The sequence below is a fragment of the Metopolophium dirhodum genome, chromosome 6 (genome assembly GCF_019925205.1).
Source record: "Metopolophium dirhodum isolate CAU chromosome 6, ASM1992520v1, whole genome shotgun sequence".
Taxonomy (NCBI): Eukaryota; Metazoa; Arthropoda; class Insecta; order Hemiptera; family Aphididae; genus Metopolophium; species Metopolophium dirhodum.
In genome coordinates, this window is record NC_083565.1 from 26,976,211 (window position 1) to 27,048,299 (window position 72,089).

Here is a 72,089-nt window from a genome sequence, read left to right on the forward strand (position 1 = left end):
AAGAAAATTGTGAACAAACTAAAATTTGTACCTATAGCCGAAAACTTTTTTTGTATCTATATAAAGTTATTTCAATACAATAAAGCTAGGTATAATATTTACTTCATTGCATTCATTGTTAAAATAGATTGATTTTTTATATCTGTATAGTAAGGTTTTACTAAATTGTAGTTACTATATAATACAAATCAAAAATCAGAGTACTTTTTGCTTTGTATTACATAAGTAAAATGAGTTTTTGTGTAAAAAATAATCACTTAATTTTATATAGAAACAAAACAATTATTTTACTAAAAATTATATATGTACTTTATGTAAATATATCATTTATTTTAAGATTTAAATATGTTTCAAGTGTAATATTTAAATATTATCTACATATTTGTAAGTTATAAATCATAATAATTATAAAAGGTAATCAACAAATAATAAAATACCTTACCTTTATCAAAAAAAAAATGTCTCCACGAAACTTAAATTAAATTTTTATGAGCGTCTGAAATTAATATTTTTACAACATTTGATATTCACTCGATTTCTCATGTAAAAATTTCCCAGTAGTTTTCAAAACGACGTGAGAAACAAAAGAAAAATTAAGGAAAAACGGGAATTTTTATGCAAAATCTGTTTTCGAGAAAATCGATTTTGGTTTTTGGTGTAACTCTAAAACAAATGACCGTAGGGACATGGAATTTTGACTGAATGTTTATAATTGCAATGTAAAATATTTTGACTCTTTTTGAGCTGTTTACGGACATAGTCAGTTTTCAATTTTTTTAATTTTTTTTTTAAATATCAATAAAATTTTATTTGTTGGGTAAAAAAACATGAAAATTTAATGAAAGGCTCCTGATATATTGTTGCAATAGCAGTTGAAAAATATTAAAAATACATAGGCACAATTTTTTTTTATAAGCATTTAAAGTTCAAATTTCGACAACATTTATCAAATTTATAATTTATTAATTATTTTGTAGTTGAAAATGTATAAAATGTTCAACTTTTATGGCTAAGGATTGAAAATTTAAAACAAGACTCCACGTAAATAGGTTATTTATAAATTACTTTATTCACAATACTATCATCAAATATACTTGGTAATATCATAGGCTAACTGACCGTTTTCGCTCAGAATCGTTTTTCTTATACAATGATATTATATCATTGAATTCAAATTTAACACCATCCATTACAATAACCCACTTGTAACTTAATGTACAGCAGAGCAACATCCACTTATCCACCTTTTTTATTTTTATTTTTATTTTTGTGTCTGTCATTACCTTTTAGGACAGTAAAAGTGTATTGGATTTTCTTCAACAGTAACTTTTCTGAGAGAAAAGTGAATCTTGGAAGGGGTCAAGAGTAAAAATTCCCCAGTAGTTTTCAAAAGCGACGTGAAAAACAAAAGAAATATTAAGGAAAAACGGGAATTTTTACGCAAAATTTGTTTTTGAGAAAATCGATTTTGGTTTTTGGTGTAACTCTACAACAAATGATCGTAGGGACATGAAATTTTGACTGAATGTTTATAATTGCATTTCCTATACACCATATCTTTTTCCAAATATTGTGACTTATTTTGAGCTGTTTACGGACATTGTCAATTTCCATTTTTTTAGTTATTTTTTCTATAAACATCAATAAAATTTTATCTGTTGAGTAAAAAAGCTTGAAAATTTAATAGAAGTCTCCTAGGTTATTTTTTCAAAGGCAGATGAAAAAAATTAAAAAACTTTAGTCACAATTTTATTTATTATTTGAAGTTCAATTCTTGACAAAATACGTAAAAATGACGAAAATTTGCAAATTATTTTTAGTTAGAAATTCATAAAAATTTTCCTTTTTAAATCTAAGAAACGAATATGTAATACGAAATTCTTCATAAGTTTGTCTACCTTTATCAAAAAAAAATGTTTAGAAGAAAGTCGAATTAAATTTTTATGAGCGTTTGAAATTCATATTTTTACAACGTTTGATATTCACTCGATTTCTCATGTAACGATTTTTCTATTTTGTTGTTATTCAAAAACGAATAACTGTAGATACATGAAAACTTTAGTGAATGTTTATATTTTCATTAATTATACACAATACAATTTTGTAAATATTTTGACTCTTTTTGAGCTGTTTACGGACATTGTCAGTTTTCAATTTTTTTAGTTTTTTTTTCTATATATATCAATACAATTTTATTTGTTTGGTAAAAAAGCGTGAAAATTTAATGAAAGGCTCTTGATATATTGTTGCAATAGCATTTGAAAATTATAAAAATTACATAGGTACAGTTTTCTCTTATAAGCATTTAAAGTTCAAATTTTGACAAAATTTATCAAATTTAAAATTGAATAATTATTTTGTAGTTAAAAATTTATAAAATGTTCACATTTTATAGTTAGGGATTGAAAATTTAAAACAAGGTTCCACTAAATAGGTTATATATAAATTACTTTATTCACAATAATATCATCAAATATACTTGGTGATATCATAGGCTTACTGACAGTTTTCACTCAGAATCGTTTTTCTTATACAATGATGTTATATCATTGAATTCAAATTTAACACCATCCATTACAGTGACCCATTACAGTTTTTTTTCATATTATATTCATTGGAGGTTTTATTTTTTTTATTCATTTGATTTTTTTACAGTTTAATATAACCTAGGTTAGGTTTTTGTATTAATTGTTTGTATTAATCCGCCGAAGGTTAAATTAAGTAAAAACGACAAATTTGATATATCTTTGATATTTAAGATGTAAATTATACACTTGTGAGACTGTTTTTGACCAAAATCGTACCTTTCCCTTTTCGGCCAAAGGAAAAAGTTCGATAGTAATTAATATTATATACTTAATAGATATTTTTGTTATACTTATAGATAATTATAAAATATTCATTATACCTAATGTACAAAAAATATATAATTATATAAAATATAAACTAACTGACCTCGTGCACTTCGTTGCCCTTACAAAATGACGACCCTTTAAAAAATTGTGATTGTTTAAATCCTTTTGGATGTAACTCACAGCATTAAATGCAATCGACCAAAGTGTAGGCAATGATGTGACATAATGCAATCCAATCGTGGACAATGTGCGACAGCATATCAAGTAGATATATATTATATATATATACTTTATATACAAATTAGGGATGAGCCGATACTTGAACCGATACTAGATATTGGCTGATATCAGTGGTATCGGTTTTATCGGTATTGGTTTTTTTTTTCAACCGGATTTTTCAACCGATACCAAAAAAAAAAGCTTATAGATCAGCATATTAATATTAAAGTATTGAAGACTAAAAAATAAACAACAAACATGTGTTAACTATTAAATAATAATTATGAATTTATTACCATTAATAAATATTAAATAATAATCAATGTTTTCACTTTTCTAGGTAATATTTGTGTTATCGGGTATCGGTTTTATTATTTATCGGTTGATGGTATCGGTTTTATGGTGGTATTGGCTCATGTTTTTTTGTCAAAAATGTTGTTTTTATATTTTCATATATTATCGGGTATCGGTTTTATATCGGCAACATTTATATCGGAGTATCGGATATCGGTAAAAAGCGGTATCGGCCCATCCCTAATAAAAATGTCGTGTCACAGTGTTTGTTATTGAACTCCTCCGAAACGGCTTGACCAAAACTAAATAATGTTCCAATTATTATTTATGTTTATTATAAACTACAATTTAAGAAAAAACCATTATAAATGTATTTTATTATAATGTTGTCATTAATTAATACAATAATAATCTATACTAATATATAAGATATGATAGCGTTTGTTTGTATAGTCGGGATAAACTCCGAAACTACAAATTCAATCGTCGTGCAGTTTTTTTTTTAAATTTAAGAGGACATCACAGAGAAGGTTTTATAAATAAATTTAGTCCGATAAAGTTAATAAATAATTAGTTATTATTAATTAAAATAAACGTGTAAATTGTATACCTACATATATTATTATACAAATTGTGCGGCACGGCGTCCCGCGGGTTTCCAGCTACCTGTAACCTGACCTTTTTTCTTTTGTGTGTGTTGTATCGGCGAGTAGATAGGAATAATTGTTCCGAGAAGTAGAATTCAACAATCTATCTATATTATATGATAATATGTATATATCTATATATATAAATTAAATATATATTCCTATGGACACGGTATCACGAGTGAACGGCTGGACCGATTTCGTTAATTCTTTTTTTGTTGTATGCATAGACTTTATACAAGGTCTATGGTTGTATTCGTCATTGTCAGGAGAAGGTTCTTATATACAAACAATTATGTAAAGGGACGGTCCGGGGCATGTCTCGGCCGTCATATTTTGCTACGCCAATGTCAATTATGTAAGGAATCATCAACTTATGAAAGAACATTTTAGGAAAATCCACCAGGAAAGTAGGAAATATGGATGACAAAAATACAATAGTGGTGCCATCTATCCAGAAAAAAATAATTGAGCTTAATGTTAAAGATTAAAATAATAATAGTGTATTATATATTGGTTGCTATTGGTTAATCGGGGATGTTTGTTGATTTGTATTATTATTTTTCGTCAATATATATATATATATATAGGTATATATAAATTAAAGTTTGTGTTTAGATTAGACCTCTGGGAAAAAGATAGATTACTTAAAAAAGGGTTAAATTTGGTTTTTTTTATTCATCCGACTTCAGTACGGTTAGGTTACGTTAGGATTTTATATTAATTAATTATTTTAATCCACTGTAGGTGGAATTAAGTAAAAACGACCAACTTGGTATAACATTGGTACTCTAGAGCTAAATCATACACTACAGGTATACTGCTGCGAATCATAATTTTTATTTTTGGCACAACGGAAAAGTTAAGATAAGTTTTGAACACCATACACCGAATATTAAATAACGAATTGAACAAAGTTTGAGTCATGTAGAGTTTGTACATTTAACGGGTAACGAAATGCACGGGATCGGTTTTTTTGTAATAAAAATATATTTATCATTAATACCGCTAGAAACATTTCAATACGTTTTCATTAACCGTCTTTTATATTTATTTGCCGATCACATTAAATGATAATTTAATCGTTCCCAGTCCATTACATCTTAGTCCGTGGTGTCTACCATGACAAATTAAATAGTTATGTCAGCAATATACTAGTTTTGAAACGAATCGCGCAACCCTCCCCCACTCAGCCATATTCTGGGACGTAAGCATTTCTCCGTTTCTCATTGGTCCACCACCGCCGCTGACGTTGTATTGATTTTTGGGGCCTGAAAAAAGTGTACCTAAACGTGTGTTCTCAATCGTTTTCCCGAATCTCAGGTAAAAATATCGTTTTGTGCCCAAACGTGTTACGGCCACATGCATATCACGACTTTCTGACATACCTACCTATTTACTTTGTCATGGTGTCTACCAGCTCGATGGTGGTGGAGTGGTTTGGTGGACGGGCAGCGGGTCGGGGAGCTCAACAATATGAGGACATATTGTTCGACATGGGCGCTTATTTACTTTCACTTTTCAGTGCTTCCGCTTATTGTAAACGTTTTTAACCGTCCGTTTAATGAGAGCCAATAGGTAGGCCTCTAGGTGAACACGATTATTGATGGCTTGAACGTATAAGTTATCAGTACGCCGGTTATCAGAGTTTTTATTATTTTACACAGTTTTTGTATTTGTTACGTCTTTTTTTCACCACTTTTTATCCAATCATTGCCAATTGTCTACGTGTTAACTTATAACTCATTTCAGCATTTTGAAATGGATAAATGCGAGTTGCGAGTTAATAATCGTGTCATTTCTTGTCATTTTATATTTGAGCGTTTTCTTTGGGAAATAGCGCTCACGATTTCACTGCGCTACCTCGATCTTATAAGCGACCGTGAGTGTCAACTCGTGACGTAAAGACGCGGTCACTGCACGATAGTTGAAAAACGCGATAGTTGTAATCGTGATAGAACTATCATGCATGCATCATAGTTAATAGTAGATAGGGTAAATAGCGGAGTGGTTCACATCCAATGTCTAACTTTAAACGCTCATAATAATTAATTTTACTTTCATTTTGATTTTTTTTTTGTTAAATTTAGGAAAACTTAATGGAAATCTTGTATTAAATGTGAACAGCTTATATATAAATAGAACATTTTTTATATTATTTCTAACTTTAAATAATTTGCCCATTTTCGTGGTTTTAATGAATTTGGTCAACATTTTAATTTCAGACGCTCATAAAAAATTATTGTAAATAAACGTTCATTTTTTTTTTAATTTCCATTAACAATAACTTACGAGAAACGTTATATTACATTTTAAAATTTTTTGACATATCATAAAATAATTTATCGACAATAATTTTTAAAAAAACTATAAAACTCGGATTTTTTTATGCCTTTAAATAGCTCAAAAAGAGTTACAACCTTTTATGATGCATAGAAATTGCTTATATAAACATTCAGTGAAAATTTCATGTATCTGTGGTAATTTTTTTAAGAGTTACACCAAAAAACAAAATCAATTTTGTCTAAAACTGATTTTCGTAATTCCTGTTTTTGATTATTAATTGTAATAAATGGTTATTTTAAATAATAAAAAAAAACAACTTATCGTTTACACGCACAAATAAAAATTAAAAATTAAAAATACACATCATTGTAAAATCAATACATTCATCGCTCCGTTAAGAATCTAAAATGTATGCAATCGGAAGCATGTTACCACTTACTAGTACTTGTAACATGGATTTAGGAAAACCACAAACATGAAATAAACAATAAAGTAGTGTAGCACTTTTGCCACTTTAACTGATTATACAGATCGATTCAATATTGTAAATTCGTATTATAATACAGGTTTTTAAAAATCATCTATTCACAATCTAATATAATATTATAAAAATAAGTATTGTTAAGTATTTGTATAAATTGAAAACTTATTATAAACTTCTAACTCAGTATAATTATCCAATTTTAGTAATTTTGATGAATTTTATTAACATTTTAACTTCAGACGCTCAAAAAAATATTATGAATTTACGCACAACTTGGTTTTTAATTTCGACCATTAAAAATAAAACGCACATCATTGTAACATCAATATATTCATCGCTCCACTCAAAATCTAAAATCTGATATGGGTAACTTATATTTTAAAGTTAAAAATTCATAAAATGTTCAATTTTTATCGCTAAAAATTGAAAATATAAAACAAGGTTTCTTATAGATCAATCTGTAACCAAAATAATTATAAAATATATATTCACAGTTTTTATAAAAGAAAAATTATAAGATGTTTGTTATATTATTTTAAAAATATTATTCGTTTGTAAATTAGAATTCAATGATAAATCATTTATAATACAGAAATATAAATAATATCATACAATAGTAATCTTAGGTTACTTGAATTTAAATACAAAATACTTTTTCAGTACCTACTAAATACTAAGTAGGTACCTACTAACAACCACTCTTTATAAATGAGACAATTTTGTTAAAATAACCGGAGATGTAAAATGTCATGTTTAATTAACTCAATATTATATTATATTATTGATTATTGTACGTTATTATCTTATCATAAGACATAAAATATAATGTTATTTAATTAAGACCAAATTTCAATGTTAATAAGGAGCAGGATAATAGTATTATTTAATTATCTCGTGAGTCACAAGTCAACATAAAATAACAAATACCATTAAAGAGTATTTGAGTTACTGTGTTATCTGTGATAAATTAATATAATACACAAGGACAAAATATATCAGAGAACGTAGGTATCCAATCATCAAATAGTTTAAATTCTGAGCGGAACAATGTATATAATTATTCCTTTTCCAATGATATTTAAAAAAAAAACGTTTTTGCCTGGGTGTCATCGACTTTTGGTTCAGTAAAAGAATTGATCAAGTCGGTACTTTAAGAGACCAAAAGTGAAAATGTCTAAAGTAGGCTAAAAAAGAGATTTCTGTAAACTCAAACTGCTGGCCAACCCTATACCTGATGGCTCAACCCGTCTACACCTTTGCTCAGCCCACGGGTTGAGTCAATCTATCACATACGTATACGACATTCCCCCCGTCACCCCACTCTTCCTATACCCCCCACCATCTATCACACAATTATACCATATACCCCCGCACCACCCGGCTTTTCACTATCAATTAGCCGCCGCCGCGCGAGGAAAATAATTTAAAAATGTATTTAGCGGACCGGGATTTGAACCCGAGTCGTCGGTCGCTTCTCTAAACGACAACCGCACCGCTGCGCAACTTACTCGCATATGCTTTAACGATATATTCAATCTCATTGAATTGTTTACGACAATCGCTCGCATACGTACGAGACGTATAATTTCCCCCCAACACCACTACACCTTGAGAGGACCGCCACGAACGCGCGGGAGCCCGCCACCGCGTAATTATATCTATGTTATCAGTTATCACATTGGCGTCAGCATAATCTTTGAATGTATATATATATTATTTATATGTATTCCTTCGTCTAGACTCTAAACCCATCAAACGTTTAAGAATTCGCACATATATCTATAAATACATACATACATACATACATACATACATACATACATACATGCATACATACGAACATACGTCATGCTCATAATATAATATAAGGTACATACAACATCACACATACCTCATGCTATTATGCAAGTATGCAACGTATTTTGGCCAACGGTCCCATAGTAAATAACATACATATATATTGATTGATTAGTGATTACTATATTATAATATTGCGACAACATTACTAGAAAATACTTAGCATGGCGCGAACACCCTAAATAGCTCACAATATTTTCAAAATTAAATTAAATATATAGGAAAGAACTATATAGTTAGTAATAATATTAATATTAATGATAATAATTCATAGAAATGATGCGATCATATCGCACGTATGTATAAATATAATAATTATATATATACAAATCGTGTAACAGCTCAAAAAGAGTCAAAATATTTTCAAAATTTTATGGTGTATAGAAAATGCTAATATAAACATTCAGTGAATTTCCAAGTATCTACAGTCATTCGTTTTTTAATTACAATAAAATAAGAAAATTGTTACACGAGAAATCTAGTGAATATCAAATGTTGTAAAAATATAAATTTCAGACGCTCATAAAAATTTAAATTAAGTTTCTTGTAGACATTTTTTTTTTGATAAAGGTAGACAAACTTATGAGCATGGCTAGGATTTATATGCAAAAGCATGTTTTTTTTTGCGACTACTGATTATTGATTTTGACAGTTATGTCCACGAATCACCTCATGATGAGATAAATGGTGGTATTTTTATTTTGCATGTTTTTGCATATTTTGGATGAAATGCATATTATTGCATATATTGAATAAAATGAATATTATTGTACATTTTGATTATAAGAATGCGAAAAATAAATGTTTTATAGTAAATTTCATAATACTTGGTTTTTTGTCAAACATAAATTTTATTTTTATAAATACAATCCTATGGTACAATAGGTATGCGATAAAAGATTAAATAATTTGACATTCATTTTCGAAAATTTGAAAAAATATGTGATCGTAGCATGTAACACTTGTAGTGAATGTGAATTATAAAATTTATTTCTAAATTATTTTTTTTTCTCAATTATATTATATTAAGACGCCCGATGCCGATGCCATTTTGTCCTCAAAAATATATTCTGCGGGAATAATGATACCACCTTATAGAATCAACCAAATTTCATAACTTTTTATTTAATTGCTAGAGAGAAATATTCTACAGCCCACATCGATCTCTGTTTTTCAATATTTCATTCTCAAACTTTAAAATATGTCTAAAAAAATACAAGATAAAAAGCATTTTTTTTACAAATTTTTTAATACAATTATTTGAAATAAAATACAAAATCAGAGATTGGTGTGGGCTGTAGGAAGTCTTCTTCTTTCAGATAAAAAAAAGTCATCAGAATCCGACAATTCTACAAAGCTTGAGCGTTATTGCCGTAAAGTCGTTTTTTTTCGATATAATACACCCTATCAACTCCCCCCCCCCCTAAATAGGTATTAGGTAGTAGATTAGTGTAAAAGTCTTATAATTGAAGTGGCAACTAAAATATAAAATTTAATTTTCAAATTTTATAGAATTGTGAAAAATTTGAAAAACTGGTAACGTGGGTAAAGACGAACAGTTAATCACTGATGTATTTCAACAAAAAAATATTTTTTTTGTAACTATATTTTTGTGTTTATCTTATAAAAATTTAAATGCATATTTTTGCATATTTTGATAAATAAAATGCATATTTTATCGTTTTTTATTGCATACAAATCCTAGCCCTGCTTATGAGTAATATATTACATTTTCAAATCTTAGATTAATTAAAAAGAAAAAATGTTATGAATTCTCAACTCAAAATAATTTGCTAATTTTCGTGATTTTTCGTGAACTTTAAATGCTTATAAATAAAAACTGTGACTAAGGATTTTTAATTTTTTTCATCTGCCTTTGAAACAATAACCTAGGAGCCTTTATTACCGATTACCGTGGAATATACACTGGTCATCAAGAATGGTCCGATTGAGCAAGTTTGTAACTATCGTGTACCTTATTTCCACCGGTGTGTGTTATGACCAGTCGGACCAGCATAGGCGCAATTTTGGTTAAATTTATGGCTAGATTTATGTCAACCCATAACCCCTCCATTCAAACAACTTAATTGTTTACACCTTCACATTAATCTTAATATAAACAATTGCCTATAACATAATACTCTTTTATCTATAATATTATTATTCTGATAGGAAACTATGTATTATTATTATTATTATCAAAATTATTAGGTCTTAAAAATAAATGTATCCAAATACCTAAGGCATCATATAATAGTCAATAATTCGATGATGATATCAACAATTTGGGGTTGCTAATATGAATTTTGGGGGTGCTAAGCACCCTCAAGAACCCTCGAAATCGCGCCTATGCTGACCCGTGTTCTACATAGTACATAGATCCGGCCGGTACAGTCGACAGGAGGTTATACTAGCTCGTATGTACACTTCCCGACGTCAATAGTGTCCGCTTGCGGCGTTTATTCGTGACTATTGACCAGATAGACTGCATGTACTCCGAATCTCATGCTATTATGCAGGTATGCAACGTATTTTGGCCAACGGACCCATAGTAAATAACATGCATAAATATTTAATTGATTACTATATTACATTAAAATATTACGACAACATTACTAGAAAATACTTAGCATGGCGCGAGCACCCTAAATAGCTCACAATATTTTCAAAATTAAATTAAATATATAGGAAAGTACTATATAGTTAGTAATAATATTAATATTAATAATAATAATAATAATTCGTAGAAATGATGCCATCATATCGCACGTATGTATAAATATAATAATTATATATATATATATAAATCGTGTATTATAGGTACATTTATACCTGCTACCTGGAAATATACCTGGAAACAATAGCCGACAACCGTCGAGCGTTGACCGCAGATAAGACGGTACGACGCGACGGGTGGTCTGCGTTTGGACGAACTACCTTTTTTCGCTCATAATAAAAGTAATGTGTTTGAGCGAGCAATATAAAAGATAAAAATCTAAAGATTAAGATAAAAATTATTATATATAATGTATAGGGAATTTTAGATCAATCTAAATATACCACAGTCTTATATAGAGATCGGGCAACTAGTAGAACTCTATCATATTATCAAATATCAGTTTGCTTGAACATTGAAAACGCGAAGTTGTATTTTTATAGAATTAGTGAGTTTATGTTAAATATGGATCTTAAAATTGATTATATTTTTAATACAAAACGAAATAAACGATGCATTTCAATTGAAAATTATATTTTTAGTGATCTAACCACTTGAAAAACGGATCTTTTCGTTTTCGGTGTACTAACAGAACATGTACCGAGAGTGTTTTAGTAAATTCTACTATCGATAAAATACTATCTTTTTCAAATAATAATATACATAATCGTGAACCAACTACTGATCATAATTTAGCTGTTCGGTGTGTTAGAACTGCCGTGAAAAGAAAAGCCGAAGAAGACTTACATGCAAGACCAAATAAAATAATATGAAAAGAAATTCAAGACACTAATCACGTTTTTATGGAGGTAATAGTTCATAATGACATTAAACTATTGAGAGAATCGGCTTACAGGATTCGTAAAAAACATTTTCCCAAAATACCCACAACTATTAATGAAGCGTTTGACCAACTGTTTGAAACTCAAGTTGATATTAAAACTAACAATGAACAATTTTCTTTCGTCAATCGAGAAAAACAAATTATTTTATTTACATGTACTGGAAATTTAAAACATCTTTGTGAATCTGAAAACGTTTTTGTCGATGGAACATTTAATTACGCATTTTTCTCAATTATATACAATACACATCTTCAGACATAATTATTACATACCCGTAGTATATGCATTTTTGACATCAAAATCTGAAGATCAATATATTTCTATGTGGTTAGAAATAAAAAAAAGGGAAAAAAAGGTGGATAAGTGGATGTCGCTCTGCTGTACAGTAGGTTACAAGTGGGTCACTGTAATGGATGGTGTTAAATTTGAATTCAATGATATAATATCATTGTATAAGAAAAACGATTCTGAACGAAAACGGTCAGTCAGCCTATGATATTACCAAGTATATTTGATGATATTATTGTGAATAAAGTAATTTATATATAACCTATTTACGTGGAGCCTAGTTTTAAATTTTAAATCCTTAGCCATAAAAGTTAAACATTTTATACATTTTTAACCACAAAATAATTAATAAATTATAAATTTGATAAATGTTGTCAAAATTTGAACTTTAAATGCTTATAAAAAATAATTGTGCATATGTATTTTTAATATTTTTCAACTGCTATTAGAACGATATATCAGGAGCCTTATATTAAATTTTCACGCTTTTTTACCCAACAAATAAAAATTTATTGATATTTATAGAAAAAAAAACTAAAAAAATTGAAAACTGACAATGTCCGTAAACAGCTAAAAAGAGTCAAAATATTTTCAACATTTTATGGTGTATAGAAAATGCTAATATAAACATTCAGTGATATTTTCAAGTATCTACAGTCATTCGTTTTTTAATTACAATAAAATAAGAAAATTGTTACATGAGAAATCGAGTAAATATCAAATGTTGTAAAAATATAAATTTAAGACGCTCATAAAAATTTAATTTAAGTTTCTTCTAGACATTTTTTTTTTTGATAAAGGTATACAAGCTTATGAGTAATCTTATATTACATTTTCAAATCTTAGATTTAAAAAGAAAAATTTTTATGAATTCTCAACTCAAAATAATTTGCTATTTTTCGTGATTTTTCCGTATTTTGTCAAAATTTGAACTTTGAATGCTTAGAAAAGATATGGTGTATAGGAAATGCAATTATAAACATTCAGTCAAAATTTCATGTCTCTACGGTCATTTGTTTTAGAGTTACACCAAAAACCAAAATCGATTTTCTCGAAAACAGATTTTGCGTAAAAATTCCCGTTTTTCCTTAATTTTTCTTTTGTTTTTCACGTCGCTTGTGAAAACCACTGGGAAATTTTTACTTTTGACCCCCCAAAGTACCAACTAGATTCACTTTCCTATCAGAAAAGTTACTATTGAAGAAAATCCAAGCACTTTTACTGTCCTAAAACGTGATGACAGACACAAAAAAAAATATAAAATTAATAAAAAAATAAAAAAATAAAAAAAAACACACATCATTGTAAAATCAATACATTCATCGCTTCGCTCAGAATCTAAAATGTTGAACTATAAGACAATATTATTCCATTTATATACCTAGGAATTATTTATATGGATAAAAAAACACATTATAGTAAAACTAACCACTCATTGCATCGCTCAGGATCTAAATTTCTTATCAGTACCTATATTTTTTTTTCTGAGATTGTACGTTGACACCCAATAATTGAGTAATGATTTTTACTTAATTATTTCGATATATATTATATATAGTTTTATACTAGAGGTTTTAAAATAAATAAAAAAAATGTCAATATATAATAAATAATTCAATATACATTATTTCCATAAATTAGATGTAAGTACTTACTTTCGTTGCCATTGTGTATTTAGTAATTATTATAAACAATATTAACACTTTAATAACACATAACAGTAGATACAACAACAAAAAATTACCACACGATTCACAATCCAACGTACACTGCTTGGTATCGACTTACTCGAGCAAATGCGGATAACACAATGATATTATAATATCATAGACATAAAAATAAAATAATTGCAAAAAATTTCTATAAACAAAATGTTGCCTATTTCCATTTTTATTAATAATTTCAATACTACAATATATTAGTATAGTAATCGTTATATTTAGATCGCAGACTGGGATATAGGACTGTCGAAAGACATTGATGGTGGGTGTGGGGGGGCTGTAGAACAAATGCGATTGTTGGGTAATGTACACACTACACTGCGTTATGTCTTGGTGATCATAACTAATCGTAAATAAAATACTTCCGTACTCTTCTCAACCAATATTATTTATGTACTATAATAATAATATTGTTGTACAGTCTTGTAACAGTCCTGTATGATGTTTTTGTCTGTGATCTAGATTTATATTTGTCTTGTTTATCATATTAGCAGTAAGCATGAATGCATGATATTATGTGATGATACCACAGAATAATATATAATATGTAATGTTTGGCAAAAAAGATTGATTAACATAACCTCCTATGTGATGAAATATTGACAATTTGTACAATAAATACATATTATAATATATTATATTAAGTTTTTTACTTCAATTTTTTTCAGAATAAAAATGTATATTTTATTACGTTTTTTAAATGTATTTTCATTAATCATTGATGATTTGTGATTTTTTAAAACGTTTTTCGTCTCTCCTGAAAAATTAGGTTTAAGCACATGGGAGATTTTTTCGTGTCAACGACGATATATTGCGTGATCCATACAGCATGATACCCAATATACCTACTCATAAACATTAAAATGGTTTTGAATGGCCCAACATATTTGAATCGTAAAATTCCTGGTATGATTGAGCTACAAATTGTAATATGTTGTTTCCAAATAGTGAGTACTTATTATATGAGGGAACCCACAAAAAATATAATAATTTCATACACGTAAGTAGTACCTATCTATTTAATAAAACACTAAAAAACTTAATAACTAATAACACCTACGAGACATAATACAAGACTTCAAATTTGTTGAGTAGAGTTAAACGTATTTATTTTTATCTATTATCTCATAAGTATTGTTTTTATTGAGAAAAAAATTATTAAAATATTTTTAAATCTATTTGACTTAGAGCTGGGCCGATAGCACTTTTTTCCGATATCCGATATTCCGATGTATTTTGCCGATATAAAACCGATAGCCGGTCCGATATTTTATTTCCATGAACCGATATAAAAATACTTAAAAACCCGATATATTTTTCAAAAACAGATAGCCGATATATAAACCGAAGTAACATTTAAATCATGTGACATATCAAAACATATTAGATTTCCACTACGATAAATAATAACAAATTTATAAATAATAAATATTAATAATTTTACAATTCTTTTATTTTTTAATAAATAAGTGGATAAAAAAAAACAAATAACTGAAATACACATAAAATAGTATAAATGTATAATACTATAATAGTAAATAGTTAGTTTATTAAATAAATTATAAAATATAACGTCTATACATTTAAAAATTAAAAGTTTAAACTAATAAGTAATAGGTAACAAAAGTAACAATAAGTAACAATAAGTAATAGGTAACTCGGACAATGTGCCGGTGCTGAGCCATTTTCCATTTTCCGGGTTACTGGAAAAACCAAAGTCTAGCAAATTCCAAAAACTACCTAGCAAAATCTAGCAAATGACTAGCAATATTTCGGTACCACTTTCGAGCCGATCGGACAATGTGCCGGTGCTGCGTCAAGTTGGCACCGGCATATTTGAATTTTGATTTACACTTAAACGAAATACTAGCAAATTCTGAAAATGACCTAGCAAAATCTAGCAAATTCCTAGCAATTTTTTTATATCAGATGTATAGTCCTAGCGTATTGTGCCGGTGCCAACTTGACGGACGTTATTTTTCCTCCTTAGTTATGGGCAAGGAAACCTGAAAATGATCCAAACATAACAAATGGAGCCGAATCATTTCATGCACATTATAATTCTCAATTTTATTCATCGCATCCAAATGTATATCAAGTAATTAATGTGTTACAACAAATTCAAGTAGAAACTAACACAAAATGTAATGCTATAAATAAAAATATTTACAATATTCGACGAAAAGTCATATTAGAAAAACAAGAATATTTAAAAACGTGCTGGGATATATATCTTTAGTATATGTCAGGTAAAATTAAGATTTTAGATTATATACAACGTATGGGCGTAAAATTCCCAGGAAAACAAATTTATATTTTTTTTTAATTTTATAACTATTTTTATAATTTTTAAACTTAATATTATTATTATATATTTACATAATATTTTTACTTCAGACAGTCCCAAGTCTGTCAAAATGAGAGGGTAAATTGATTGATAAAATACATCCTTTATTTTTATTCAAAACGTTTTTACATTTTGTCTTAATTATTGTACTATTTGCACCAGTAGGAAGTTCATCGACAGAGTTTTCCACTTGCTCTAAAATTTTTAACGAGTCTACAAGAGACCAATTAGAGGTTTTAAGCTTTTTGATACTTTCAACAATACATACAAAATTTGCTTTAATGTAAGCAAGATCATATTTTACATTTAATTTATTAAAAATTGATTTACAATTTTGAATGCATTTTGCATTATCTTCTAAGTTTTCAATCACATTTTTGAACTCTTCAAAATTATCTGCGTAAAAAAAGGCTGACTCTAGCCAAGTACCCAAACGGGTAATTATTGGCTGCGGTGGTAAATGTGTATTTGGCAACATTTCCTTATATAATTAAATTCTATACGGAGCCTTTGAGAAAACCTTTTTTCCATTATTAATTAAATCACTAATGTCACTAAAAGTATCTATAATTTTTTCAGCAATTCGGTGAATACCATGTGCGACACAAGTTACATGTACAAGATTCGAATAAAATGGTTTTAAATTTTGTGCAGCTTTTGTCATATAAGGAGCAGCATCAGATAACATCAACAAAACTTTATCATCATTGGGCCACAATAGTTTAAGAGAATTGTTTACAAATTGTGGTACCTATAGTTAAATTATTGGTTTTTCGAGAACTTTCGATGTTAAAAGATATGATTTAGAAGGCGAATCAGCATTTAATTTACCAACAATAAAATTTGCTACATATTTTCCACGAGGATCAGTAGAAAAAAATATGTATGAGCTATGTATGAATTTTTTAATTTGATTTTTTTTTTTGCAAGTACCTACCTAATTAAAAAATTAACAATTGTAAAGACTTGTATTTTACTCCCAAAATTTGATTTAGAATAGTTTTCAAAATATTTTTGGTTCTAATACGTGCATTTATTGACATTTAAACAGATTAGACATTTTTTCGTTTTTTTTCTATTAAATTAAATTAAATTAAATTCGATTGTCAAGAATACTGTTTTTATGTAGAATACACGTATCACTAAACATAATTAACTTATACTATATTAATTTATTCCAACCATTGCAGATTCCAATCTACAAAAAATCGGTTTATCTAAGTGACGATGCTATACTCTATGGTTATAATATTAATATATTATGGAGTATTGTTGTCTGTCGATGGTTTATCTGATGGGACACACGGTTGATCTTTTTTTATCTATTAAAAAAAGAAAGTTATCAATCTACATTAATGTCAAGGTTTTTCGTTGAATATTCGATTTGCTATATATTATTATGTATTGCATACCAGTGATTCCCAAAACTGTTATCTTGAGGTGCCTGTTTTTGAACCAAACTCAGCCACGATGCTCTGCTGTTAATACCATCACTAGATACATTTAGTCGTTAATATAAACCTATAGGTACAGTATTATAATATATACCATGATATGTACTATGCTTTATGATTTCAGTAAAATATTATAATTCGTAAACGGTCCAATAAAAAATGTAATTTACGATCATGACTACGGGGTTATGTGGCAATGTGATAGTGCCTATGTCTACAATATAGAAAATTCCCAATTTTTTCCTTGCCTTTTGTTCGCGACGATTGTTTGAAATCCCATTAATAAGTCTGTGGCTGACAGTTACATGTTGAGATCCACACATGTTTCCGAGCTTATATAAATATATACCTAATGAGTAATGATTGTCAGCACGCCGGCGACGACGTACCTCAATCTATTTCCAATGTGTTTCATTTCTAAAACCACCTGCTGTTAACCAATTCGTAGAACGCAATACACTGTCTGAAATATCAATAGCACAATATATTATATATAAAAGCTGGGTACCTACCTACCATCCGCCAAGCAGACACCCACCTTTTGTTTAGAAATAGCGATAGGTACACAAAATTTCAGGACAAATGTCTGGATTAATATTGATAATATTATTTAATATCTTATGTTCATAACTTATAATCGAACAGTCTCGCTAGGAACTCCTTTCTGTGCGTAAGAAACACCGATAAAAACAGTACACAATTGACGATAGCAAGACTGCAGTTATACATTAAGTTTCGTGTTTGCGCTCGGACCTATCACTCGCACGCGTTGGTTGTATGCGGAGTGCGAGAGAGACAGAGATAAGAACTGCAGTTTTATGATTCTCATTTTTCGTTCCGTGGTTCTGTCGCGTCGTACCGTCTTATCTGCGGTCAACGGTCGACGGTTGTCGGCTATTGTTTACAGGTATATTTCCAGGTAGCAGGTATAAATGTACCTATAATACACGATTTATATATATATATATAATTATTATATTTATACATACGTGCGATATGATGGCATCATTTCTACGAATTATTATTATTATTATTAATATTAATATTATTACTAACTATATAGTACTTTCCTATATATTTAATTTAATTTTGAAAATATTGTGAGCTATTTAGGGTGCTCGCGCCATGCTAAGTATTTTCTAGTAATGTTGTCGTAATATTTTAATGTAATATAGTAATCAATTAAATATTTATGCATGTTATTTACTATGGGTCCGTTGGCCAAAATACGTTGCATACCTGCATAATAGCATGAGATTCGGAGTACATGCAGTCTATCTGGTCAATAGTCACGAATAAACGCCGCAAGCGGACACTATTGACGTCGGGAAGTGTACATACGAGCTAGTATAACCTCCTGTCGACTGTACCGGCCGGATCTATGTACTATGTAGAACACGGGTCAGCATAGGCGCGATTTCGAGGGTTCTTGAGGGTGCTTAGCACCCCCAAAATTCATATTAGCAACCCCAAATTGTTGATATCATCATCGAATTATTGACTATTATATGATGCCTTAGGTATTTGGATACATTTATTTTAGAATTTAAAATATTTGATGATTGGATACCTACGTTCTCTGATATATTTTGTCCTTGTGTATTATATTAATTTAACACAGATAACACAGTAACTCAAATACTCTTCAATGTTATTTGTTATTTTATGTTGACTTGTGACTCACGAGATAATTAAATAGTACTATTATCCTGGTCCTTATTAACATTGAAATATGGTCTAAATTAAATAACATTATATTTTATGATAAGATAATAACGTATAATAATCAATAATATAATATAATACTGTGTTAATTAAACATGACATTTTACATCTAATTCATGATCATCTAATCAAATACTTTTTTTTAACCTTATAATTGTAATACATTTATTGTATATTGCTATGTTTAGTGGTATGAATAGTGCTATGTATATTATGTAAACCAGGGATTGAATTTGAAAAAAAAATCCGTTATATGCTATTTACTATTAAAACGTTATACAATTGTTGCGTTTATCTTTTTTTAGAATTAAAACGTTATATAAGTTCTGCGTCTATCGTTATTTAAAATAGTGTTAATACCTATTGTATTTAAAAATAATACCTAACTAATGTGGGTAGGCAATGGCCTGGAAACGGAATATAATATAATCAATTCTTAGATTCTTAGATTGTTTGCATGAAATAAATGTTTCTACGAAACCAATTGACCTTTTAAATAAATAAATTTTAAAATATTTCTTTTGCGATATTTTTCGTTTAATGATATTCTATAAATTGCATTTTGTGTTATGCTTAATGATATATAATATATTTTGTTAATCGTTATTCGTTATGTTTTGTTTTGCGGTATTTAATTATTTTTATTATGGCTGTCCGTTATAATAACGTTTACAAATTTCAATCGTATTTTTGTCAAATATAACGTTATTAAAACGTTTGCAAGGCAAGCCCTGATGTAAAAAACTACCGAACTAACTTACAGAGGACGGCTATAATTATCATGTAAGTAGTTGAGCTGTTTAGCTGTTTATTTGGTAATAATTTTATAGTTTTCGAAAACGTCTAAGCTCATGCATAATATATTTTACGATCTCTCGTCAAACGCAAAAAGTGTTTGTGTAATTATTAACACGAATTAAACTCATAAATAACACATAATATTATAATATTATACCAGCTACGTATTATAATTGACAGTCCATCCATATAATATGATGTACATAGGTATATAATAATATATTAATATTACTATAATAAATTCACATTAATATCTAAAAAATTGTTGTTTAATAACTATGAAAAATGCAACGATACAAACGGCATACGAACATAGTTAGTAGTAGATACTTATTACTCATGATAAATCGGTGTTGAGTAGTAACGTAAATTACAAATTACTGTAACGCAATTACTTGTTCAGTAACGCAGCAGACGTTGTATTAAATTTTACTTAAAGTAACTCAATTGCAACAAAATTACTTTTTAAAAATAATTTCTATGAAGTACCTCACTAACTCATTATTTTCCACGTTATAAAAATAATAGATTTGTATGTATTACAAAAACAAGACGATAGGATATTTCAGAAAAATTAAAAATCAATTAGGTATATTTATTTAATAATAGTTAACAATATTATTAAACATTCCAGGAATAAATGTCATCACTTTTTTTAACAGAAAGAAAAGAGTTCGGTTTAAAAATAAAATTTAACTAAAATAAATTATTATTTATGACTTATGACTAAATAGCCATATACTATACAAATAGATGAGATGATTGTGCATTTGTACATAATAGGTCTATTACCACTAAGTCTATGATTGTAAAATATATACATAATAAATTATTACAAATCCGTATCCTAATAATAATTGAATCTAATTAGTTTAATATAGTTAATAAATTAGAACTGTTATCAATGATAAAAGAAGTAGGTAACGTTATTTGTAACGCACTACTTTATTAATGAAAAAGTAATGTAACGTGATAAAAATAATTTTATGTAACGCAAATGGAAAATGTAATTTAAATAAAAATATTCGAAGTAACGAGTAACGTGACTTCATCACTTTTTAAAAGTAATTTACCTAACACTGTAATAAACAGTATAGTGATATTATTTATAATAGTTGCGATGGTAATATTAATAATGAACGAGTATTAAAGTCAATAATAACAATCTGATACAAAAATGTTTTAAATTATTGCACCATTACCTCATAAGTCATAACCGAATAATGAAAGTCATAATAGAATAACATCAAACGAGAACGTATAATGACCTTTGTGTAATCGTGTCGTTCGCGTACGATATCCCTGCCTAATCTATACCGCTCCATTAAACTCAGGGGCGAGCTGGGAGATAAATGGCCCATTCTACAATAGTATATATTCTCCCTGGTAGGTATACTAATTACTAAATATGTTAGGTATAAAATGTATGTATTTTATAAGCATATTTATTATTTTATATATTTTTGACACAACATAACTAACAAGCCTTCCTGGTTATGGTTCCCCTATTTGTCAGCTAACAATCCAATATCATCTTAAGCTAATGAACAAATATTAATTAATTATGTAGGATAACAATTTAGATAAAAAAGTATTGTCTACACAATTGTCTAGATAAAAATTAAATACTGTATTTTCGTATTAATCTAAATATTTATTTAGCTAGTAATCTAATAATTATATACACGTTATTTTTGCTGTCTGGACTTGACACTGCATAGGTACATCATACATTTTTTTTACTATCACGCCGACTCAAAAACGTTTCCATAATATTGTTTAAAAAAAATATATATGAATAAAATGTTTAACATTCAATAGTAATAATTAATACCATGTACCTACGTTAGGTAAACATACATTATTGTAGCCAGTGCCAAGGGGGGGGGGGGGGTCCAAAAATGTATAATATATGCTTTGAATCCATATACTTGTTTCACATACCTACTTGGTTTAATTTTGTCCCCCCACTGAAAATTACTCTACGGGCGCCCATGGGCCTAGGGTGGTCCTTATAGTCTCAGGATAAATAAAACTTGGTCCTAAAATTATAGAGAAATTTAGTTGGGGTTTTCAATATTGTAACTGTTACATATAATATGTCTTATTGAAATACGTTAAAAGTTAAAATCAAGTTAATTAACTCGTTATTTAACGAAAAAATATGAGTAACTTTTAACTTAACTTAACTTTATTATTTTAAAATAATTTAACTTTTTGAGTTAAAAAAAATCGTTAGCTTGACCAGCCTTGGTAATAGGCATATATATATTATATATGTAAAGTACATAGGTAATGATAATCACTCGGGCCGCAACTAACCTATACCTAAAATATTATCGGGCCGGAATTCACCGGTCTCCAACACCGGAAACGACAAGTCGGGCCGCAACTCACCCACAGCCAAATTCTATACGGTCTCATTGAAAACCACTATTGTGTCCTTATTGGTGCCTGACGATCCGGTCTTGTATTATGTTACCTAGACGGATACATACGAAGAGGACACTATTGGAATATAGATATGTAATAGATATTATTCATATGGCATTAAAACGTGTACAGACAGTTTCATTTTACCGTCTAATTTCAGAGAAAAGAAATCGGCTCTAAATTTTACCTTTCGGTTCATATGGTTTCTTAGTAATATAATTTGTTGTATTATTATTTATTTTGTTCATTGTAGATGGCGACTTGTGAATGACATACCCTTGAATGTTTGCAGCCTAGCAACGTTATACGAGCATTGTACGCCTTGAGTTTCGGGTCACGCTCATACTATACTATACGGTAATACGGCCTATATGTATTTGAAATATTTATTATTTTCAAAGAACCGGAGATATGGGTTGAAAATACTTAATGTGTTGATTTATATAAGCCGTATTCATACGACGTATCTCTTCTGCAGGGTATACGAGCTATATTGTTCACTTTCGGTTTTCGGACATGTTCATACCGTTACATTTGCCATATGGCGTTTCTAAAAACGTTTGCGTTCTCCGTTTGCGAGAATTCTTCCATTATAAAACCGCTCTTACGGTATTAATTTTTTTAATTAAATAATAATAATTTAGATAGTTGATCGTAATTATCAGTAATGAACAATGACAACAAATATTATAATGGCGTATAACAATATTTAACATATTATAATATTATAGCTAGGTACCTCCTAAAAATAATGTTCAAATATTTATTTATTTTAGAAGCATATACGTAGAGAATTTTTAAGTAAAGAATAATATTTAAAAAATAAGTATTAGAAGTTTTACAAACAATTAAACATTTTTTTTATACTTTTCGAATTACATCAAAGACATGTCCATAGCCATCGCAGATGACCCCAAATGTAGAGAAAAAAATAATTTTATGAAATTAGTTTATAATGAATATAAAATCAACTGTAACCTGTAATCATGTAATGTGTAGACCGAATATTATTTTTCTTTTAATAATACGCTGTACAATTACGAGGTACATATAATGATTTTTACTATGTGTCAAGTAGATAACAACTGTAATGCATGTATTCAATTTGAATTCAATGATACATAATCATTGTCTACAAAAACATGGTTTCGAGCGAAGACCATCTATCCCTATATTATAAATATTACTAAGTATATATTTTTAATAATATGTTATGTTGCGTTATTATTTAGTAGTTTATTTTACTATGAAACATTAGTAATACAGTAGGTAGGATAATATAATTTTGTAGTTTTCTATAGGTACTGCACATACTGTCAATATATTATTTCAGTTGGTTCTTAACCAGTGTTTCACGCAACATGGATGTTCCAAATTTGAAAACCAGACATATGTTGATATATATATATACTATATACTAGCTGATCCCGTACACTTCGTTTCCAGTTAAATGAACCAACTCAATATGACTCAAACTTTGTTCAGTTGGTTATTTAATATTCAGTGTATAGTGTTCAAAATGTATCTTAACTTTTCCGTTGCCCGGAATAAAAATTCCGGTTTGCAACAGTATATTATCAGATAGGCAATCTACCTGCGGTAGATCGCGAACACTATGCTGTTTGTACGTAAGTGTATGATTTATCTCTAAAGTATCAAAGTTATACCAAGTTTGTCGTTTTTACTTAATTCCATTTACGGTGGATTAATATAATAAATTAATACAAAATCCTAACCTAACCGTACTAAAATCCGTTGAATAAAAAAAACCAAATTTAACACTTTTTAAATTAGCCTATCTTCTTCTCAGAGGTCCAAACACTAATTAGACAAATATTAGTTTATATATATATATATATTGACAAAAATAATGATACAAATCAACAAACATGCCCGATTAACCAATAGCAACCAATAAATAATACAGCATAATTATTTTAAACTGCAACAATAAACTAAATTTTTATTTTATTATTTAGTTTATTTTTTGCTGGACAGATGGCGTCACTTTTGTATTTTTTTACTTCCAGATCTACTTTTTCGGTGGATTTTCCTAAAATTTTCTTTCGTAAAAAACTTCTCCATGAAATACTCTTTCGTTTAAAAAATAAATCAAGAAGATCTGATAAGTAGTTCCAGAGTTTAGCCTGTAGAGATATTTTCATTTCACTGCATTTATATAGTTTTAAACATTTGTGGGCCCATATGAGCCTAGACAGTTCAAAATTTAGACCCCTCATGAAGAACCTAACCTAACCCATAACAGGCAACGGAAATCGACTGATTGAACCGACCGCGTATGGCGACCAGTTATAGCTTTTTTGGATGGTCATTATCTTCACTTACTCTATCACACAGGTTACGTAAAACATTGAACATCAATGACCAGCTGCATCCAAGTTTGGTCCCAAATTAAAAATTGCTATACTAGTTGGGTCCAGGATTATTTAATGAACTACACTAGTTGGGTCCCGATTTATTTTAGATATTTCACTACAGTTGGGTGCCTAAAAGTTTTTAGTGAGTACTATACTATACTAACATTATTCTTCCTATTTTAACAGACTTAGGATTGTCTATGACATAGTATAGATCAAAGGTATGGTTAAAAATAATTTTAAACAATTTGGTTTTATTTTTTGGTTTCTCTGCCATTAAAAATATAAACCATAAGAATTTTACAACTTATAATATAGTAAAAATATAGGTAAAATACCAAGAAAAAATATTAAACATTTTAAAAATCAAAATATATAAAAAAATTTACATATTAGGTATGTTACCTATTATATTATACAAATAAAAACAAAATATGTTGTTTAAAAAAAATGTCTATGTGGTTTTTTTTCTTTTGTGTTGGTAAAAATATATATGACATTCATTTTTGGCATTAAACCCATAATTATATTATATATATCATAATTTGTAAAATTCAAATAATTTAGATTTTTATAGCAAAGAAATTAAAAAAAGAAACTATTAAAAAAGATTTTTAAACATATTCTTTTGATTTGAATAGACTTCTGAGTCTGTTATAATGTTATTACTTATTAGAGTATAGTACTCACCAAAAAATATTAGGGACTCAACTAGTATTCTTTCTGAAAAACTCCAGGACCTAACTAGTGTAGTACCTGAGATTAGAACCTAGTACTCGGTACCCAACTCGGATGCGCCGTAATCATCGCCACAATTTAAAATATAATTACATAACTTATTATATTATCTTAAATTGTGATGACCTCATCTGACACATAGATCAAACTGATAACAAACCCTTTCATTAATTATAATTAGCATCTGTTGCCGTTTGATTTTTTGTTGTTAAGTTTTTAAATTTCATTATTTTTTATTAAGTACATCAAATTTTAAATTTATTCTAGAAAATATATATTTTATAATGTCAATGAACTTCTAGACCATGATTATTTACCAAGCATTTTTGTTTATATATTTCGACAACTATTACATATTATGAGTATAAACTAATATAACGTTTCTTATTTATGGATATTAAAATTTAAAAAAAAAAATACAAAATATAATATTATTCTCAGGATACTACTATTATTCAATATTTCTATAATACGTGTATATATTTAAATGCAACATTTTTTATTTATTTATTTATTTATTTATTTATTTATGTAATTATAGTAAATGGGTAATGACCCTTTTGAAAGAACAATAAGTATTAGTTAAGAATATTAGAGTTTAACTATTAACGTAACATGCGTTAAGAGTGGGTAATTAAAATAAATATATGACAAATAAATAATGAAAATAACAGCTGATATAAAATATAATAATAATAGATACTCCATTTATAATTAAGTTTAAAGCTACATTTCAATTAAAAACATTACTTTACATATAGAAAAAGGTGGGTAAGTAGATATCGCTCTGCTGTACAGTAGGTTACAAGTGGGTAACTGTAATGGATGGTGTTAAATTTGAATTCAATGATTTAATATCATTGTATAAGAAAAACAATTCTGAGCGAAAACGGTCAGTCAGCCTATGATATTACCAAGTATATTTGATGATATCATTGTGAATAAAGTAATTTATAAATAACCTATTTACGTGGAGCCTTGTTTTAAATTTTCAATCCTTAGCTACAAAAGTTCAACATTTTATAAATTTTAAACTACAAAATAATTATTACATTTTAAAATTGATAAATTTTGTCAAATTTTGAACTTAAAATGCTTATAAAAAAATTGTGCCTATGTATTTTCAATATTTTTCAACTGCTATTGTAATAATATATCAGGAGCCTTGCATACAATTTTCACGTTCTTCTACTTACTCAACAAATACAATTTTATTGATATTTTTAGAAAAAAAAACTAAAAAATTTGAGAACTGACAATGTCCGTAAACAGCTCAAAAAGAGTCAAATTATTTTCAAAATTGTATCGTGTATAGAAAATGCTAATATAAACTATCAGTGAAATTTTCAAGTATAAACGTTCATTTGTTTTAGTGTTACACCAGAAACCAAAATCATGACAGACACAAAAAAAAAATACAAAATATAATATTATTCTCAGGATACTACTATTATTCTATATTTCTATAATATATATGTGTATATATTTGAATGCAACTATGTATAAAATACTAAGCTTAAATTGAGTACAACTACTATAATGATTCATTTCTATTTCCTGCGCATAAAAATGGCTGTATTTAAGAAAATTTTTAACTTTTAAATATTTCTACATAGATACTAATAGAATTACATAAACATAACATATATTTTACTTCAACCAAGCATATATTATGTACCTATTGAATTTGCAAACAAACATGAAAAAATTTTAAATTACAATTGTATACAAAATGTAGGTAATTATTAAAAGAGTTGAGTTCTAAAATTAAACATTGAATATAAAGTGATGAACCCATAAGACGTTTGATGTCCAATACAAACACCACTTAAATTTTTAATAGATTTTAACACACTAATTAAAACGATGTCCATCCAGATTTTCAAAGAAGAAACTAGAGTGTATTAATATTCTTATAGGTACAAGCGATACGTAACGAACCATATAGATACGTATCGGATTTTTCTTCTTGAAAACCTCGAATTTGTTGTATTTCTACCTACATATCTTGTTATATTTTAATTGTTAATTTCTACCACATAAGTTTGTAACCATAAAAGTTCCCCAAATTTGTAAAAATGGATCAACTCCTAGGTATATTTCATAATAAATAAATACAGAAATAATAAATATTGTATATATTGAATATATAAAAATGATAAAAAAAACTAAAACTAAACAAAAATAAACAATTATAATATAATACAAAAGCCTTAACATTGATTTTTATAAAATTAAATAAAAATACAAATAGATTAGTGATTAACAGAGCAGCTATTAACCCGCGTAATAGATGAATTATTTATATTTTTTGCGTTTTTTGGAAAATATTTATAGAATTTAATTTAAAGCATTTATACATTTGCATATATGTTGATATTTTATAAACATTCAGCATTAGTTAAACACAAATTTGAGTGTAAACAATCGTTCAAAAAAACACATATATATGGTGTATCCAATAGTATTGGGCTCAGACTTACTGAATGACATTCAATGTTGTGCACAGATAACTTTAAAATTATCTAGATAAGATAACAGATAATAGAATAAAAAAAAATGATGTGGTTAAATGATAAGATAACTTCCTAATATTCATATATTTTCCAAAAAACTTAATCACTATATTACGCGGGTTAATAGCTACCTACTCTAGAGTAGGCAGCGCAGCCTGTGGCTGTTTAATCGTGCGACTCATTTTGTGACATTATCAGAAGTAGAGTTTGATCTCCTTCATATCTTCGTGTCACAAACAACAACGTTTAAAGTAAAAAAAAAGTTTATTACATCACGCAAAAATCTATAAAATTAACGCCAACAATTCTAACCTTCAAAGTCCATAATTCATAAACCAGTATCGCTTCGGTTTTGTTCAACCTTCACATTTTTAAATATCTATATCAGCAATCAATTAACAGGTCCATTACGCTGTCACTGATTTGATGATAAGCATACCTACTTTAAATAGGTAAGAAAATACATCTACATTCAATAATATTTTATTTACATCACATATTATAATACACAACCATACAGACCTGGTAAAATACTTTTAAAAACTATTTGGAATAAATATACTCAAATACTTATGAAAAATAGTACTCGGAATATGTATTTGAATACTTTATAAAAATAATATTCCGAATAAAGTATTTTAAATTTTTTAAATTTCATTGTGTATAGCAAAGTTTAATAATTCACGCAAGAAGTCCTCACAAATAATATTTTTAAATGCTCCGAGAGCATCATTCCTCCACAAACACACGCACACACACTTATATATCTTTTTGATTTTTCAATATAAATTGTATACCAATAGCAGTCAAGTCTTTATTTTTTTTTTTATAATTACCATATAAATATTACCTAGGTATGTGCTACTTATGATAGCAAGGACAACAAAGACATAAAATATTGTACATCATTGCAGACTCGTATGCAATATGATTTAATAATTTACTCTATTATTTAGGTTTGTTAGTTTTAAATTTAATTAATTTTTAAACGTCTTGTTAGTAACTCCTAAAAGTATACAATTTAAATGTGTTAGTCCAGAATTGCGGTGTTTATGTAATTAATGTATCATTTTGTGGTATAATTATTATTTATGTAAGTATTTGATTGATCTCAGTATATCATTACTAATCACTACTAATGATTCATTAGTCTCTTATAAAATGCCTATACGTATCTTATAACTAGGGGTCGGAATTATATTTTTTTTTTAGTCTTTTTTTATGCAATCAGACGGGGGTTTGAAATCTTTTCAAATCATGAAACAGCTGAGTTAATGGCAAAAGTTTTTTATGCATATTTGGGAATATTTCAAAATAAAAGAATATGTTGATTCATTTTTATAGATGTACGATATTTTTTTGTTGCAGTGCCGTAAATAATATAATCTATTATATGTCCGATAATAGAGATATGATATTGATAATTGATATATTATATATTTATATACAATCGTATATACGATTTTTATACCCTAAAACAGTCACTAGCTGTTTTTTATCCCAATTTAATTCATGTGACAATTGTAGCTCACATGTTCAATAGGGTTGCAGAAAGGGTTAGAGAAATATATCCAGACAAAATTAAATTAATTAATAACATAAAAAAAGTATTTCTAAAATCTCCATACCATGTACAAGTGTATAAAGAATTATTACCAGATATTCCATTACCTCCTGAACTAGTATTAACCAGATGGGGAACATGGTTGGGAGCTGCTATTTTTAACTGTGATAATTTCCAAGGTTTAAAAAAAGTTATTGAAGAACTAAATGGTCAAAAATCTCCTAAAAGTAATATAAATAATTGACAAAATAATTGAATAATCAATATTATTATTAATAATTTAATCAAACTTTTCTTAACATGTAGTATTTTTTATTATGTACCTATTTATATCAGGTTCTTGTATTATTTTCTTAATTATTTTGCATATTTTGTATCTATTTATATCAGTTTGTATTATGTGTTTAATTATTTTGCATAAAAATGCATATTTTTAGTTCAAGAGAATATTTTAATAAAAAGCATATTTTTTGCATATTTTATTATGATTTTTAAAGAATATTGGATGAATATTTTCAACTTTTTAATAGAATATTAGCATTTTCTTTTGGCTATTTTAAAAGAATATAATTCCAGCCTCTACTTATAACAAATGGCTTGATTCAGTATTTCATTATTCAATATTTATCAGTAGGTAGAAGGTACCTAAGGTACCTCTGTAGAATGAATGTTAAATAGGTTAGTACCTTAACTTATTGAAAAAAGTGGTTTTTAATTTTTGGAGTAGTATACCTGCTAACCTGAAGAGAACATAACAAAATGTATTGTGTATTGTATTAAATAATAATAATTATCAAAAAAAAGGTTTCATAATATTGCTAAAATTTTAATAATTATTAAGTTCATTTTTATTTTAGATGCTGTGAAAAGTGATAAACAACCACATGCATCATCTAGACTCTAGAGCAACACTAAAACTTACGAATGCTGATAGGTAATAATTAATTTAAGAGTTTGTCTGCTCGACAGATAAGAAATACAAGAAAATAATTTGAGAACAGAACTCCATTATGACAAATGATACGTAAGTATTATACAAAAAACAATATATTTTTTTTGGCACACACAACATATTATACAACACATTTTTTCACATATAGAAACATTGAAGAGACTGGAGAAATACCAGAAACACCTAATTTTACTGAGTCGCCTACGACTATAACGTCTGCATCTACTGTAAATGCAGAACTGTCAGGCAAAGAAATAGAACTCCATCCTAAACAATGCAAATTAAAAGCTAGCAATACTTACACCGATACTAGTGATAATTCATCTACCACCAATGTTAATGGTGATGACAAACAGGCAAATACTTCTGCGACTATAATGTCTGAATCTACTACAACTGCTGAACTGTCAGGCATAGAACTACATCTGAAACGAAGCATATTTAAAGTTAGCAATGTTGAATCTATGACTAGTGATAATTCATCCGCCACCAATGTTACTGCTGTAGAAATTAATCAGTCCAGCACAACCAGTGAACCTGCTACATTTACCAATTACTATCAAATGTTTTTAAACATTAGAAAACAAGTAAATTGGTTAAATAATAATATAATTAATAAAATTGTTGTTTTATTTTTATACGTTAATATTGTTATTTATTTATGTTTTGTAGATTCATAAGAAACATATGAGTATGTTTCCTGTGCAACCAAAACCACCATCTGGCTTTGAAGACTATCTTATGAACAGGCGCACGTATGTTTTGGATGGTAACTATAAAAGCTGTGTGGTAAATACACAAACTCCTACACCAGCTAATTTACACAAGCATTTAAAAAATCTGTTTGTTGAACAAGAAAAAGAGAGACAAAAGCTTCGTGTACAGGTTTGTTTTCAGTCAGGCTTTAAAAAATAAATGAAGATAAATATAATATTATAACTACCATAATTTTATAACTTGTTTAGCACTTAGTAGAAAAAGAAAAATTGGTGTTGAGTGTTGAACAAGAGATACTCAGAGTTCATGGACGCGCAGCTCGTGCCTTAGCTAATCAGCCTTTACCATTTTCTGTATGTACTATACTCAAGGACAATGAAGTATATAACATTATGACACCTGAGCAAGAAGAAGATAAGGATGAACATATAAATTCCGGTTACAATGGTCGTATTTTTTTGTCATGGCTACAAGATATTGATGATAAATGGGAAAAGATTAAGGTAACAATTTCATAAATTATAACAGAGTATCTAAAAAAAAAATATTAAAATGTTTTATGGTTACTAAAGATTGAGTTGTTACTGAGACAACACAATGAGGCAAATAGTTTACATGCTGTACAGAAAATGAATTGGGGGTGGAAGTTGAAGGAGATTCAGTTGTGTACCTATAGCAGCTTGGAACCCAATATCGATGAAGAGCATGTACCAATAGTTGAAGTTAACAAAGATTTTGATCACTTTCCCGCCTAATCTAGTTTTGTTATTTATTAACATATCAGTTAAGTGTTGACTGTCGAGTGATGTTTGATTATTAGAAGAAGAATTAGTTCATATTATTGTTATGGAAAAGATAAATATTTTACTTGACAACTTCCGATGTTTATCACTTGTATTTATTTAATCCTGCCATTTTATCAATAATATAAAAAATATTTTCTAAACCTAATGTTACTTTTTTTCACACTTAATGATTAATATTAGATTAAGAACACACTAATCGTTTTGAAACTGTCATTTGGAAAATTTAAGAAATGCTCAATTATAATAATTAATGTGACCTATTTGTATTCATCATCATTTTTGTTGTTGAATTTGCTAGACTGGATTTTAAATGTTTACCTTAAATATTTTTTACTTTAGTAACCACCAAGCTTTTATGAGTAATATAAATAATGATGAATACTAATAAATAATAACGCAAATATGAAATAATGCACCAAAAATATAATAAGGGTAGGTACCTATAACAAAAATCTTGTCTTAAGTTTAAATATTTTTTAAAATAAGAAGCTATCTAATTAGTTTCTTGGTTTATATAATTACAATGAAGCAAGAATAGAAGCTTCTGAATTTTGTAATGAAGCAAAAATAGGGGTTTTATATTTATTTAATAACTAGGATGTTGTAGTTATTCATTTTTTTTAATTTATAGGGATTGAAACGTGCAATTTCTCTACCTTACATTATTATTTATTAAATTCTATATATTATAATTTTTAAATACTGGATTTTTGTGCAACTAACACCTCAAAAACGTACAAAAACAAATTTAATAATTATATAACAAATTTTTCACTTTAGGTACCTTAGTACTTAAAGTTTTATTTTTATTGTTATTTATTTTTGCAATATTATTTATTAGTTGGCATTAAGAACTATTTAGTACTATTTAAAAAAAAAATCAATTTAATTACATTTTAAAATTTTAAGTATAAAATATAAACTGATTTACATATTTGATTAAAATGTATTATCATGTAATTTCTAAGTTTTTTTCTGTAAAATTATGTCTTGATTCACTTGATATTTCTATTAATTGTGAAAACACACGTTCTCCATCAACACTTGTTATCGGGCTATATTTGTAGCAGCTTATAATAGGAGTATTTTCTTTTAAGTCTATGTCATTTTCATTTATTGAATCGTTAAATTGTTAATAATTGTTGACTACAGTCCACAGTACAAAATTAATGGGAAGGTAGGTTCTTAAATTACAGTCCTGTGTGTGTCAACTTGAGATTTATTTTCACAACCAATACTCGCTGATTGTATAGGATTGTATCGCTAATCTATAGGATTTAGAACACACCATAAAAAGATGCAATTGCACGGAAATCCGATCTTATTAATTATTATATTATTATTGAAATATCTTGGGGTAGTGAGGAACAGAGTTAAAAAAAGTTATTTACATGGTATTATATTGAAACTTTTATGTTATTTATATGTATATAATTAATATATTTGAAATTATTTTAGCAAAATAAAACAAAAAAATAGATTTACTAATATAGCTAATACAAATATTGTTAATACTATAATATAAAAAAAAAATAAAACATCAAATAATATTTTTAATTTCTAAAAACTACAAATTACTTAACAAGAAAAATTTGCAAAATAAAATATAATAAAGATTTCAATTTAATAGCAAAATAACATTTTTGTTACAATGTGAGTATTATTTGTTTTAAATTAATTTATACTCAACCCGATTGTATTATATTCTTATTGTTATTGAAGGATAATCTAAGCTAAGCGGTTGTCAAGATTCAAGTATTTTTGGTGATGTTGGAATTGTTTTCAAGTTTGTTCTATAATCAATAAGCATAATATTATTATTATTGCTTGGTACCTTGTCATTTAATAGTACTAATACTCACTAGTTATACCTATCAAACCCAGAGGATGCAAATTTATGCGTGCATACAACCATCAGAAGACTAATAATAGTATCCAGTTCATCTGATATATAAAACAACATAAATCAAATGTTTGGTTTTATCAAAAAAAAAAAAAAAATGTAAATGGTAAACTACAGCTCATAAAAAAAAATTGTTTGTTGTAATTAGCCAGGTACCTATCTAATATTAATGTTTTAGATTTAGTGATTTAGTAAATTAGGATTTTTATAGATCTCTAATCATATAGGAATTTAATAAATACTTACCTATTACAATAATCTTAACAGAAAAATAAGGGTATCCTACAATTTTTTTTGTAGCTTGAATATGTGTAAATACAAAACCCTGGGTAGTGGGTCAACACATTGTATTTTCCTGACTATCTTGTAGCATATAAGTATGTTCACTTAATTACAAGGTTTTAATAAAAAAACATCCATTTAATAATCAAGTTAATGATTTTAAATTGTTGGAATATTAATGTCACACTTGTCATGTACGTTTTAATACTGGGATCTTCAACAATAATGAGAATTTCAGAAAAAAAATTAAAATCTATAATAGTTGTTCTTTATTCATTATTAAATTAAAAATGTTCATATTATAAAATAAATAATATAATAGCCATTATTGGTTTTTTTTAGAGTTGACAAAATTATTTTTTGAGTATAAGTCAATCTAATTTTTGTTTTGGGTTAATTAGATTTTGATATAATAAATGTTCAGATGTAGATATGCTCCTAAACAGAGACATAATATTAAAGAGAATTAGCATATAAAATTGGAGAAAAATTAAATTATGTGTTAACGCTCATTGCGATCTTTCACTTTGATTTTAGGTTGAAGACCTTTATATATTTTAGTGTAAGAAGGGCATGTCAAACATAGCCTATGGCTAATTTTTTTATGGCCCATTGATTGTATTATCAAAAAAAAAATCTGTATTGTATAATAAGTACTGTAAGTGATGCATACAATTATTATTGCAGATCTTGTATTAGAAAATTAATAAAAAGTATAACTTAAATCCCTTTTAAGATTTACATATTGTCAGACTTAAGTAAATAACATACAAAATCAATGATTTTTCTAAAAATAGATAATACACTTACATATTAATATATTATACATATTATATATTTTAAAATTTTCTACATGACATATGTGACATTATTTTTCTTAAGATGATGGTTAAATTGTTTGACACATTTAGGAGTTAATTGCACTATACATGAATACTCTGCTAGTTGCAAACCGTTACGTAATATTATAATAATACTTTTATTTGTTTTGAACATTTAGCCAACAAATTGTTAATTTATATTAATAGGTGTTGATTTTTTTTATTCGTCAACTAACACTTAGTAGCATTAGTGAAAGAATCTAGGTTATACTATGTATGATGTAATGAAATAAAATTAGTAAATGGCCAAAAGTAAGTTTCTTACTTAGATTGAAGTAATATTATGTAGGTACAAATTAAAAAGGAACTCAACATTCTTCTACAATATTGTATTATTTGTAATTAGAATTTTTTTCTCTTAAAAAAAGAATTACCTATTTTTATTTATTGTTATTATTATTTTATTATAACAACTGAACAAATATTTCTAAATAATATATACTTTTTATTGTAAATGTGTTATTATTTTTTACCTTCTATTTAAATAAATGTATTGTGTATACTATGTATTGTATAACAATAACTGTTAAAATGGTTATAAATAATAAGTTTTTTACTTAGGTAATAAAATATGTAATTATAAGTAACAATGAATATAATTTTAATTGATTAAAAATTCACATCAAACACAATTTGGAAGATTGTCCTCTCCAAAGACAATGGGACGGGATCTCACCCCCACGTCACCCTTGTATACGCCAGTGTTAACATCTATAGAAAAAAATTAGCACATAGGTAGGTACATACGCTTCTTTTAGATTGCAATTATGGGTAGAGAGCTTAGCGGTTGTGCGTATCGAAAATTGGAAAAGAAAAATAAAGTTGTGAAGAACAATATGAAACTTGATGACATGTTCCAAAGTAACTTCAATTTATTTGTTAATTTGTAATATTAAAATTGGAATATACCGCCATACTTATATTTATCGACCAATTTTCAGTGAAATGTGCAACTATTCAAGAAGTACAAGATTTTAATGAAACTTTAGAACCAATTGATGGGGACGTACACATTTTACAACCACCTAGTTCTTCAGACAGTCATGTGTAAGTATTTAAATCAATTTACATGTACCTACTTTTTATTTTAAAGGACCTGTATTATACATTACCATGTAAGATAGCATATTTTTGTGGTTTAGAAATTAAGACTACTTTTTAATGCTTATGGTATAATATTAATTTCTGGTGTACAATAATATAAATATATATCTGTGTGTATCTGTATACTATTTTACAAGTTTCATACTTTTTTCATTAAAAATAATTTGTTTGGTAAAATGTATCTTTTTTTAATTGATGGCTATTTATTTATTATCTATCTTAATGATTTTAGGATGATGAACCTGTACCTTATTTATTAGTATACAATTACACAGAGTAAAAAAATAATGTTTAGTAATTATTTTATTTGGTTTAGCAATGAAATTGTTGATTCAGTAAAAAGTGTAAATGTAACACTTATAGGTTACTGACAAATCATCTGTGCAATTATCCATCGAAGAAATTCAAAAAGAAAATACTAATGCATGGCTAGAATCTCAGGTCAATAAGGAAGTGAGCATTTTACAACCACTCAGTTCTTCAGATAAGCCAGAGTAAGTAATTAAAAGAATAATTGTAATATGCTTAATATTAATAAAAAAATGAATAATATTTGCAGATTAACTGTTTTATTTTTAATAGTATGGTTAAATAATATGATTATAGTTATTTATCTAATTTTTAGTGCTGATCCTGCTTTATGGATATTAAACGAGGTTACTAGATATTTCATATGTAAAAATGGATTTCATCAGAACTTGGATGGTCATTTTTCACATTCCAAAAGACAATACCAGTATATACGTCGAGGAACATTCAGACCTCACTATAGGTACCTAAGTAAAGATATGCTTAAAACCACATTAATTAATGGTAAACCATGTCAAAGAGACTATCTTTCTTATTCAGTTAGTACTGGTAAAATATATTGTATCCCATGTTATTTGTTTGAAAATACTTCCAATTTTTCACGTGAGGGATTTTCAGACTGGAAACATCCTAATAAAATTAATCAACACGAAAATTCAACAAAGCATAAAACCTGTACATTTACGATGAAGCATCGTTCCTCTGATTTAGGAAGAGTGGACTTAAAACTTTAATCAAACTGAGACTGACTACCGGATAAATATGCCCAATAGAGTTTACTCTGTTGTTAAATCATTAGCTAGTCATGGATTATCATTTAGAGGCGGAGATGACAGTTTTGAAACCTCTGTCAAAAACAATGAAATTGTATAATGGCTATGAAAATCATTGCTGAATATGACCCATTTTTATCAAAACATATATTAAAATATGGGAATCTTGGTAAAGGTCATACTTCTTATATGTCGTTTTTTACTTATGAACAATTTATTAAAATTATGGCTGCGCAAGTTATAAGTACCATAATAGAAGAATTAAAATCTTCAACATATTATTCAATTAGCATTGATTCGACACCAGATATATCAAATATTGACCAGTTATCTTTTGTCATAAGATTATTTTAGTCTTGGAGGATCTGTTGAACGGATTTGGGGTTCATTGAAAATACTGGACACAAAGCTGAACCATTAGCAGAAGCTATTTTGTCTACATTGAACAAGTATGATATGAATATTAAATTTCTTAGAGGTCAGTCATATGATAATGCTGCGAATATGTCTGGTGCCTATTCAGGTGTTCAAGCTAGAATTAAGTTAGTTGTACCACTTGCTGATTTTGTTCCATGTTCTGCTCACTCTTTAATCTTAATTGGATCATGTGCTGCCAGTTGTTGCAGTGTGGCAAATAATTATTTTTCATTTGTTCAAAATCTATTTGTTTTTTTCTCATCGTCAACCGCTGGATGAAATTGAACCAACATGCTGAATCGACTCTGAAAGGACTTTCGGTAACTAGATGGTCAGCTAGAAATGATGCCTGCCAAAGCCTTAATAAAAATTGGACAGCTGTAAAAAATGCATTACAGGACCTAGTAGATTCTGATACTGAAAAACCACTTACCCTTACTGAGGGTAGTGGATTGTTACGGAGCATGAATAAATTAGAAACTGCATTTATGACATCCCTATGGTGTGATATTCTTCAAACATTTAATAATGTAAGTAAAAAGTTGCTATCTACTCAATTAGATCTGAGTTCAGTTGTTGAATTGTATAATTCACTGACAAAATATACAAAAACATTAAGAACAATGTTATGTACAATTGGCTCAAGATAAGTTTGAAGAAAATTGTCCTCAGTTTGAAAATGAAAACCGAAAAAAAAAAAAGCGGTGAAACAAATGAGCCCGATACTGTGTTTAGTGGTTCTCAATTTTTTAAAATAAATACTTTTTATCCTATCTGTGACAATTTATTGAATGAGTTAGTAAAAAGAAAAGAGGCCTATGATAATTTAATTTCAAAATATTTATTTATTTTAAAATTAGGAGAATACATCCCATCTGAAATAAGAAAAGCTGTTAAGAAATTATGTATGCTATATAACGAAGACTTGGATGAATTATTCGATAACGAATGTATACATTTTCAGTATTTATTAAAGACTTTAGAGCCACCAACAACTTTACTAAAAATGAGTTTATTTAAAAAAAAATTTGATCTTGCAACTACTTTTCCATACATGAATGTAGCATTCAACATGTTTTTATGCACACCGGTCTCAAATTGTTCAACCGAAAGATCATTCTCCGTTTTAAAACATATTAAAAACTACCTGCGGTCTACTATGTCATCTGATAGACTTAACAGCTTGGCAGTCCTTGCTATTGAATCAACAATAACAAACAAATTAGATTTAAGTGAGACAATAAAAATATTTGCTCAGAAACAGGTGAGAAGAAAAAATGTAATACTAAATACTAAATTTTTTCACTAAATAAAATGTATTTTATATGTTACACTGTTATGTTATGATTATTAATAATCATTTGGTATTGATGTTGCAGTTTCTAACAAAGATGTTGTTGCTTGCACCAAAGGACTGTGGGAATTAATTGGCATAACACCAAAACATTTATTTGTTGGTATCTCTTGAGAAGTAGAAGAGACATGCGTTTTCTTTTGTAGTTGAGAAGAAAATTATTGACAGAAGGTATTTAACGGCTGGCTCATTACATTCGATGGTTGTACTGCAGTATTACCAGTGGCTTGTGACGTATTACCATTTAGCACAGGTTTGAGTCTAAAAATATAACAGAAATAATTAATACAGGAATTTTAATTTTACAATAAATATGTACAACGGAGGAATAAGGAATACTTATAATAGTAAAAAGTAGTTTGGATTTTGAGTTTCAAATTTGAATTCATTAAATTATAAGTTGTTAATTCAAAAAAACAAGGATTTAATTAATAATAATTGTAATATATATTTAAACCTTTAAAACTTAATAAAAATAAATCTGACTATAACAGATGTAACTAAAGTTACTATAAGTGTATACAGATAATATAACTTAAAACCTTTGATTGATATTTCAACTACCTACAACTATTAATTTGGGAATATTGTATATCTATAATAGGTATTACATGTAAAATGTGTATTCACACCAAAAAAAAAATGTGGGAAAGTGATTACCCACTTTACTATTAGTAGTTATCGAGTTGACCTCGTCATTGAGTAATAGTTACTGTTATATATGTGTCTTATTAAATATCTAATTTAGTTGAAATTTGAACAAGAAATATCTATAAAAAAAAATTGTTTTTAACTGCCTAGAAAAAATGTTTTCAAATTTTCGTAATTTTTATGAATTTTGTCAAAACTTGGGCTTCAAATATTATTATTAAAAAAATCGTGATTATGTAACTATATATATATATAAACTGCTATTATAAAAACTTATGAGGAACCTTGTATAATATTTTAAAACTTATTGACCTAGCAAACATTTTTTTTTATCGATATTTATAGCATTTTTTTCAAATGTCAAAGATTCCAAAAAAATAAACATTATAAAATAAAAGTACTATACATGTAATGGATATTTAATGCTATCGTAAGAGCATTTTAACGAGTACTAGGCAATGAAATAATATTCTTATTTTTAAGTACAGACATAATATCCTATAAACTCTTAAAATGCCTGGTAATATATATTGAATTTATAAAGGTACTATGGTTATAATGTTATAATGGCACCCATGACAACTAGTTTTTTTTGGGGAGATGGGGAAAGAATAAATTCAAAAACAGTATAGATACAAACTCTCTTTCACGGGTCTATATATACTAATATAAGTACCAAATATTTTATGGCTTCTAATCGGTCCATAACATTAATTAGATATGAAAAAAAGCTTACTGGTAAGTTCCATCTGAAATTTTTGCTAGGATCCAGTATTGAATCATGTCATCTGAGTTGTTAGTGCTTTGATTAGTTTCTGTTACAGTTGTCGAGTCTACAGGATCTTTAAACATTGAATTATTGGAACATTGCAAAGTAGCGTTATCGATTAATAACGCAAGGTCTTCTTTTGAATCACTGGTGACAGCATCGATAACTGCTTGAAAATACTTCCGATTATTTTCTACTGATACAAAAAACAATGACATTCGATCTGTGACTCCAGAGTCAATATCCCGACTATCTTCAATTAGACTTCTTAAATTGATGCAGTTATGTTCTAATGTCTTTGCCCGCAACAATGAAAACATTAATGGATGGTTATATTCACTGTTCTTCAAACTATGGATTAGTAAAAGTATCAACTTTTTGAAGATGTTACCTTTTTTGAAATTTGGCTGATTCAGAACTCGAAGTACAGTTAATATACTTAATAAAAGCATTTGAAATGCTAAATCAAATTCTGACTCTTCAAAAGATGATATAACGTCTTTAAAATTGTTTTTCAACTTTGTTTCTAGAATTTTTTTATGCCTTCCGTGTAATCGGTGCGCATCACATCTTTCTTTAAGTTTTTGAAATTCATTTTTTTTCTTTAAAGATGCATTAATTCGTGCTTTGTGATATTTCTCAGACATTAAAATAATGTTGAGAATATTTGCAATAATCACAATTGTATCTCGTACGGATTTGATAAAATATTTTTTATATAATTTTTCAATTTCAATTAAATTCCCTCTTACAAGATTTTTGCCACTTAATGTGTGTTTAACTCCATTTACTTTGTTACTTTGTAAAGATGGTTGAGAGCTGGTTGTAGAGAGTTTCACAACTGATAACTTTTTAATGTCAGTTCTTAGATGTTTAGGTAATATACCAAAAGGATAATTTTTCATCCACATTTTGTAGGCTTTTTCATCCATCATTTTCCTAGGATCAATAACCCTGATCATTGATTTTACATTTTTTTCTGAAGACTTTTCAGATTCAATAGATTCTTCCATCGATACTTCCTCAGCACTGGTAGTAGCAATTTCCTTATTGGTTTTTAATGAGGACTTGAATTGTGATTTAAATTTTTTAGTTTTACCATTTCTAGATATTACCAATTTCAAAACATCTATTCTATTTGTATCCATCTTTTGTTTTTTTTTAGCAGGCTCATCGTCTATAGATGAATTATTGTTATTATATGTTTTATCAGCTTTAGTCATTGGTACGTCTTTGGGCATTTTATCATCTAAAGACGTTTTAAAATCTTTATAATATGTATTATCATTTTCTATGAGTTTATTACGATCTTCCTTTGGCGTATTATGCTTATTTTTAATCAAGCCCCTAAAATGAATTCAAATTATAAACTTAAATGAGTAAATGTCATATTATCCATGTATTGAAAAATCTTTTATTTGCAGTGGCATAGCGGAGGGGGGGGGGGGCACAGCTCACCACATTAGCAATATCAAAACATTGAAACGACGGAAAATAAATTATTATTGTTAATTGTTAAGCATTTTTTTTTTAATATTTTGACTTTGCTCCCCCCCCCCCCCCCCCCAATTTTAAAATCCTGGCTACAACAATAATAATTTGTATTTAGTTATAGATTTTTAAAGGGTTCTACACAATTATTTATTAAAATAGTATATATAGTATATGTATAAATTACAAATAAATCTAACTCATCAGTAATGTTACAATTTTTTCAATGTATAAAATAGATTAATTGAAAGGCTACAATGTAGTGTGCAATATACCCTTTCTACTATTTAGGATGTGGTTTAATCAATATGTTTATTCTTCGTCTTAACGATAAGCAATCGTATAAGACTTTCAGAATTAAGAAATGGTTCAAAAAAAAGGTTGTGATGGACAAAAGAATCACGGACTAATGAATTAATAGTTGAACCAGAAGTGTAACTTGGATCAATTATCGGTTCACGTAGATGGTTTGCTTATAATGGGCTCTCTCAATTAGGATATTCCCTTGAAGTGGTAAATCACAGTGGTAATTTTGTTGATCCTTTTACAGATGAAAATACTCAAATTCAGATTGGAATAAAAAAAAAATTCAAATAGCTATTAATATGATAAATTTAAAAAAATTCGGTTTCAGTTTAGTTTGTCCTCAAAATGTAGTATTGGTATTTATCACTAGTACCTACTCATATATAAATATAAAAATAAACTTACAATTTACAATTTTGGACATCTTCTGCAGTTAATTGTATTAAAGGATTTCCATAAATAGCATTTTTAAACAAGTTATCGATATACTTTTTGGTATGCATTTTCGTTCTGAAAAAAAATAAATATTTACTAGCATGAAATTAGAAATACAAAGTTCACATTCAAGGTATATATTTTAAAATAAAAATGTTTATTAAAAAACAATTTTAGGCTATTAGCAACTAATACTGTTTCATAATATATAATATGTTATTAATTAAATACTTTATGTTAATATAAACATTAATTAATGTATTTAATAACTCATAAATAAGATTTTTGATAAAGAAATATAAAATAAAAAAAGACGATTATCTTGAGAACATTTTGATCTTCGGACGTAATTTACCTACTAATTATAGTTGGATGCAAATCTATAGTATGCACTGTATAATATATACTATATGTAATATATATAGTATACTAGTATACCTATTAGTATCATATAATTGAATAAAAAATCATAATAACACCCTATTGTTTTTAATAATTTTTAAATAATATTAAATAATTTTTTTATGTGATTTATTGTGGTTATAATAATATGTAATTATTATACCTAGATAATGGGTTTAATGTTCAAAGTGTGATTGGTCAATACTTAATTGTGAATAATGAATGAAACAAAAGAATTATTATTACATCGCCACCAAATTGTTGGAACAAAAATTTAGTTGAATACTTACATAACTACCCTACGTTTCTACTGATAACATTTAAGCATACTTATGAACACATTATTTGTTACGTTAAAATTAAGTTTCTATATTGAAATTATTATATATTTTAGAGAATTATTTAAACTATAAAAGGTATTAAAAACTGGTCATCATGATAATACACTTTCGGTCTTTCCCAAAAAAATTATTTTTAACAATATAGCTTAGTAGGATAAATCATGGATATAGTTATTTGTATGATTCTTCTGAATCTATTTCCTCAGATTTTTATCATCAATTACAGTGGACAGTAATACAATTTGTTTGCTATTTAACAGTGATGTATAAAAATAATTTTAGAGTTATATCTTTAAAGATTAGTTGAAGACTAGATTACTTTGAAATATTGAATAATACACATTTATGACATTATTAACTTATTATCAAAATTTTAAATTTGAAAACATTAAGAAAAACAGTAGCATCATAAAAATGTCAACTATGTGAATTAAATTAATACATCAATTATTTTAAACGAGATTAATGTAAAAGGTAGAGGACAAGATTTAGAAGATCAGTTTTACTACCACATTGTTTTTCTTAGATCACATAGTAAATGGTTATATTAAAGATCTACATGATGGCATGACGCCTTTAAAAGGTGCTCATCCCTACAATTTTAAATTGTTTAACTATTTATAAAATATACATTTTAAAAACAACATTGGTATTACATATATTTTAAGTTATATTTTATAGAAAAATATATTAAAAAGGGGGAAAGTTGGTAATCCACCTACTAAACAGCAGGTGTCGACTGAATCTCATAATTGAGTAAGGAACTATAATATGTGTTACAAGAGATGTGTACAATCACGTGTTGAAGAAAAAAAGGTTTGGATAACTAGGTAGTTTTAAAATATTTTCTATAAACATATACATCAAATCTTTGATGTGTGTCGTGTATTATTACTTAATCAAAATAGTATTTAAAATATATCAAACTGACACCATACAAAGATCATGGTAAAACATCACGTGAAATAAAATGAATCCACACACTTCATAATAATGTGAATATTGACGACATCTGGTTTTTAATTACGATGATGCGCATTACTGGTTAAATAGATGCGCGCAATGGTTGTGTGCGAGAAAAAAAATACTTATCGTTTTGGGAATAAAAATAGGAGGGAAAACAAAAAAACCAAATACTGATTGATAGATGTTGAAATAATTGAATTAAATCATATAGAAACGCCATGATGCATAAGCAAAATGGCCGCCGGAAACGTGCACCACGACCTCTACGCCTAGGACGAGAATACGATGTAAACTGTGCATTTCTTCGTTTCGTAATCGTTAAAATGACAAGTACGTACCTAATCTTTGACGTGATGCTAAACGGTGAATAGTATAACGTCAGCAAATTGGATTATTCACAACAACTTAAAGAAGCGAATGACGTGAATAACGATAGCTGAAGTATGAAGTGTGAACTTGAGTCTGGGTCTGAAACTGACGTCCGCCGTCTGGAACTGTGGAATGTGAAAAGACCGAAGTCGGCACTTGCAGCTACGCAGTTGTCGACCGCCACGCCATGGTGGCGTGCGCAGTAACCTGTCCGCAGTCATCATATAGTGGTGGGGAGCTTCACCGACGAAGTCGTTAGAGTGGCGATGGGGTGGCATATTATAGGCAACGAAAATCTCTTCGCCTGAAAAATGTTTTTTCCGTGATGTCCAATGGGTGGCCATATCATTCTGAAAGTAGAGCGAAAAAGGGGTACTTGCAGTGTAACCATCATAATTATGTAAAATTTATTGTTGTACATATTTTGGAGTTTTCTCCATATTACCGTAAATATTTCTTTTTAATTATTATTATTGGTATAAAATTCCAATTATGTAAATATTCGTTTTATGATGTCATATTTTGATAATATAATATTGTGTTTTCTCCTCAACTAAATGCATAACATATTTTGCTAATTCACTGTTGTACTATTGTACTAAAACTACTTAAATTATAAAATTATTTTATAAAATTAAATTACATTATGAATGCAATTAAAACCTTTATTTAAATTGGACTAGTAGTTAGTAAAGTTCATTTAATTTTAATTTCAATTATCTTAAACAAACATAACATAATTATATTATGTATATTATAACATATTATAGGTACATATTATTTTTGAATTACTTTTTTCTACTCCTATGTAATACAAAGGTACTTCATTACTTTACAGTAAAATAGTAAATTTTTAATTAACAAATTAAATATTAAACAGTCAATTAACTAAACTTTACTTTAAAAAATGTTAATCTCGTCACTTTTTAAAGTCTTGAATTAAATTTTGTTTCAACGAGGACTTCTTTACATCCATCAATTTGATTTTTGAATTCTTTACTAATAGGTCCATTGAATGTTTAATATTTAATTTGTTTACTATGTATGATATTTTTATGTTTTTATAATATAATCTATACTTCTATACTATTATATAAAGAGGAGTTGTTAGTTACTGTAGTTGAAGGTAATGTCTGGAACTACTAAACTGATATGAAACATAATGCAACAAGTAAAATTTGGTGCTTCTAACTCAATACCAAGGACTGTATGAACAGCATAAGCTTCATCTAAATATTTTCTACCTACCAACATAATATATTTTGAAAAAATAAGAAAATCAAATATAAAAATATTATATAGTTACAATTGTTATTTAACTTCAAAAGTGGTTCTTTATAAATAGTACATTCAAAAATTTCATGGGAAATACATTCATGGGATACTTACTTAATTTTATTATTTTCTTCACATGGTAAAATGTACAAATTAATTTGAGTCATTTTGAGCTATTTATACTTATACCTATTACAATTATAATTTTTTTTAGTTAGGTATATTTTCTATATATGTCGATGAAATGTTTTTTTATTTCGTCGATATCGATATGCTTGATAATTTAATACAAGGTTCCTCCTAAATAGTTCAAACTGTAACCAAAAATATATAAATACTATTGTTTTTATAAATATTTTAAATTCAAATTTGGACGGAATTAGATAGGTATTTAAACGAAGAATTGCGATTTTAATTATTTTTTCTTTTTTAAACATATTGTAGGTACTTGAAACTTTTTAGTATATTATTGTATTGTTTACACATACCTACATTACTTATAGATTACAGTAGAATTTTAAAATGTAATTTTTTCAGCAAAAATTAATTTAACCTGCTCTACTAATGTCTATAAGTAAAATAAATAACTTTGATATCAATAATTACTTCAATTAATATACTTAGTAATATATTATAGGCCATACTGCTTTATGGTGACAGACCGTCTTCGCTCAGAATTGTTTTTCCCATAATTGCAATTATTTTATATGTTAATGATATTTGAACATAATATACATTACTGTTCGAACACGGACGCGTTTTCACGCCACCGTAGTTTCGGCATACGCTCTCAAAGCTGCGCTCCGGATGCCGAAGCTCACGAGGTGGCTTACCTCCTCGGCCGTCCAGCCTTGGGCCGTTCGCCACCGTGGGCTGTGCCGCCAGCCGTGTTTTTTTGTCTCTGTCCAGCGGTTGAGCCTGACACACAGTTGCGTCCGCCGCCGCCGCCGTGTGCTTGGTACCGGCAGTAACCGCGTGTGCGGACAACGCGTTGTCGTGTTTTTATCGGCCTGGCTGAACACCGTTTTGTTGTTTATCGCTAATATTGCGTGCCGCCGCCAACAATTGTGTATCGCTGTTTGTCGTGCCGCCGTAGTCGTTTAGGAACACACCGGCCATCGCCAACGACAACGGACCCGGTCTAATATTTATTTTGTATTGTCACACTTAATTGTATTATTATGTTGTTTGTTGGGGTGCTCTTTTGTTTCGGTACTATTACCGCTGATTGTCTAATATAATATTATATTGTTTATCTTTCGGTGTCCCGAACACCGCAAATTACATACAGGCATTTATTATTTGCAATTATATAATTTTTGGGTAACCCGTCGTAGGATCGGTATCGGCGCAAACAATTACAGTGACCCACCACCCACTTGACACATACTACCTAGAATAAGGAGACTAATTTTTATGAAGTATAAACTTATGCATATGTATAAATGAGGAATCGTATAAGCTATAAAATGTAAAGTGGTTCATGGTTCAAAATAATGTATATATTTTCCAAAAAAAACGTAAAAAACATGAATAAACCCCTTACTACACGGGAAGGAAGCAACCCTAGCGTACGCAGCGCTGCCTGTAACCGTTTAATTGCGTGACTCATTTCGGGGCGTTATCAGAAGCGGAGTTTAGTCTCCTTATTCTAGTCTTCATGAATAAATATAATTATGATGTAATTATAATTTTGATCTAAGGGCTACACCTACTGAATAGCGCCGCCGGCGCTGTACCAAGTAATCTGGCAACGTCTGTAAAATGTTGCCGCTTGGCACTTGCCACCATTTACACCATCACTGTGACCAGAGTCCCGTACGACGCATGCGCAGTGGCACACTCGTTTTGGTGTACCACACAGCCACACGGCACGCTAGCCAGTCATACTCGCGTTGTTCGATAAGTTGCTTATGCCTGTTGTCCGACATTTTAGAATTTTAGATTAAGCATCACCCACGTTTGTTCCACGTGAATGAATATTTTGTTTTGCATTTTGCGATAACGTTGTTTTAATTCAATTTTACACGCAATACTCAGGTATGGTTGTTTTATTTAAGTAATAACTTTGATATTATATTGTCAAACTTACCACATTTGGCTTCAACGTTCGAACGAGGGTCATTGGGGAGGGAGACATGTTAGAAGAAAGCGTGGTGTTTAATTTTTTTTCTGAATTATTTCGTGTGTGCTAAACGGTTCCTGCACTTACCAGAGCACACATGCACTAATCATAATTTACGACTAACACAAATGCAATGGGTGGTGGGTATATTGCCTAAATATTGACTCTTCATTGTGTGGGGCCCTTAAATTGGGCCCTTTTTATTTAATCATTTCTGATATTTTAGAATTTTGAATTGGCTTAACTTCGTGGTTAAAACTTCAACTTCTACACTAAATATTATTTTACTAGTTAAAATAAGAGCTGTTTGTAAAGTTTAATATATACCCAACTGGTAATTTAAATTGTGTCATCTTAATCCTATTTGAAAAGGTACACGATTTTTGTGTGTTAGGTTGACATTTTGATATTATCTTATCAAGTGATGTAAAAAAAAATGATTTTTATTTTTATTATAATTGGTATTTAGATGTTTAATATTTCCACACCTAGCTATAGTTACTATCTCCAATATCAGCTCTATAAATCCTCTTATTATTATTTTTACAATGTGCTAAATTAGTTATAATTTTTAGATCAGTATTGAAAGTTTTTGGAATTTTAAGATCAAATATTGTTATATATTTTGAAGAAACAATTCTGTGTAACTTTAACATGAGTACAACGTTGCAAGCAGATGAGTTTCCAGTATGGGCATTGGTACCAAAAAGAGAAACGGGAGTCACAAACTTCTTGGCAAAAAATCCATCATACGATGGCCGTAATGTGACAATAGCTATATTCGATTCCGGTGTCGATCCTGGATCTCCTGGTCTTAAAGTGAGAACTCTCGGTGAGCAATAGGTAATATTTTTAAATGTTGTCATGAACAAATTTCAGCTTACAAGTGAAGGAAAACCAAAAGTAATTGCTAGATATGACTGCAGTGGTGCTGGCGATGTTGACACCTCAACCATTGCGACACTTGAAGGAAATAAAATAAAAGGACTAAGTGGACGTGTACTTGTGGTAAGAACATGATACCATTTCAACTGTTTTCAAATTATATCTTTAACATCTTATTTCAGATACCAAGTACTTGGAAAAATCCTACTGGAAAGTATCACATAGGTATAAAAAATGTATTTGAGTTATACACTGAGGATGATCAAAGGCAAATTGAAGATAAAAAGATAGAAACGGAATGGGACCCACTTCATAAGCCATTATTATCAAAAGCAATCACGGAACAACAAAATTTCAATAATGTAATTTTATTAATGAATATAGGTAATGTGTCCCTGGTCTATTACTAAATATTTAACATTTTATATAGGAATTTGCTCATTCTACAGTCACACCGACGAGAAACCAGAAATTAAAAAAAGATGACCTAGACTGCACTGTTGAAGCTTTACAAAATTTAGAAAAAAAATATAAATTTATCACCCCAGTTTATGATTGTGTTGTTTTCCATGATGGTGTACAATGGCTGTGAGTATTTTTTAACGGTACTTATGTACCTACTACTTTACGAAAACTTAACTACCATATCAAGCCACATTGCACATTATGTATGTGTAATGTCTTAATTATCAGGTTTTTAATCATTAAGAGGGCACTGCGTTCTTACTGTCTTACATACGCATAACATAGCAAATTCTACCCTCAGCAGATCACGCTTAGTTCTGTTAGTTTAAAAATTACTGTGAATTTACCTCTTATACAATTTAAACATAAGATTTTTACTTAATGAACTTCATAAGTTTTTTTTTTAGATTTTAATTTTGAAACAAGTTATGAGTACCTATTTCAAAATGAAAAAAACCATTTACAATTTTAAAATACTCATAACTTGCTTTCAAATGTAAATATAAAAAAACCTTCTGTGATGCATTAGATAACTACTTCTACATTTTATAACAGGACAATCACTCTATTTTTAAAATTAACAGTGCTAAACATGATCTGTTGAACGTACAATTTTCTATGGTATGCGTTTGTAAGACAGTGAGAACGCATGCAAGGTGTAGTGCTGTCTTAAAAGTGTATTTCATATCAGTGCCGTAAATTATTTTAATGGTCTATGATAGTCGCTCAAAATTTCTTAAATTGTATTTAAAATATCTAAAAATGTATTAACACTTTACCGCTATCTATCTGTGCTAGTACGTATATAACATTGTGCATCGGTCGCGTAGTACAAAATATTAGCGTTCTGTGGGTTTTTCATTGTTTCATGTTCAAATTTATTCCTATTCATGATGTAACAGGATTAGGTTTAGTTAGTACTTTAGAAACATTGAAAACCCTTGGTTTAAATTTAGAAAAATGAGTGGTCAAGGCTATGATGGAGTGGCGACCATGTCTAGTGCTTTTAGTGGTGTACAGGCAATTGTGAGAAAAAAATATCGTAAAACGTTATTCACTCATTGCACATCTCATTCTTTGAATCTTTGTTTGTCTGACGCTTCTAAGACTCAAGATATTCAAAATGATTTTGGAACTGTATCAGAATGTTGTGCATTTTTTCACTTTTCCGCAAAAAGAACCTATATTTTAAAAGAAAAAGTTTTAGAAATTTATCCAAAAACTCAGGCACATAAACTTAAATTACTGTTCGAAACTAGGTGGGTTTTGCATCCTGAGGCTATAATGATTTTTAAAGCATTTTTGCTGCCTATAGATTCTGCTTTAGAGTAAATTGAAAATGATTCTAAAAATAACAAATAAATAAAACGAGCACATAGTCTATTATAGTATCTACAATTTTAATTTCTTCGTAGCTATCTGTGTTTCAATTAAATTATTGAGTTTTACTTACAATTTATCTGAGTATTTACAAACTAAGAATATAGATTTAGTAAACGCATTTGAAAGTGTATCCGAAGTGTCCAAGAAACTTCAAGACAATAGAGAAAATTCAAATGTCGAGTTTCATGAAATTTACGTTAGTATCAATCAGTGTCGTACATATGGTTTTCGGGTTCACCCCCCCCCCCTCCCCCCCCCACAAGACCAAAAAAAAAATTATTGATGCATTTCTTATTGTTAATCATCCATGTATACACAAACATACGTCATAATAAAATGATTATTGAGTATACACTATACTTTAACAACAACGAAAAAAGATTTCATTATGAAATTATGGGTGCCGTATATCAATCAAAATAGACATTTGATTGTACACAGTCAGTTGCGTGCGAACATAATTACCTAAATACATAATATTAATATTGTTATTGTCATTATCTCGACCGACTCGATCGGACAACGGAGAAAAAACCAATTACCTACGTTATAATCGTTGAATTTCGCGTGAACGACAATAATACGGTGAAATGGATTCTATTTTTATAACACTATCGTTAGATAATATTATGACATTTTCGTTCATTCTGTACTATTCGGCAGTTGGAGAAGTTTATGTCAAAAACTATTCATTAAACTCCATAAACCATAGGTAAGTATTTAGATGACAAGATTAGTTAGAGTTTATAACATTCAAATTGTTTATTAACAAAACATTAAACATCAAACATTTATAATATTAAAATTAATTATGAATACACAAGACTGGGCGAGTTAATTATTTTTTTTTTTAACTCAGTTAAGTTAATATGCATACACATAGTATATATTGTATTTTTAAGTACAGAAGTTACCTATCTAATAAGTTATAACTAATAAATAATAATAAATACCTAAAAATAACAAATTAGTATTATATTTAGTTATCTTTCAAACAGATATTATTTGTGTAAATCATAATACAATGAGTAGGTATTTTTAACTTAAATGTTTTAACTATCAACGTGAATACTGTTACTGTGAAACCAAAAGTTCACAACTGAATACTGTTAAAATTACAGGACCACATCGACATCGCACAAAACCGTAAAATCGTAAAATCAATAGGTAATTGGTTTTTATTTTTGTTAATTTTTAGATTTTAGTGTTGGTATTTATTTTTTCCCGAAATGACGACGTCGTACATCGTCGATCGTCGACAACAACAATACCTATTATAGCTTATATAGGCAAATTATATCATATTATTATGTCTATATTATTGACATTTTGACATGGTAACAAAATAGACTCAAATAATGAAATGTAAACAAATTAAGAACAAAATAAATTAACTTAGAAATAAAAAATTAATGAAAAATGAACTCGTTAATTTCACGTTAATTAAAAAATAAATTTAGTAAGTTAGTAGTTAAGTTAAAAATTATTATCATCACATCATTATCATTATTATTCGATATATTTTAGGTTTTAAATGTAAAATAAATAGTAATCATGGCTGAAAAATCGAAATGCAATCTTTTTTTTCAAAACCACTACCCCAATAATGAATTTATTGTCAAATTCATTGAATTCAACTCAAACAGTTATAAGTTCCTCTAGTTCCTCATTACCATCAACTGTATCTGCATCTGATATACCTATCACTCAGTTTACACCTTCGACTACAGATTTTAATCGTACATCTTCCAGTTATAATATTTTTGACATTGCACATTACACAAATAAATTGTAAACGCAAAGTGAAATAGAGGAAATTTTGAGCAAAATTTGGGTCCCTGATATTAATTACAATTTTCCTATCAAATTGAAGTTGAAATTTCAATATAAATGGCTTATTAACTTTCCCTGGTTGGCCTATTCAGAAGTAAACAATGGTGCGTATTGCAAATAATATGTTGCTTTTACTAAGAATGAAGCCGGTTAATAACCAAAAATTGGGAGCATTTGTATTAAAAAAATATGATGATTGGAAATATGCATTGGAAGACTTTAAAAATCATTCAAATTTAGAATATCACAAAAAGAGTTTTAGTGTTGGTTATTTTTTAACCACCACTACTAATTTTATTGTTCTGTTGCTTCCACCCCCCACTCCTGGACACTCAAGTACTTAATACCAAATTACGATTCCCCTGAGCATATCTATAGGTCTATCAAATTAATTTAGAAAAGTATCTGGACTTAGAATTTTACAGGTTAATACAATTATACAAAAATAACCTGGTACCTAGTCCAGTATCATGTTGTAGAATGACCTTGTATTGTGATTTATGATTTTTGAACAAAAGAAAGTATCGAATACTAAAATACACCTCAATAGATTAGCAATTTCTTTAAACGTCTATATTATACAGATTTCTATTATTTGTCTTTATGCAAGTTAATATTTTTTTTTAATTATACAAATGTTTATAGTGCATGCTTGGATACTTCTGAAATAGGAGATTTGGCTTCATGTAAACTCATGGGAGAATTTAGCGAAGATCCAGTTAATAATTTCGATTACATCACTGCTTTCGATCGAATGAGTTATTCGTTTAATGTGTATAACGATGGAGATGTATTGGAAATCGTATCTCTTTGTTGTAAGTACCAGATATAAGTATTTAGTTAATAATTTAGGCAACATGAAATTGAAAATTTTTAATCCTGCATTAGCATCTCATGGGACACATGTATCTGCTATTTCTGCTGGGTATTTTCCTGATGAACCATACAGAAATGGAGTGGCCCCTGGCGCCCAAATTATATCCTTAATGATTAGCGATAGTCGTTTAGGGGAAGACTGTACAGAAACTGCAATTGTGAGAGCAATGATTAAAGTTATGGAACTGAGAAAGAAGTTTAACATAGACGTTATAAATATGAGTTATACGTGTTACACAAATTGGTCTCATGCTGGGTAATTTTAAATTTTTCTGACTGAAAACAATTATGTACAATACATTATTGTTTGATTTATAGAAGAGTTGGTGATATTATGAATGATGTAGTAGACAAGCATGCAGTCACTTGGGTTGCATCTGCTGGCAATAATGGACCAGCTTTATGCACTATTGGTGCACCTCCAGATATTTCAAATACGACGATTATTGGTAAAAAACTATAATATTACATACTATAATATTATATATTTATCTTGTTGGCTTGTCCTACAATTAATGAATGTTAATTTATATACAGGAGTTGGAGCCTACGTATCACCAGATATGATGACAGCAGAATATTCTATGCTAAACAAACTCCCAGGAAATACTTATACATGGTCCTCAAGAGGACCAACAATTGATGGTGGTAGAGGAATCAGCGTATGTGCACCAGGCGGCGCAATAACATCTGTACCTGGATACCTGTTAAGAGGATCAGAGTTTATTGATGGCACAAGCATGTCTGCACCTCATGTAGCTGGAGCAACTGGTTGGTTATTTAGTTATTAAAAACTATTCACTATTAACAGTATATACTAATTTTTCAGCTGTATTAATATCTGGACTCAAAGAAAAAAATATTGATACTTGTCCTTATTTGATTAAACGAGCAATGGAAAATACCGCATTGTATAATGATAAGATTGATCACTTTTCACAAGGACATGGTTTATTACAAGTATAAAATATAAAATTATAAAACTAAAAATATTTATAACTACTATTATTAAGTAGCACTGTTTAAATGAAATTTTATACAAAAAAATATCTTCAGCAATGACAATATTAACACTGTTAATAAAAATATTTACTTTAAACTTAAAATCAACATTTATCATAATTCATAATTTATATTAAGAGACACTTCTATTTAATGTTTTAAATTTAATTTATTCAAGATATATATACATTGTACAAATTAAAAATAATATAAGCAATATTATAGATATACTGTTAATTATAATCTTATTATAGGTTGAAAAAGCTTTTGATTATTTAACTCAGTACTACACTGAACAAGAATCATATGTTAAGTTCATGTTTTCTTGTAGTACCAAAGGCCACAGTGTTAACGGGAATAAAGGAATCCACATCAGAAATGCAATTGAAAACAAAGTGGTGGACTGTGTTATAATTGTGGAACCAGTGTTTTTAAATAATGTAAATGTCGGTAAGTGACTCAGTTACTAAGTACATACAAATGAGCATAAATTGTTTACCAAGCGCGCAAAGCCGGGGCTGTGACTGTACATGCGCGTGCTCTCCGCTGTCTCTTTTACATTATTGAGAGCATCCAATTTTATTATAGTATGGAAATAATTGGGTTGTTTTAATAGGTACCTGATACCTCTACTACTATTTTATTAATAATAAAAATATATTTACCATCAAGATTTTTCAGTACGATATCTGCATATTCATGACAAATGATTTTTATTCTAGCACATGTATTATTTTTCTTAATAAATATAATATTATTTGGTATAACATGTTGACTAGAGCTCTGCACGGTCCGTTTTCTTATAGACCGGACAGGACTGGACCGGACCGATAAAATAAAAATGAAGCCAGACCGAACGATTATTTTATGATGATAATGGTTTTTATTTTTCAACGTACCTAATACAAATTATATTATTAAATCAACGTTCAAAATGCAGATCACTATAGATCGGACAATATATACCCAATATAAATTTGAAGGCAGACTGGACTGGACTATTTTTTTAGACGAAGAGACCGAACCGGACCGAAATACATTAAATTATAATACACAAAGACCGAAAAAAAACCGGACCATGGTCCGGTCCGGTCTAGACCAGACCGTACAGAGCTCTAGACACAACATTTTCCATACATCTTCATTTGTTGTATGGGTATTCATGTTCCTAATATGTAATTGTTTCATCTAAAAAATACAATTTAAACATTTTATCTTTTATAAAAAAAAAAATTGTTTCTCATATTTGATACTAATTCTTAACAAAACAGTGTCGAAATACTGGTTCAGATGTTGCCAATTGAATCTTAATTGAAACTCTATTTATAAAAAATGGACTATGGACTTTCTTCTATCGAGCTGCGAGCTAAATTCTCACTTCTATAATCTTTGAATATTACAAAACAAAACACTCTATTTCTGCTAGGATCATCTGTGTTATTAAAAACCGACACTTTTTTACGCTTTCAACACGTTTTTCAAATTCTGTTTTTAATAAAATTGTTCTTCCTATAAATCCATGGGTAAATCCATGTTTCTGGTAAATAATGTCCTATTATCAGTTGACGTGCTCACCAATAATTAATCTCTGATCCAGGAAGAGTGGGCTCGTTCAGGTAAATATCACGAAGCACTGCTATTTTCAAACGTCAATATGTACCTACTCGGTATATTAATTTAACGACGTTTGTCGTGGTAAGTACCTACGGTAAAGGAAGAAACGCTGGAAATTTAATTTGGGTTTTCCTAAATATTTATACGTAGGTACCTATTACGTACAATTAATGTTGTATATTTTATGCATTTGTAATCATTAATCATTATTGTTTTCGATGGATAATCGAGTGTGTGATAAATTAGTTTTTCTGTAGGAAATCAAAATTATTGTTATTTGTCTTAAATCACATTGTTTAACGTATTTTTATCGTTACAGACGCTGATAGAAAAATTAATTTCCAAATGCACTTGTGCTTGACGAGTGACGTTTCGTGGATACTTTTACCTAAATATCTGGAACTGATGTACATGAAATGCCATTTTAACATAAAAGTCGATCCAAGTGAATTGTCTCCAGGAGTGCACACGACTACGTAAGTCATGAGAATATTACAAAATAGAAATGTATTACATAATCATTAGTGGGGTAATTAGGAGTGAGGACACGGGCCTTTAGATTTGGTATTTGTAGCCCGGTTTAATTTTTAAAGGCTCCCCATAACAAAAAAATTTGTAATATGATAATATATTTTTAGGTATGTTCAATGTATAATTTAGAGTATAGTAACTGGTTTTCCTTACCAGGTTTATTCTATAGTTTTTATTAATTTATTAGTATCGTTGACAGTCAACTGTTGTAGGCATTTATATTTTTACATTATGGTGTATCGTGTATAGACAAATTTATAATTTTATAAATAGCCAGTAATGCAATCGATAATATTAAAAAAAACCAAAAACTACAATAGCTACTGCGCCAGCAGGGGTGGATCTAGGGGGGGGGGGGGGGGTTCAGGAGATCAGCTGACCCACAGTTAATATTTGCTGATCAAGTTGGCTTCTTTTCAGATCTTGGGTGTTTGAACACTTGGACCCTCAAAACACACATACAGCATAAATGATTTTTTTTGTTTTATATACCTAGTATACAAGTATATAGATTTCTAATTTGGTTTTAATAAGTGGCCCCTTGAAATGTCCTGACCCACACTTCCCTAACTCTGGATCCGCCCCCTTGCGCCAGTTCAATGAATTGGTACAGTGGTGGCCATGTGAATTGCCTATATTTTTTAAAGAAAAAATCATGTCTCATGAGAGGAATAAATATTATTTACTCTTTAAATAAATTATATTATTTAAAATATTGCTAACTGACCATAATACTTAATGCATGTGAACCGCCTAACATAATAAACTGTGTTCCGCGAAACTACAGTGCTTTTTTCAACATTTTAAATCAATCTCTGTGTTAAATGTTGGTGCATTTCAAAAGATGAATATCTTCAATTGTCACAAAAGGCGGTGTTGGCACTTTTACCATTTGCAACCCCTTATATGTGTTCACCACCTATGTACCAACAAAAACAAAATACCGCAACAGACTTGATGTTGAACCTAATATGAGAATAGAATTTTTATCAATAAAGCAAAAAATCTTTTAATTAATTTTATCAATTAAGAATAATATTTGTAATAATAAAAAGTAATTTCACTCATCTCATTAAAATTAAAATTTAGAAGTCCTATTATTGTCTTTTATATTTAAAATATTTTTTGAATGAAATACAGAATAGTGTGTACACATTATTATTATATGTAATTATTATGATTTTTATTATAAATAATCCTTACATAAAAATTAAAATCACACATTAAAACTATTGAAACAAAGCACGGGTTCTAATTGTTGAGCTATAATATATTAATTATAACCGTTAAAAGCTAAAAAAAAAGCTAATAAGCCAAAAAAAAAGTACGGGTTCCGCAATAAAAGAGGACATAAAAAAAGGGTTCCACAGATAAAAAAGTTTAAGAAATGTTGGCCTAAACTTACTACTAAATAAAATTGTAACTGATTAGTATTAATTTATTTTGTTTTGGTCAGTGTTAGAGCTTATGATGTAAAAAACACTGTAAAAGGCCCGGTGTTTACCTTTGAAGTCACTGTTGTCCGGCCAGTAAAAACCGATGATTTTGGGTTATTATCTTATGACAACGTCAATTTCAACCCAAATTCCCTAATAAAAAGGGATTTTGTGCTAGTACCCAAAAAGGTCTCTTGGGCCAGTAAGTCAAATTTATTATAATATTATTACAATAATATTACAACATTTTGATTTTGAATAAGAAAATGTTGTAATAATATTTGCAGCTCTCCACATAAAACATCTTGACACCGACGTCAACGCTAAATTCATACTACATAGTGTTCAATTGTTGCCTCAAAAATCGTGTACATTTATGGAATATCGCAAGGAATTTAAGTTGATGCATAATGAATTTCAAGCTCATTTCAAAGTTGAGGTACGTTTTGACTTTGACAATTTTCATCATGAGTCATGACTCATGTCACATATGGTATATATTATATATGGTAATTTAGAATCTAATAGTTATTATTGTACTGACGAAGCGAGAGGTGGAAAGAAAGGTAAAATAAATATTAAATCATGTGTTTGAAACTTTAAAAAATTTTATAGTGAATAGGTGTAGTGTATAGGTTTTATAAAAAGAAGTACCTACAATTTTAAATAAGTATCTTTCAATTAAATTCATTTAATTTTCATTCATCAAAATTTGATTTATTCTGTATTTTATAATTACTATATAATATAGACTAAATAATACCAATAAAAATTTCAGGTAAACCTAAAATTATATTTTGTACTAATGTTCATAAATAAAATCTTTAAATTAATTTTATTATAAATAAAATGTTGTTGAGTGAATTTCATCCAAGAACTATTTTTTCAAAATATTCGAAGAACAGATTATCAATTTTCAGTTTTCCCTAAATGTGTATAAGTTTTATAAATTAATACTATTCAATATTAAAAAAAAATAATGTTTTTTTAGTAAATACCTATTACGTATTTAGACCTATAGAATAATATATTATCTCGATTTAATATTTTAGAATTAGAAATAATAATCGCTACTTATGCAAATTCAAATAATCAACTTCTATATGTAAGCACTTTATTTTATTAAATAAAATAGATTTTTAATGCCCTAGGTTAGGTTAAAAATTATTATTTAAAAATTATTTATTGTTTTCCTAATAACATTAAAATATCACTTAAAAAATATTATTTACATATGAAGAAGATTTAATGGTATTTTGGTATCATACTTACTTTGTATAGATATAATACATTTTCATTTGTATAATATATTTTGTAATTTAATGTTATTTAATTTTATTACATGGATATACTAACTACTGTCTTCTGTAGTCTATACCACTGTTAGACCATTTACATGGCTATTAAATATAATATACAATTATAAAATGTAGCTTATTTAATTTTTTTGTCTGGTTGGAACTCTCCAAATAGATGGGAAAATCACTTTATTATATTGTTTCATGGGCTAGCAATATTAGATATAACCTTATTATCAATATAGCCATAGACTTTACACTCTTTAACTCTTACCTCTTGGCTCTTACAAAAGTATACATCAGCGTCAGGGTTGCAGAGTAGGCAGCGCTTCTAAAATAATCTTATTTCTTAAATCATGGCTGATATTAATAAATTACCTTAACAAATACAATAACAATTGACATGAATTGTGTTACCAAAAATTCTGCCCCCGGCCAGCAAAGTATACGCATATGAAATTGTTTGAAACTAATATTCATTATTGCATATCGGTCATTGATTTTAAACATCGTTACAGGCATACAGCTGATTTAAAACAATATAAATATACTTATGAAAAAACTAATTTATTCTTAAAACTTGTATTTTAGACCTTTATCATATAACAATATATTAAGAAAGTATGTAAATATGAGGCTCCTAAACATTTGTGGTCAAATGCACTTGGATCCATGAATCCTGAATTTTATATTTTTATGTAAAATCCTAGTAATAATTTTTTAAATTATATTTTCATATTTTGCATAAGAATCAATGGCTAATTTAGCTTTGTTAATTATTTAGTTTAGAAAACTTAAATTTAACTATTGGCCATCTACTAATAGATATTATAGCTTAGTTAATATACAATTAGTTATATTGTATTGCACAAATAACTATAGTTATTTTAAGTTTTATTTTTTTGAATTGCTGCGTAAGGTATTTATATTGAAAGTTTTTATTTTAATAGGAAAATGTGGTATTAGAGATTGCTTTGGCGAAATATTGGCAGTGTTTTTCAAATATAAAACTATCCTACAAATTACAATTTCATGGTGTCATACCTCAATCAAAAAACATAGCAATGTATCACGGAATGGGTTTACAGTCGGTGATATTGAAACCTGGTATAAAGAATGAAGAAATCCAACCATTTGTTTCTTTGAATCATCTTATTACCAATCTTAGGTATGCTTATCAATTTATTAATTATTCTACTTAGTACTTGGTACTTATACAGAATAATATTATTTTATAGTAGTTGTGAGTCTTACGTGATCATTAGACATTATTGGGTTTTAAACAGATTTAAATTAGAATTATTTACTGTACCAAAAGTAACCAAGGTGGATCTTTTTAACAGACAACACTCATTATTTTGTAAAGTATAAACTTTTTTTCAAAATGTTAGATCAATATGCTGTAAACTGAACATTTTACTATTATCGTATTCACCTTTATATTTATTTCTGAACCATCAATTTTGATTTTAAAATAACAATAAACCTCTATTTTTAATTTTATAATCTAAAGTAGAATAATAATTATCAATTATATAATCTAAAGTAGTATTATTATCTTAAATGTCGGTACAATATGTCAAATATCAAACAGGTATTTTTTAAATTAAAAGTTAAAACATATTTACGGTTTGGATTACATTTAAAAATAAAAATTTGATAAATGAACCAACATTAGGGCTATATGAACACACTTAAATTTTTAAAAAAGGAAGTTTTGAAATTGTTTTTACTTTTTTAACTTCTTTACTCTTAAAAGATTCACTACCTGTCTACCTATATCTGTATTTTTTAACCAGTGTGACATACCGACAAGTCATCCATCTATCCAAGGATGACATCGACCCACTATATAGGTGACATAAAATATCCACTGGCAAAGGAAAAAAAAAAATAAGAGAATTTTTAATTTTTTCAAATAAATATGTATTTTTGACGGCTTTATGGCCGTCATGTAAAGGTCACTAACATTGGCACAACATAATAATATTAATAATATTATAATACCTACTTTTTATAATTCATTATTACTTTTCAATAATCGTATTTTTTTTTAATTATCAATTTAAAGTGTCAATGTTTATTAAACCTTGCAACTCAAATAATGTGTATAATTATTATTTATCTGTGTACTGTATTTTTTTAATAAAATGAAAGACGCACCTATTTTTCTTTAAAATTGTTCAATATATTTATGTTAGGGGGACTACTAGTGTCTAAGGGTACACGAAACAAAAAAAGTTTGAGACCCACTAACCTATGCACTATGTAATAAGTGTATTATTTAAACCAGACAAAAATAATAAAGAGTGAAAACAGTTTATAGGTCAACTGTTTCTCTTTACATTTATTTCAGTATTAATAATTAATCATTTGATGAACAATTTTTTAGTCCAATTGAAGGGAAAATCACTGCTTTAACTTATCGTGATGTTATTCCACCACAAAGACTAATCTACCAATTAAATTTATCTTATGCCTTCTATTTGCCAAAATCATCTGCTGTATATGCAACTTGTGGTTTATTTGATGAAATCAATTATGAGAGTGAATATGAATCACAACTATGGATGTGGTTTGATTCAAATAAACAGTATATTGCTGCTGGAAATTCATATTATAATAAGGTTTTAATTTACTATTAATTTTTAAACAAACAAAATTATTTATGTACCTACTAATTCATAATACCTACTATTTATGTTGTTATTTTTTGCGTGTTTAGCTTGACAAAGGCGATTATACTATTAAGATGCAAGTACGGCATGAGCGGAGAGAGTTATTACAAAATATCATTGACCTGCCTATACAAGTGGTTCAACAATTGAAAAACCAAATAAACTTAGATGTGTACAGTAGTCATCATCAAGCCACAATTTTTGGAGAAAAATCTTCATGTTTTATTATGACTCCTAATGGTGATATGTGCAACCTGTATATTGGATCACTTTCTAATGATGAGTATGTATACAATAATTATCAAACTATAGTCCAACTTACATATTTTTATTTTAGAATAATTTCATTGAAGTTATTACCTGGACACTGTTTGACTGGAAATGTAATATATGCTAAAGATAAATATGGAGAGAAAGTTGTGAGTATTTATTTAATAATTTGATATTAAATATTTATATAATGGTAGAGTTAAAAGGTTAAAGTTATTAGTTATTCCTAACCAATCATTTACATAATATCATATGTTGAATATATTGTTATGAGTAGGACAAGAACTTTTATAATTTGATGTAAATACTTATTTTTTTGTTTAATTTTCAATTTAATTATAATCAGAAATGAATGGTTTAGTTAAATTATATTATATGATAACAATAATTAAGTACACATTTTCTTTTAAAATGAATGTTGTATGTTTAGGATACATACAATTTCAAGTACTTCATAACGGATACATTTAATACAAAGTATGGACTAAAACCAGTGGAAGAAAATAATATAGAGGAATTTAATACAGCAATGTGTGAAACAAAATTAAATTGGTTAACATCATTAGGTATATTCTGATGAATATATTTACCATAATATACTGTATGTATTAAAAAAATAAAGATAATAATTAATTTATATTTTATAATCTGATAGAGTATGGGGAAGATTCCAGAAGATTTTATGACAGTTTATGCAAACAATTTGGAGATAGAAATTCTTCTGTTCATACATCATGGATACAATGTATTGAACCAGAAAATAAAAAAATATTTCCTAATTTTGAAATTTCTGACTTTGATGTAGAAAAAGTAAAACTTATAATCATTGCTGCTGATCGTGCTCTAAACATTATTGATCAAGTAGATCTTCTTGCATTTTATGGAATTGAGGCTGATCAAAGACGTGAAGCTTCTAAAATTAAAATGTACAAAATACATTTGTGTGTTATTAAAATTAAATCTCATCTAATGTTTACATATTTCAGATCTAAAGACCGTTTAAAAAATATTGTGGTTGAAGCACTATGTCGAAAAGGTGCAGCAATGTGCCAATTGTATTTTTATAAAAATGTGATCAACAAAAAAAGAGATAAAAATGACTTACAGGATATTGATGACATTTTGCTACAAGTTGCCCGTTTTATTCCTCCAGATTTTGATTTTAATGTTAGTTAAATTTTAAAATTATAATTTTTTACTTGATTCCAAATTTTTAATTTTATTTCAGAGCTTGAATTATTTTAATATTTGGCACGGAGCAGTGTATCAAAATTATGGACGTTTGATGAAAATACTTTTGAGGATGTTGGAGGATGAACATATTAAAGAAGTTGAAAGTTGCTTGTTGTGGACTGTTAATATTAGGTTTGGGGCTTATTCCAAAGCCAAACACTTAGAAGCTGCTATTTCAAATGCTTTAGTGGTCCACTATCCAAAAACATTCCGTCCATTTTAAAATAAGTTAATTTATTTTAATAGATTACGGTTATATTCTAAGGTATACCACATTATGTATAAATAAAGTTTACTAAATATATTATTGACAATATTGTGTTTTCAAAACACAAAAGTAATATAAATAACATTTTTCATTTTCAATAAAATTATATTCAATCATCCGTTAATTGTTTATTTTTTTTGTAAATAATATTGGTTGCTTATAACAATTTAAGAATAGCAACTTATCTATTGTAATGACCTAGGACAGTAGTCTCAAACTCAAACAACCAGCTAGCCATATATTTATACATCATGTACCGCTGGCAAAACAATGTCGTAGACCTTTTTCTTTTTACTTAGGTAGGTATGTGGTATGTCTGTACAATTTATAATTTATAAAGATATACCTAACGATCTGTGTGGAGTTACGCACATGACACACATACTAAGTACTTAGTATACTATATATTTTACACTTAACACCAATAATTACAAATCACATAATATGAAGTTTTTATTGTGTTGCGATTACCTAAAATTATCCTATCAGTAATTACTAATAAGTAGGGCCCGGATTTATATGCAATAAAAATCTATAAAATATGCAGATTCATATCATGAATATGCAAAAAATATGCAAAATGAATTTTTTTACAAATTAACAATATATTACGTATAAAAATTGTTTATTAATAAAAATAAAAAAAATTAATGACATTGTGTAAATATAAAAGTGTTATAAATCTTAGTACATAAATCTTTGTTAAACTCATTTGTATTTTGATTATTAGTTCTGACCTGATTAAATGTTTTTTTTATGAAAGGTTGAGTGGTCTTTTCTTCTTTCAATCTGCGATTCGATATAATATGTTTTGCAGTTTCTAAATGTTGTACTACTTGAAACTTTCTGTTACATGATACATTTACACAACAAAAATTGCAAAATAAAATATTTCCGTCTGTTTTAAATATGTTTGGATATTCATTTACGTACCGGGAAGCATTATTTACTTTAGGCATTATATAAAAATAAAAGTCGCAAGTTAGATTTTTGAAACAAAATATTCCGTGCACTGTACACTACGCACGATAAAGACCATACTAAAACTAAATTCTGTGTTACCCAATATGTATTGTACAGTATACTATACTGTTATCTAATATGGACGTGTTTAGGTAATAATAAATTTACCATTAGAAAATCCAATATTTGTCGTCATTCGTCGGCCGTCGATAACGATGATGTCGATTGACATATGAACTTATCGATGTATAATGTATTATTTATAAATTATAATCGACAGTAGGTATCTTTACAGACGTAAATTCTATGAATTGTAGAATATGCAACATTTATGCAACTATCAATAAATATGCAATAAATATGCATTTTCATTCAAATATGCAAAAATATGCAAAAAAAAAATTGAACCATAGAATCTACACATTACGAAACGTCGACATTTATAATCAAAATTATTCTAGGTGAATTATAGAAGAACATGTATTTGCATATAAATCCGGGCCCTACTAATAAGGAATTAATTACTAAAGAGGAATGTGAAAATAAAGCATTACGAATGTCAAATAATATTAAATTGATAGTTATTGATGTTTCAATAAAAACTATAATTTTTATCGTTCAATAATAATGATATTATTAGAAATATTGCAAACTATTACGGGACCACTTAAATGAAAGAATACCTAGCCATCCTAGAGAAACGACATGATAATCTCCGTCACATGTACCAACGAGCAACTCTTCCATAGTATCTCTTCCAAAACTCACAATATCCCTAAAAACGTCCTTGGAAAAACGTCCCCGTTAATAAAATAAAAAAAAATAATAATTTAACCAATATCAATTGTTAATTTTTAGATTCTGAGTGGAACGATGAATGTATTGACTTTACAATGATGTTTGTTTTTTTTTTTAAATTTTTTTTTGTGTCTGTCATCACCTTTTGAGACAGTAAAAGTGCTTGGATTTTCTTCAACAGTATCTTTTCTGACAGGAAAGTGAATCTAGTTGGTACTTTGGGGGGTCAAAAGTAAACATTTCCCACTTTCCCAGTAGTTTTCAAAAGCGCCATGAAAAAGAAAAGAAAAATTAAGGAAAAACGAGAATTTTTAAGCAAAATTTGTTTTGAGAAAATCGAATTTGGTTTTGGGTACAATTCTAAAAACAAATGACCGTAGGTACATGCAATTTTGACTGAATGTTTATATTAGCATTTTCTATACACCATAACATTTTCCAAATATTTTGACTAATTTTGAGCAGTTTACGGACATTTTCAGTTTCCATTTTTTTTAGTTTTTTTTCTATAAATATCAATAAAATGTTATTTGTTGATTAAAAAAAGCTTGAAAATTTAATACAAGGCTCCTACTATATTGTTACAATGATATTTGAAAAATATTAAGAATCCTTAGTCACAGTTTTTATTTATAAGCATTTAAAGTTCAAATATTGACAAAATACAAAAAAATCACGAAAATTACCAAATTATTTTGAGTTGAGAAATCATAAAATTCTAACCTAACCTAACCTAACCCAAGACTAATAAAAATATTTTGAAAATTTTATCAAGTAGAGGAAATGATCTTTATATAATAAATAACAAGAAAACCTAAAACATGGAAACCACCAGGTGGCCGGCAACGATTCTCGGGCGTCATGGGCACGACGCACGCCAGGGGAAAGGGTGAAGATGGAGGCGTAGCAGACGAAGAACAAACGTAACTTCCAACAGCTAAATGAGAAGAGGAAGGCCAGGGAGCTCATAGTAAGCCAACAACGCCGGCTAGCCAAATAACCTGAATCCACCTCGGAAGCGGAGGCCACTAGCAAACCACCGTCCTAACCAGAACCGTGTCAAGCAATTCAGCGCCCCGGGGCAATTCGCACTCCTTCCCTACAATTTGGGCTACAGGTTAGGTTTAGCATATTAGGCGCAAATAAAGGCGCTCCCCTTACTTTTACAAAACTATGGCGCCCGGGGGCAATTGCCCCTTTGCCCCCCCCTTAACATGGCCACTGATGGCGATGGGGGTGAACCTACCGGCTAGGAAGCTGCAGTCTCGACCGACCGTTGGTCCCGGTGGTCCGACGTTTGTGCCCCGCTTCCAACCAGAGTTATACCGAGGGGAGGGGAGAACGAAACGGTAGCCCCCTACTTCGGAAATTCAGAAACCTGACCATGCCAATCGTTTGTGCTCTGTTTGTTGATTAAAATAGAAAATGAAAATAGTCATTATAGAGCTCGGAAGTTGTTGTATTTGTATGTTATTTGGGGGTTATTAGATTTGTCATTAAGTAAACACTCAACTTGAAATTATTTTACAACGAAAATCATAGGAAAAGTTTACAATTCATATTTTTGCACATTTAGTGATTTTGTAGTTTTAGGAGCATATTTCATAATTAATAATACAATTTGATAATTTAGCTAAAAAAAAGATTTTTTAATAAATGTTTATTAGGAAGTATAATATATAAAAATATTAATATTTATGAAAAGTGTAAGTAAAATTAAAAATAGGTACTTACATATTTTTTAATATTTTTCGTACTTTTTTCAGGGATTTCATTAGTACTTCTTATTATACTCAGTTGAGGCATTATGCATAACGTATATTTTATCTTTATTATTGGATTACCAATATCATTGTTTATAAATTATAATTCATGCTCCAAAATAACTACCAGCATTGATTTTTATTAAATAATAAATATTGATTTTTTCAATTATAAATTTTTTTTACTAACATACATGCTTCAACGCATCTTATCGATATGCGTTTCATTCCTGTGAAGCTATTCTACATAAAAAAAAGAGATCTCGATATTAAATTATATAACTGTTGTATTACATTCTGAGTGTCACCTGTCACCTCCAATCGTCATACATTAGACACCAGACTTCCGCCACAGACACAACTTCCGTAACACGCGTCATAGTGTTATTATGAACTTGGCCATCGACCACAGGATCTCCGCGGCTACCGTTGATACGCAGGTGATGTCATATTTTCTTGAACTATTCCAAGTTTAGCAATTAAAATTGATACAATCCCAAGACGAATAAAACAAATTAATCATTTGTAAACCGTCCTGGTATATACTTTGGCCAATGGTCAGAAATTTGTGGAATTAATCATAGATTTATACCAATTAAAATCTAATCAATTAATTTCAATTAATTACTTTATTGAATTAAAATTTTTTAACTCATTAGATGACTGAAAAGCAAAGTAATGATCTCTTAAATCAAAATATAGTAAATTAGCAATTACTTTTAATGAAAGAGATTAGTTAAAATTATAACATTTATTTTCAAATTCAAATTATTTATTTGTATCACTAAATCCCTTAATAACACCAATTAACTGATTAATTTCTTTATTTTATTAATTATTTTAATAATATCAAATTTTATATAATGATTTATATCAAATCGAATATATTGAATTTTATTTAAAATATTTAATATATTAAATAATGAAATATTAATATTATATAAAATTAAAAAAACTAAATTTATATTTATTGCACTTTTTATATTTATTTTACTTAATAACTTTTTCAGATTATTTCCTTATATTATCAGCCATATAATTTTTTTAATTATCTTAGCTTTACCATTCTGATTATTTCACATTATTTTTTCAACATGTAATAATACAACAAATATAACTGCACACTTAATTCTACTTAATACACCAATAATTCATCTAGCCCCCTTAATAACAATTATTGAAACAATAAGAATTATTATTCGACCTTTATCTTTATCCATTCGATTAACTTTGAATTTAATTGCAAGTCATTCTCTTATAACATTATTAAACTTTAATTCATAAATAATAATTATTATTTTAAATCAAATATTTATAATAATTTTTGATAAATATGTAGCTTTAATTCAAAGATATGTATATTCAATTTTTTCATCTTAATATTCTAGATAATAATGATAAAAATTAATCAACTTTTTTTTAGCTATAAATACTTTTAATTTAATAATTTCAAATATTATAATTATAATTTTTAAATTGAATTTAATATTATTAATTAATCTAATTATAATTATTAGTATTTCAATTTTATGATGACGAAATGTAATTTAAGAAAGAACATTTCAAGGTAATCATAATTTTTATATTATAAATTTAATTGAAATTTTTTACATAATTCTTTAGTACCATCAATTGAATTTTTTTTATCCATTATTAATTCAATTATTAAATACAATCATCTTATTAACATCAAGATACTGTAACATTAACCCATCTTTACTTATTAAACAATTAAAAATTATTTTTATAAAATATCTAATAATTATTTTAAGTATATATTTTTTAATACTTCAAATATTAGAATATAATCAAGCAACATTTACATTTTCAGATTCAATTTTTGAATCATCATTCTATATTGCAACAAGATTCTATGGTTTAGAAAGTTATTACTTTTTAATATATTTTAATTTTAAAGCGAGTTATGAGTATTTTAAGATGTATTCTGCATCCACATATTTGTTACTTACCACTACATTATGCGATAAAATTGAAATTGTCAATGTGGAAGACGTTATTAATTATACCAATGGGGGCCCCTGGCCCCATGCTCCTTTAGCTTAGTAGAACTGAAGTTGACCCGGGAGAGTTTACATGGTCCCGTCAGGTAGTACTGAAAAATACCAGAGAGAGTTTACATGTTCTGTCAAGTAGAACTTAGCCCGGGAGAGTTTACATGTCATTAAAATCGGGAGAGTTTACAATCGCCCGATATTTAATACAATAATTAAAATAATTCAGTAATTATGATTGCACATTTATAATGATGCGTTTCTGCATTATTACTTATTTCTTATGTATATGTACGTAGGTATGAATGTAGTTTGAATTGTGTACTTAATACATTTATGGGTATATACCTATAGTATAGTAATAAGTACCTACCTAATAAGTAATCTATACTAATATATAAAGCTATAGAGTGTGTGTGTTTGAACGCGCTAATCTCAGGAACTACTGGTTTGAATTGAAAAATTATTGTTTTAAGTTTTTATATTTTGCTATTGGTTAATAGGGCAAATCAGGTACAAGCATGCATCAAATCGAATTTTCACACATTGCCTACCAGGGTGGTTGAGTTACACTTACTGCAGTGGGTTACACCAAAAAAGAGTTGAACAATCAAAATTTTTTTGTTATTTTTTATGGGCCACGAAGTGCGGAGCATCAGCTATATTATATATAAATTAATGTTTGTATGCAGATCTCTGGGAAAAAAATAGGCTATTTAAAAAGGGTTAAATTTGGTTTTTTTTATTCATCGAATTTTAGTACGGTTAGGTTAGGTTAGGATTATGTATTAATTGATTATATTAACCCACCGTATTATATCAAAATAAACTTGGTATAACTTTGATACTTTATAGTTAAATCATACACTTACGTACAAACTAGTACTCTGCATGGTCCGGTCTTAATCAGTCCGGTCCTAACATAAGCAACCTATTGAATCGTCGGTTTGGTACGGTTCAATGTTTTTTAGGATTAATTTGGTCCAGTCCTTAGATAAAATGCAATATTTTCAGTCTCGTCCGGTTTCAAAAAAAATTTTATATCAGTTCGGTCCGGTCTCAGTCCGGTCTATATCTCTCGGTAATTATTTCTTAAAATCTAAATAAGATATTGTTATGACATTGTTATACAAATAAATGATAAACACCAAATAAAAACGTACAACTATAGGTATTAGGTAGGTATATATATTTTATTTATAAAGTGATTACACTGATTACTAAATTTCTGTTCTCCGTAAATATCATCGGCTACCACCCGTTACTGACGTGAAGGTCGAAAGATATAATTTTATTTTTATTTATAGAATTCATAAATTGTAATACATTAATACGTAATCTCGGGAAATTAATCGATATTATACTGAATATTATTTAGCATCGTACCATTCGTACCTATGTGAATTGTATTAATATTGGTTTGAAATGTTTGAATGTGTTAGATGATCATCATTTTATAGAATCGTCGGTCACGCAATACGATAACGATAATCCATAATATTATATTATTTTAATATATGAGTGGCAATCAATGATATTATAAACGACTAGAAAACCTATCGTTTTGATCTAATAGCGACACAGCGTTATCACTACGCTCAAATGCTCAATGCGACCAACACGTGTTGTATTTTTGTGTTCATTGATCATTCTTTTTCATCATTATTTATTACATGTTCGTGACTTTGTGTTAAAAACGTGTCATAAACGGTCCAAAATGATTTAAGATCGAATCGTCAGTCCGGTCCGGTCCGGACCATGGTCCAGTCTGGTTCATAAACGGTCCAAAATGTTTTAAGATCGAACCGTCAATCCGGTCCCGGTCTACTCAATTAGATTAAATTTAATTACCAGTCCGGTCCGGTCTATAAATAATATGTAGCCGTGGGTTCGGTCCGAACTTGGTCTTCTATTTAACTATTAAGTGTGGTTCGGTTCGACTTCGGTCCCTTGTTAAAATTTGAAGTCTAGTCCGGTCCCTATAATAA

At 28.2% G+C, this 72,089-nt stretch overlaps 3 protein-coding genes and 1 pseudogene across 3 annotated transcripts; 3 read left to right on the top strand and 1 right to left on the bottom strand.

Annotated features, from left to right (window-relative positions):
* The first annotated feature begins 28,841 nt into the window (after positions 1-28,841).
* LOC132947007 (ankyrin repeat domain-containing protein 12-like) lies at positions 28,842-32,729 on the top strand. Its single transcript, XM_061017173.1, has 6 exons — positions 28,842-29,053; positions 31,023-31,189; positions 31,266-31,704; positions 31,790-32,002; positions 32,083-32,337; positions 32,407-32,729. The coding sequence occupies exons 2-6, from the start codon at positions 31,176-31,178 to the stop codon at positions 32,587-32,589; spliced, it is 1,104 nt and encodes a 367-aa protein (XP_060873156.1). The 5' UTR covers positions 28,842-29,053; positions 31,023-31,175; the 3' UTR covers positions 32,590-32,729.
* Positions 32,730-36,473: 3,744 nt separating this feature from the next.
* On the top strand, positions 36,474-37,809 carry LOC132947607 (uncharacterized). Its single transcript, XM_061017893.1, has 5 exons — positions 36,474-36,567; positions 36,648-36,712; positions 37,174-37,304; positions 37,436-37,658; positions 37,738-37,809. The coding sequence occupies exons 1-5, from the start codon at positions 36,474-36,476 to the stop codon at positions 37,807-37,809; spliced, it is 585 nt and encodes a 194-aa protein (XP_060873876.1).
* A 1,850-nt stretch (positions 37,810-39,659) lies between these two features.
* Positions 39,660-45,491, bottom strand: LOC132947608 (uncharacterized; annotated as a pseudogene).
* A 3,956-nt stretch (positions 45,492-49,447) lies between these two features.
* Positions 49,448-64,520, top strand: LOC132947870 (tripeptidyl-peptidase 2-like). Its single transcript, XM_061018104.1, has 21 exons — positions 49,448-49,612; positions 49,673-49,801; positions 49,861-50,040; positions 50,109-50,266; positions 54,005-54,174; positions 54,248-54,491; positions 54,554-54,684; positions 54,773-55,006; positions 55,065-55,195; positions 55,492-55,687; positions 57,171-57,327; positions 58,839-59,020; positions 59,106-59,257; positions 61,067-61,284; positions 62,509-62,743; positions 62,842-63,077; positions 63,132-63,213; positions 63,495-63,630; positions 63,720-63,990; positions 64,051-64,231; positions 64,293-64,520. Exons 1-21 carry the CDS (start codon positions 49,448-49,450, stop codon positions 64,518-64,520), a joined length of 3,816 nt encoding a protein of 1,271 aa, XP_060874087.1.
* Positions 64,521-72,089: the final 7,569 nt, after the last annotated feature.

Coding starts and splice junctions, on each gene's coding strand:
- LOC132947007 (XM_061017173.1), top strand. Junction 31,705..31,789: donor TTTTAAACATTAGAAAACAA/GTAAATTGGTTA, acceptor TATGTTTTGTAG/ATTCATAAGAAACATATGAG. Junction 32,338..32,406: donor ATAAATGGGAAAAGATTAAG/GTAACAATTTCA, acceptor TGGTTACTAAAG/ATTGAGTTGTTACTGAGACA.
- LOC132947607 (XM_061017893.1), top strand. CDS start 36,474: ATGGGTAGAGAGCTTAGCGGTTGTGCGTATCGAAAATTGGAAAAGAAA. Junction 37,305..37,435: donor AGTTCTTCAGATAAGCCAGA/GTAAGTAATTAA, acceptor TCTAATTTTTAG/TGCTGATCCTGCTTTATGGA. Junction 37,659..37,737: donor GAGACTATCTTTCTTATTCA/GTTAGTACTGGT, acceptor AGGGATTTTCAG/ACTGGAAACATCCTAATAAA.
- LOC132947870 (XM_061018104.1), top strand. CDS start 49,448: ATGAGTACAACGTTGCAAGCAGATGAGTTTCCAGTATGGGCATTGGTA. Junction 63,631..63,719: donor AAATTGGTTAACATCATTAG/GTATATTCTGAT, acceptor ATAATCTGATAG/AGTATGGGGAAGATTCCAGA. Junction 64,232..64,292: donor CTCCAGATTTTGATTTTAAT/GTTAGTTAAATT, acceptor ATTTTATTTCAG/AGCTTGAATTATTTTAATAT.